The sequence below is a fragment of the Pipistrellus hanaki genome, assembly GCF_964339955.1.
Source record: "Pipistrellus hanaki genome assembly, chromosome: 6".
Classification (NCBI taxonomy): Eukaryota; Metazoa; Chordata; class Mammalia; order Chiroptera; family Vespertilionidae; genus Pipistrellus; species Pipistrellus hanaki.
This window is the reverse complement of record NC_140508.1, coordinates 42,519,836-42,583,608: the sequence shown is the minus strand read 5'-3', so window position 1 is coordinate 42,583,608 and position 63,773 is coordinate 42,519,836. Positions and strand designations below refer to the sequence as shown.

The window sequence follows — 63,773 nt, the reverse complement described above, 5'->3', positions numbered from 1 at the left end:
ATTTAAAACCTAGGGTATCAGCTAGGTTTTAAATACCACGTGAGGCCTTCAGAATCAACACAGCTTCAGCAAGTGCCTCTCTACCCATTTCATTCACCTTCAACCCATGTGGTTTCTCATTTACATCCCCACCAGCCCCAGCTGGCTCTTGCCCTGGGTTTTTCCCAGATTTGGGATCTTGCCATCTCCTCTCTCAGATTTCACCACTGACTACTGGCAGGTCCATCCTGACCAAGGCCCTTCCCCACTTGGTTTGCTGTCCTTCCACCTGTCCGCCCTGGTGCCTGGCCCTGGCGTCAATATTCCTGGCCAATGTGTAGATTCAAGATCAACTCTTTCCCGAGCAACGGGGTGATCCAAAGCCTGTTAATAACCAGGACTCCCCAGGAAGGAGGGGAGACCAGGCAGAAGGTTGAGACAGAACCTAGCAGAGAACATGGACTTTGGACAGAGGGCAGGGCAGGCAGGGGTTGAAGTGCAGTAGGAATTGTGGGTAAGAGGAGGCCAGCCAGACTACCCTGAGGATGCGGGAGAAGCCAGTGAGGAAACCAGGGAGGAGCAGCCCACACTGCACAGGGTACCATGAGCACTGCTGTTGACCAAATGACCCCGGAAGTGAAAAACAAGAAGACCTTGACCCCTACAGCAAATGTCTAGCCCATCAGAGGAACATTCCAGAGCTCTTTCTCAGGGAAGGATCAAAACAATGGGGATCAAGGTGTGTAACTGCACAGGAAGTGAAGACAGGGCGAAGGTGGGGATGAAGAAGGTGTGAACATCAGCCTTCACTTTGCACCTTTCCCCCATTCTTTAGCACTCAGCCAGGCCATGTGGGTGTGTTGAAAGCAGACTCATGTGTGAAGTGAGCCTTCAGCCATCTTGGGGTCCCAGCCACTCCCACATCATCTCTCTTTGGCCCCCACAACTCTTAGTTGGCTACTTAGAAAGGGACATTGCCAGGAAGTGCCAGCGGTGAGAATTGTGCAAAGAGCCCCTGAGACAGGAGGGCAGAACAAGCCAAGGGAAATATCATTACCCCTGATATTTCCACCCTCCCAACTGGAACCACAAGCCAGGGACAGCATGCCCTCACTCTCCAAGCTGCCTGTCCAGGCAGAGTCCCCTTGGCCTTCGGAGTTAGGCTTGTCCATACCGGCTGCCCCACAGGACCCTCTGCTCTGCCTCCCCCAGGCCTAACTGGCAGTTGGGCTGCAGCCACCTCACAGTTTAGAGCACATGTGTCAAACACAAGGCCAGCAGGCCAAATCCAGCCCGCCAAGCCTTGCAATGTGGCCCGCACCGCGCTGTCATCACTGCACTCCGCTGTCAGTTTATGACATTGTCAGTTTATGACTGTTCAGTAAACCATTCGGCCCGCGATTTAGGCTGGATTTTAGATTTTGGCCCCTTCTCTGATTGAGTTCGACACCCCTAGTTTAGAGGATCATCCAACTATAGGTCAGAAATCTGCCTGACACAGCAGAGGCTGTGGACCCGGTAAGAGCTCCCTCTGCAGGGCCCTGCTGCCACCCGCCCCTTTATAGCTCGGAGGCCTGGCTGGGCCCTGGCACGAGGGCTAAGAAAGAGCTCAGCGCCCTCCTTCTGTGTCTGAGCAGACAGTGGAGCGGGAGGGAGCGTGGGAAAGCACATCCACACGCGCAGCTGTTCTGCCTCCTGTTTCCAAATGCACCGCACAGAGAACAGACGTGGGGGGTGCAATGCGCTCGGTTCCCGGGCCGAGGCTGGCGGTGGCTGGCGGAGTGAATAATGTACAGATGTCTGTCTCCCTTTTTCCCCGACTGACCCCCCCTCCACCCTACTCCTCCCCCTCCCCAGGCCTTCACCTGTGTCCATGGGTTATGCACATCTACTTATGTAACTTATGATCCAATATACAAGATGGGCAAAGTAGGTTTACAGTTGTGAGTATGTGAAAAACAGGGTTTATTCTTGTATTCTTATTTATTAATTATTATAAAGCCTACTTTTGTCCCACATATAAGTACTTACTATTTACTGATTCAACAGTGTAAATTTCCTTTACATTATTCTGCAGGGCACCTTTGCATTTTCATCTCTTACATGGAAGCTCTCTCTTGGAAGGTGGTTTCACACACGCGCTTTTTTTTTTTTTTTATAAAGGTTTCTTATATGCACCACCTCTTTCACCATCTCAGGGGGCCTCTGGAAATGCCTTGTTAGAAACATCAAGGCTGAAAGGTGTTACACATTGAACAGTGGCCCTTTCTCCACACAATTCCTATGTCCAGGTTCTTACCCCAGTACCTCCAAGTGTGGACTGACTTAGAAAAGGGTCCTCACAAAAATAATTTGTTAAGGGGAAGTCACAGTGGAATTGGGTGGACCCCTCATCCTGCCGTGTCTATCATCAAAAGGAGAAACTTGCACGCAGAACCGCACACAGGAAGAACACGTGGAGATGAAGGCAGAGATCAGGGGCAGATGCCCAGAGATGCCAGAGGTGGCCAGCCAGCCTCCCGAACCCAGGTGATGTGAGTCAGCTGGACGGCCAGGGAAGCGCTGGGCCAGATTCTCGCAGCCTTCAGAAGGAAGCAGTCTCCCAACACCTGATCTAGGACTTCCAGCCTCCAGAACCGTAAGAGAATAAGCATCTGTGGCTTAAGCCCTCACGACCACTTTGTGGTGGTTTGCCACAGCAGCCGCACAAAGGTAATACGAATGGCATTGACATATGTAGGAAAGCCAAAGGTCTGGTTGAAGGAAACTGTCCAGCACCACTGAGGGGGGCGGGGAGGGGAAGAGCATGCAATTCAGGGAGGATAAATATTCCTGAAATGTATTCTCTCACTAGAGAAACAAGATCGGCATTCAGGGCTCAACGCTTGGGCTATAATCAATTTCCAACGCACAATCCTTTTTTAAAAATAGCATCATTAACATGGTGAGCACAGGTCTCCCAGTTCTGGTTCCCAGTTCCTTCCTGCATGCGGGCTGGATCCCCTGGCCCGAGAACCAATGGCCGCATGTCCCAGAGCAGCCCTATGAGGTCAGGGAGTGTCTCCGGGCCTGCTGTGTAGCAGGCTTTCCTTATTCCCACTCTCTTTTGAGACATTGCAGGGAAAAGAGAGTGTAAGTGCATTTAGCATGTCCACCAGCTGGACAAGCCCCCGGGTCTGGTCACCCACTGGTCACTGGCACTGAGCCCTGTAGAGCTCACCAGGGGGAGGTGAGAGTGATGTTCCTGTAGCAAAGGGGCAGGTGTCAAGTGGAATGGAGCTTCCCAATAGGCCACAACCTCTATTCTCCCATCGCAAAGCCCCCTTGAGCATCTTGGCTCTCAGAGCCTCAAATTCACTGCTTAAGGACTGCCTTCAGTTCTTTGTTTGAATCTGATTAAGGCCCAGGAAGTGCTGGACTCGATTCAAACCCTTCCCTGTCAGTTACTAGCTGTGTGACCTTGGCCAAGTTAGTTAACCTCTCTGAATCTTGCTTTCCTTTACATTATGACAATAATGGTAGTGACTTTGGGTTGGGTTATGTAAAATCTAAAGGATTGGCCCATCTTCAGTGACATGGTAGATCCTCAACCCATGTTACTTTCCTAAAAGGCTCACTTCCATACCTGATAAACATACTGCCCTGTTTTCCGCCCCTCTGGGAAACAGCTTCCACTCTGCTTAACCAAACCCACCCTCCCCATTCTCAGCAGCAAGCAAAACTTCTCTTGTTATGATGAACCAGAGCAGCCCACATTAGATGTCGATTACACCCATTTCTACCGGTGGGATGGAATTAAATCGTGTTTCCCTCTCCCACCTCTAAGGTGCAGTGCAGGTCCCCACAGATCTGCAGATTAGAGAACTGGGTAGCTTGTTCCCCTGCGTGTGCAGAGACCATTTTCAAATGTTAACAAGACATGGCAGAGAAGTACTGGGAGCAAGCTGCGTGGCTGGAGAAACACTGGGAAACTGTATTCTTCCAAGGCTAGTTTGCATCTGAATTTTGGATAATAGAGTAACTGAGAACAGATGAGATCAGTATTGCTGAATGCATAAGCAGTCCAAGTACCTCTGCCCACACGGCCAGCTGTCAGGCCCACTCTGCCTGGATTACATGCAACAGACACGCCTGTCTCACACTGTTGAATCAGTAAATAGTAAGTACTTATGGGCGGGACAAAAGTAGGCTTATATATGGAAAATAACACAATAATTAATAAATAGGAATACAAGAATAAACCCTGTTTTTCACATACTCACAACTGTAAACCTGCTTTGTCCACCTTGTATACTGGCTCATAAGTTACATAAATAGATGTGCATAACCCATGGGCACAGGTGAAGGCCGGGGGAGGGGGAGGAGCAGGATGGAGGGGGTCCGTGGGGAGGAGGAGGGAGACATCTGCAATGCTTTCAACAATAAAAATAAAAATTTAATTTTTAAAAAAATAAATAGATGTGGATTTCTTGTCACTATATTAAAAAAAGAACTTTTCTTAGATATCAACTTTAGTTGAATTTCCTTATATGCATGCCCTTAATGATGGATTTCTTTCTTTTTTTATGTGAACTTATAGGCATATTTTTCATCTACCAAAGAAAATATTTTTTTTTTCTACCATTTGCTTTCACAATTATCTTTTTTTTTTCCTAATGTCAAAGTCAACAACAAAGCATGGATATATTAAGATACAAAGTGATAAAATTACCCCGGATGACAATTTAAACAGACAGGTGAATGTGTACAGATAGAAAAATCTGGGAAGTACACACACCCAAATGTTAATAGTCATCTTTCCCTTTTGGGTAGTAGAATTGTGGGCGATTTTTATTTTCTTTGACTCATGCTTTTCCTTTAGCTTCCATTAGTCTCTCCAAGTTTTCTGAATTTAGGATGTGTTGCTTTTTTTTTAAGGGCTTTTGTGAGCAGCTTTAGGTTCATGGCAATAGTGAGCAGACTTATTATCAACGCCCGCACCAGAATGGTACATGCGTTACTTAGTAACCCACATCTACACGTCATTATCATTCAAAGCCCGTAGTTTACAGTAGGCTCACTCTTGGTGTTGTGCATTCTATGGTTATGGACAAATTTATAATGAACAGATCCATCATTATAGCATCATACAGAATAGTTTCACTCACAAAAAAAAAAAATCCTGTGTATTGGTATGGTTTTTCTAATTTCAAATTCTACTTGTTCGCTGCTGCTAAATTGGGAAACAATTTATTTTTGTATATTAACCTTGCAACCCGCTACAGTCGCTAATTCGTTCTGGTGTGTCTTTTATAACTAGAACAAAATCATTTTTCACAGTTGCTTGAGATTGCTCTTCTGAGATGGAGCAAATTGGCTCACAGTCTCCTGCCTTTCTGTCAATTAAGGTAAATGGGGCCTCAGAGTTCCTGTGATTGCTAGGGAGTCCCAAGTAGAGCTGGTTCTAGAACCTGCAGGTGGACGGAAGGCGAAGATGGGACAGGAAGAGAGTGTGAGGCTGTAGCGAGAGGACGAGGCAAGAGAAGACTATATTCGAGGGGCTGTGCAAAGCTGCTGGAGCAGAGCCTGGGAAATGGAGCCATTACCGGACAGGGAAGTGGCTCCCACTCACAAGTGACTGGTTGTAGGACGCCTCCCTCCTGCCCCTGCAATGAGGATGGGTCCTGCCACATCCATTCCAGGCTTCAGGAAGAAGGAAGAGTATCCAGGTGTGGCACACAGCACCTTTGCTCGCTGTCTATTGGGGGAGCGTAGTCACATGGCTATACCTGCAGGGAGGCTGGGAAATGGTGTCCAGCTGAGTGACCATGTACTTTGTTATTAAGTGTGCTATTATGAATGAATGAGACAATGGATGATGTTGGTGAACAAAGAGCAGTCTCTCTCAGAAAGAGGGAAACGGTGACAAGATGGGGAGAGGGAGAGACTAGAGAGAGAAAAATGAGAATGGAGAAGAGAGAATTTTAAGTGGAAGAAAAACCTCCATTATCGGCCCTAACCAGTTTGGCTCAGTGGATAGAGTGTCGTCCTGTGGACTGAAGGGTCCCAGGTTCAATTCCAGTCAGGGGCATGTACCTTGGTTGCAGGCACATACCCAGTAGGGAGTGTTCAGGAAGCGGCTGATCGATGTTTCTCCCTCATCTATCTTTCTAACTTTCTATCCCTCTCCCTTCCTCTCTGTAAAAAAAAAAATCAATAAAATATATTTTAAAAAAAGAAAGAAAGGATTCCGGACAGTGCCTGCAGCTTGGGAGCCGGTGGCTGGGTGTTACTGTGGGGTTCGGGGAGGGGGTGTCTGTGGAAGTGGTGGGGAGGAGCTCCATTGGATTGCCCTGGCCTGACCAGCCTACACTTCAGGTTCACCTGGGCTTCTGTTTGTGAGTTTGTGCTTCAGACTTTTAAAATCATTTTCCTTTTGTTCCCTCTTGTTTGGCCTCTGTAGTTAAATCATTTGGACCAGACAACTTGAGCAGAAACAGTAACTGGACAGGCAAGGTAAAGAGTGGCGTCTCCTGCTGGCGAGAAAAAATATAGCGCTCCCTTCACTTTACATGGTGGTGTAACCTTTCTAAAGGTTCTTACAGATGTTGTCACATTCCTTCTCGGACAGCCCGGCAAGGCAGGAAGAGCCACATGGAGAAGACACAGCCACTGGGGTTACGTGCCTGACTGGGAGCCCAGCTCTGTGTGACTGGCTGTGTGGTCTTGTGGAACTCACTCCACTCCTCTGAGTTTCAGTTCCCTCAACTGTAACATGGGGGTGATAACAGTACTGACTTCCAAAGGTGGTTCAGTTCCTATTTCAAAGGGTTCCGATTCTGCTCTCGCTCAAGGTGTAAATTTTGGAGGCTCTACCAAGCAGAGAAGATTCTGAAACAGCACAGACTGTGTGGATTGGAGAAGGAAATTCCAGGAGTGGAGATAGTTGTAACACCAAAAATCCAGGAGGGTAGAGAGAGAGAGAAGGAATAGAGTTAGAGGGCTTTTGGATGTACTAAAGCCTCGAAGTTCTCATTTTCCAGAAAAGGAAACTGAGGCACCAGGAAGTCATCTGAGACCCCAGCAGGGGGGAATCGGGAAGAACTTGCTGTGAAGGAGAGCATCTTGGTGTGGGGGAGGGGGGGGGGGTGCTGACTAGACACCTGCACCAGCTCTGACTCTCCTCTACCCCACCCCCACCCCACCCCCACCCCCAAGGCTCCCGGTGGCAGTTTGGGGAAGAACTCTGGGATTTTGCCACTGGCTGCTCACAACTGTAGTGGGCCGGCACTCCTCTCCTTTGTTTTATTTGAATCCCTCTAGGAATAGGGGACAGATAACCTTTTAATAATCTTAAATCCCAATAAAAAGAATCTCTCTGCGAAGAATACACAGGGTTTGGGAAGGCTTTAGTATTTATAGACTTTAAGGATTTTCACCCGCGTACCAATCTCTCTTTCTGTGCTTTGGAGGCAGTGAGGGAGATTAACATGGGCTGAATAACTGCCACAGGAGTTGTTTTAGCTGAATGAACTTGACCTCGGAGGGCCCAAAAGCTCTAGATCAGTGATTTTCAACCTTTTTCATTTCATGGTAAACTTACCCTAATTACTAAAGTTCTGCAGCACACCAAAAATATATATTTTTTGCCAATTTGACAAAAAACTGTTGTCAGGTATTGCATGTTTGTATGTTTTTTTTTTGGGGGGGGGGGGATTTTGTTGTTGTTGTTATTGTTATCCCTCACCTAAGGATATTTTTTCTATTAATTGAGAAAGAGTGGAAGGGAGGGGGAGAGACACAGAGAGAGAAACATCGATGTGAGAGAGACATTAATTGGTTACCTCCTGCACACACCCCGACAGTAGCAGTGTAGATTGAGCCTGCAAAGTATGAGGTACGTGCCCTTGACTGGCATCAAACCCAAGACCCTTCAATCTACGGGCCAATGCTCTACCCATTGAGCCAAAGCAGCTAGGGGAAGTATTGCAGGTTTTAAAAATCTTGGGCACACCCGTTGAAAATCACTGCTTTAAATAGGTATTAAGTTGCTGATAATGCCCATGGTTTTCTCACATACCAGGTAGGGAAGAGGACGCTCTTTCACTCTATGCTTGCTCGAAAAATATTTCCTTCTCTGTTTTTACTTCTTCTACAGTCTTGGTCTCATTTCCTCTATAACTCACTTCAAGTTCAGCTGGCTTTGCAGCCATGCGATGATGCTTGTCACACCTGAGCCTGCACCAGAACTCCCAGAGGGCTGGGGAAACAGCTGGGCCCCTCCCCCAGTTCCTGCTGCTGGGGTTCTGGGCTGGAAACTGAGAATTTGCATTTTGAACAAATTCCTGCTGCTGCAGCTGCTGCTGCTGCTGGTTTTGGTGGTCTGAGCACCACACTGGAGAGGAGGACTGGCTTAGATATAGTTAGAGGCTCCTCCCTAGCCAGTGTTACCCCATCACTCTGCACTGCTGACTCCCTGTGCTTCTAAGGAGGGTTCCTCTCAAGGCTGTGGCTCTCCGTTCAACACCCAAGGAGGCACAAGGGAGCTTCCAGAAGAGACTGTGGAAGTCAGCCTGCTAGCAGCGCTGTGCAGTGGGCATCAAAATGGTCCCAGGAGGCTCTTGACCCTTCCTCATTCCCAAAGTGTGTGCGGGTTCCACGTCTGTCCTCATGTGTGCGCTATGTCTGCACTCCCCCAAGACGGCTTTGATCAGAAATCCTGGGACCCCAGAGCAGCCTGTTGCTGAGTGGTTCTTCTAGCTGACCTCTGACCCAGAATGCCAGCACCCCCCAAAGAGACCTCAGTCACAGAGATGAGGCCCAGCACTGCCTTCAGCTTGGGTGGGGGTGGCATTTATCTGATACAAGAACTTGGAGGGCAAGTTGGACAGGCAGTCCTCATCTTAACAGCTGAGAAATAAATGGAACATAGGTTCATTTCAAGTTCCTCAGAAGGAAGGATGTAGAAATTACTGCAAAGATGTAAGTTGGTTTCCATTGAAAAGAACATATATTAGATTAGAAATCATTGTTATATTTCCCAAGGATTAAGTGGAAACCTATTCTGGTCCTCATGACATTTGAAATTTCCTAATAGTCTGGCCATTTAAGAGGAAAGCATGAATACTCTTTACTCTTTGGCTCTTGTAATTCACAGTTCAACAAGCTTCAGGTGAGTTTCAACAAGGCATTGGGGTCCGGCACTGATCTCTAAGTGCTGCCCTCTTGTGGTCGCCTGAACACATGTTGCTAAGGTGTTCTAGAGTCTGCACATTTATTTCTTCAAATCAAAGGGAACAGAGCCCAGGAACTGACTGCTCCCACCGAAGAGGGAAAGGTGCTGCAGGTTTACCAAACTTAGATGTTTCCAAAGGATTACAACCATTGCTTTTTAAAAAATATATATTTTATTGATTTCATAGAGGAAGGGAGAGGGAGAGATAGAAACATCAATGATGAGAATCACTGATTTGCTGCCTCTTGCACAGCCCCTACTGGGGATGGAGCCCACAATCTGGGCATGTGCCTCTAGTTCATAGGTCGATGCTCAACCTTTGAACCAAGCTGGCTGGGCAAAACCATTGCTTTCATGGCTGCTGCTTTATCAATGTTCTGTGCACAGAAGAGGTAAGAGAAATGATCGAGATAAATAATATTGATTTTTCTATACTTTGTTAAAGAGAAAATTTGGGAAGTAAGAAAGAGAATGGGTTTATGCATATGAATATGTATTTATGCATGAATGTACATATGCATACATATACCTATACACGTCTGTGTGTAGTACGTGTATTTTTTTTGTGCCTCCATCCTGCCCATATCGCTGAGCAGGAAGAACAGGTCGGTCCTGGCTCCATGATGGCTGGTGTGTGAACTTGCGTAGGTAGCATGTGAACTTAGAGCCTCAGCTGCCTCACTGTAAAATGATGTCATCGAAGCAAATACAAAGTGATATTGAATGCAAACTATCGATATAATTTATAAATAACATTTTAAAAACCAGCAAAATAACACCCAAAACATGTCATTGAATAGATTTCCTTAAAGTCCCTGCCTGTTCCAATTCTAATTCTGATTAAAACATAATACATAGAAGAGAAACCTTTTTCCATCCCTCATTTCATGTGCTGAAGCTGACACACCTTCCCTTTCTTCCTCCTTGCTTCTCTTTGCATATTTTCTAACAAAGAACTCTGCATCTGGGTTCTTTACATGCTGCCCTCTCTCTGCACCCATTGGGATGTTCATTGTATATAATGAAAAGTTTCGTGTTTCTTTTTCACTCTCAGTCAAGGCCCATCCTCCATCTCTCAGTGAATCCAGAAAAGACAGGCCAATGTTAGATGGGAAACCTGCCAGAGCAGCTTCTGTAAGACCAGGACAAGCGCCCCGAGCCTGAATGAGAAAGCACCAGTGTCATTAGTGTGGCCAGAGGGTATAGAGACCAGCCTGAGAAGGCACTTGGGCAATTCTCCTTAATTATCATCAGCTGAACTCAAGGCGTGGCAGAGCCCTGGGGACAGGTTTCCCCAAAATGGGTGACATGTTGTCAGCTTGGCCTTCATATCAGCCCAGGTGTCGGCAGGAGCGGGACTAGATATGTAAATCCAGGCATGCTAGGATTTAAGAATGCAAATAAGTTGGTGATAACTTCCTGATATTGGGGGTATGAAATAAATGTGCTGGGAGGGGTCACATCATTGTTGTCTTCCTGCCTCTCCAGCAGACAGTATGGCAGCCCACCCAGCTCCCAGCTTTAAATCTATCTCTGTGTCTTCTCTCTTTATTTCTAATATTTCTCAATCCCTGGCCACCTCCACTTAGAACCAGTTCGTTCATCTCTCTTTCTGTGCAGGACGTGGAAAAGGGAGATCCCTGCTGCATCAGGCCCCTGAAAGAGGGGTCCTCTCCGCTGTGGCATTTGTGGAGACCATTTGTACTCTGAGTGGACACTGTGGCCAGAGCACCAAGCCAGCCCAGCCCACATCCTGCCTGAAGAAGTCACGGAAGAAGGCGGTGTGCTTGGGAGAACGGCATGGCGACGTTGGCGTGGGCAGGAGACACTGGCCCCTGCCAGCAGCGCTCAGCAGCCCTGATGGCAGAGCAGGTGTGGGTGAGGAGAGCCAGTTCACGCTGAAGGAAATGGCAGAGCCCAGGTCCACCAGGCAAGCAAGACATCCCTGGACTCCCCCGAACCACTGGGAGGAACTGAAGGTGGCAGAGTTCCTTCCCATCTGGGTGCAAGTGGGATCCCGTACTGTTGATGGGACTATTTGTACCCACAGGCTAGTATGTGGAGATGGGCCATGGATTTCAGGATTTAGAAAGAATTAGAGGAGGTGCCCATCAAGCGGTGCTTTATCTATGCTGATCCTGCTGCCTGTGTTTGACTTTATTGTTAGACAAGCTTCAAGCACATACAAAAATGGAGAAAATAATATAATGAGGTCCCATTAACAAATTATAATTACATCACCAGCCTGTTTCCTCTGTCCCACTTCCTGCCAATGTTATTTTGAGGTAAATACCAGGTTTTTATGTCATTTTGTCCATAAATACTTCTGTATGCATTAACAGATAAGGGCTTTTCTTTAAAAAAAAATAAAGCAACCACAATACCATTATCACATTAAAAATGAGTAAGTCTTTAATATCATCAAACACCAGGCAGTGTCCAAATATCCCCCTGTCTCATAAATGTTACATGCTTTTTTAAGTTTGTTTTAGAACCCAAGTTAGTAAGGTCCACACAGGCTATAAATCCTCAACTTCTGTGTTGAATAATGTTTTGAAACAAAATTAGAACAGAATTGAACTTCTATATCCCAACTTTGTTTGATGAAGTTGCAATCGTGAGGAGGTTATTATTATTATTATTATTTTTTCCCTTATAAAAGAGGCCTCCTGAAGGCTATGGTAGTAATTGTGAAGCTATTTCCAAGGGCCCGGGTTTTTAGCCTCATAACTGGAAGCACTTGGCAGTTTGCGTGCCCAGCAAGGTTGGCAGGCGAATCTTTTCCCCGCTGGGGACCTTCTGGATTGCCATGTTCTCGGGTAAATGCCTCCTGTCCTCACTACTCACCATCTCCTCTGAGGTCTAATTAAGTCAGATGTTCATGTGTCGAATCAGCCACCAGGGGGCTCCCAAGGAACTCGATAAACGTCGGAGTTTCCCCAAAGCCCACCTTGGAGCGTTTTATTCCAGACTGAAAGCGCCAGGGTGTGGCTTGTCTCCTTCTTCAGGTCCAGTTCTGCAGGCAGAAGAGACCAGGCCTCAGGGAGATGTGGCTCGTTCCCCGAGGCTGGCTGGGAAAGGACATGGTCAGCTCTCCATCATTCTGTCCAAGGACTTTAGGCTTACAACTCCTTGTCCCTCAGTGGTCCTCCTTGAATAGCCACTTGAGGGTAGAGAAGAACATACATCAGGGGAGGTGAAGGGGGAGCAGCAAGTAATATGAGTTAATAAGATTCCTGTAGCCTTATGATTTTTATTAAATTTTTCGATTATTAAGGACACAGAGTGTTGTTATAAGCATCATTAGACATGTAGGTAGGGGTGGTTAATGTAAAATTACATGCTCAGGAGGAAACCTGGACCTCCAGATTCTCCAACTGGCCTCACAAATCTCCATTTGGGATATATATATATATATATATATATATATATATATATATATATGATTTCAGAAAGAAAGGGAGAGGGATAGAGAGATAGAAACATCAATGATGAAAGAGAACCATGTATTGGCTGCCTCTTGCACACCCCCAACTGGGGACCAAACCTACAACCCGGGCATGTGCCCTTGACCGGAATCAAACCCGGGGGCCCTTCAGTTCACAGGCCAATGCTCTATCCACTGAGCCAAACCGGCCAGGGCTCCTTTGGGAGTTCTTGTTGGAGGATGATGTTGGTTTGCTAGGAGTAGTTTCAAACAACAGAAGGTTATTGCCTCATTGTTCTGGAAGGCTGGAAATCTTAAGCCAGGGGGTCGCAGGCCCATGCTCTCCCAGAGGGCTCTGGGCAGAAGCCTTCCTGGGGGCATCTAGCTTGTTTGGCAGCCACCTGGGGGTTCCTTGGCTTGTAGAAGGCCATCTTCTCCCTTTACCCAGTCTCCCCTGCGTGTTTCCATCTCTGGGGCCAGATGTCTCTTTTCAGAAGCACACAAGTCATATTGGATTAGGGCCAGCCCCACCCATGGCCTCATTTAACTTATCACCGCTATAAAGACCTTATCTCCAAATAAGGCCACATTCTATTATACTAGGGGGATTAGAATTTCACATTTTGGGGGGATGGAGGGGGAGATACAAATTAACCAGTCACAGAGACCATGTTATAGAGAAAATAACGTTTGGAAAACTTGTAACAACATACCCAGAAATTATGCTCGCTAGTAAGTCACACCATCCTGAGGGTTCAAGAAAAAGTTATGAGTCTACAAAGGTATGAGACCAACATAGAAACTACTACGATGAGGAAAGATACAGTGTGATTTTAATAAAGAAAGTTAGCATGTTAATCCAGATTATATCCTATTCACTATATTTGATGTTTTTCTGTGATCACTAATATAGAAAATAAATACTGGATGATACCATAAATATCCAGATTTTTTTTTCTTGCTAAAAAACACATCAAAGATTAATTATTATGCTACTAAACAGATCATCATAGAACTCCTTTATATGCTAAATACGTATAACTCTTTTATAGATTAAATACAGGGAACTCTATACTGTAAATATCCACAAAATAACCTTCACACCCCTTTTCAGAAACTCATGCATTTGTCACATAAACGAGGCCACCCCTGCTTTTGCCCTTCACCACAAAAAAACAGCCTCCCAGTCTTTGGGGTCTTACTAGGCCGTTCCTGGCCCTTCAGGCATCGATCCCAGAAGGCACCGCTTCAGTTCCTGACATGGTTTCTCAATGAAGAGCGTCAGGGCCAGCCCAGCGAGGAAGGTCAGCAAACAGTGCCCGGAGAAAAGATAGAGCTGCAGAGGAAGAGGGGCACTGTGGGCACACTCATACTATAAGAGTCCTCTTGTGTTTGGATCTTAAAGTGTACCGACCCGGCTGTGTGGAATGGATCTGTAGACAAACAGCCCTGAACACTAAAAAATAAAATAAATAAAGCAAAGATATTACCCTGTGCAGAAGCCCTTTCTCAAACAAAACAAAGAACAATAGGCTCCCAGCCACAACAGCAGGCTCCTGACAAAGCCAGGAGGGTTGGCTTTGCTGCCCCGGAGAGAACAGCCGCGATGCGGCAGAGCCGGGAGCAAAGACTCACCATGTTGGTGTCCGTGTAGTGAATGAGCGTCTCCTGGAGGCCGTTGTAGAGGATGATGATGATTGGATGCACCAAGTAACAGGCGTAGCTGATGCCGGCCAGGAAGCTCCACACTCTGCAGGAGAGCAGCCGGTTCACCGGACCTGCCGGGAACAGGCACGGAGAGTCATCGCCGCTCCCTCAGGTGCCGCACCTAAGTCTGTGGACTCCTTCTAAGAAGGTCTCCGTTCATTATCATTTTTAAGGGGATACACCCCCCCAAACAAACCACCCAACTTTCTCTTGTAGAAAGATGAAAATGTAAGAAATGCTAATACTGAGTTCACGGTCAGTTCACTTCCTTACTGTGGATTTGACCCCTGGGCACAGAGCATCTGCATGTGGAACAAGGGGCAGAGTCCTGTCACTCGCCTGGGCCTGGTTCCAGGTGCAGCTACACAAGCCTTGGGACCAGGCAGTGGACATGCCAGCCTCAGAGTCTTTATCATTATCAAGCAGCTTGCATTCGATCAACTTCAGGCTCCCTTTCAGGACAAATATTCCATAACTTGGGTCTCGAAGGATTCTTATTCCTTTAGAACAGGTCCATCTATTGTACTACTCGAGATTGAGGGCCACTGCTATTGGTGACGGGGCACCAGGGGAAGGTTTCAACTAAAGGCGTAACATGGGCGACTCAACAGAATCAGGCCTTGAATGGAGCAGGACCAGCATGGTCAGTTTTGGCAATGACTGAAGATGGAAAAGGTGGCTCGAGCCATTGAGATCCCTTCTCGTCCTGAGCGTTTGAATTAAACTCTTCTTCAAACGTTCTTTTCTAGATATACCTTTCTGAAGGTCATCACGTGGACACACGTTTTCCAAATATTTATCTAACCCACCCCCCCCTACCCTCCCCCCCACCATTCATCTACTAGTCTTGTCATTTGCTGACACCTCAGCACCCAGTTCCCACCATGTGCCAAGTAGAGAGAAAGGGCAGGAACATCGGTGGCTTGCACAGACACTTGTAATCTGGACTAATCCTTTCTTTCCACTGAAGCCCCCTTTTTGCGTGATTTCCTGCGAGGTGAGGCCTGGCTCAGCAGGAGCAGTCTCCCGGATCATCAAAGGGCCGGGGACCTCGGTGGCGGTTCCGTTTCTTCTCCCAGATGAGTAAACCGAGGCCTGGGCGGGTACCCCCGGAACTCATGTGCCCTGCACTGGGTTGCTTTTCTCATGACCCTGCCTGCTCTCTTCCAACTTCTAAACCAGCTTCATTGGAGAGGCTGCACATTTTCCTCCAGCACCTGCATTTGTACAGAAGCCGGTGTACAATCTCAAACAGAATATGTGGGTTTTCCCCAAGGATACAGACAAGTGGAGGTTTCAGACTCATTCCCCAGCAAACCAAAGCCCTTCTGGGCACACTGCCTTCACATGTGTCACCTTTAAAGGGCCAGTGCGAACACACGAACGTCATACCTCCATAGCCTTCGTGACATGCGAACACGACCCAGCCCACGGCCGCCGCCCACAGGCTCCGGTGCACGGCCTGGTAGACAGCAGCGGCCACGGAACGGGTGGCAGAGGTGTCGTCCACTGCGTACGCCACAGCGACCACACCGAAGAGCGTGGACAGGGAGCAAATCCACCCGAGCAGAGCCTGCACCTACAGGGCAGGGAACGATGCCACTCACAGCCCATTGGGGCCGCTGAGCGTTTACTTCTTTACACGAACTTCCTCTTTTTGTACTATTATTGTCCCCCTAGGTGTCTGTTTATAAACCTCAATCAGTACCCACATCTGACTAAATGGAAGGTTCAGATTAGTAGTTGTGAGGGTTAAGGTTGGGGCGGGGTAGCGGAGTGGGGGGTGGCCATGGAGAGGTGGCACAAGACAGGTGTTTGTGGTGACAGAGGAGTCCTGTGCCTTGACTGTGGTGGTGGTCACACAGATGCACAGCCCTGTCACCCACACATAAGTGAGTGCACAGGACGCCAGGGATCGAAGGCCCGTGTGTGTACCCATGTCAGTTTCTTGGTTGTGACGATGGACAATAATGGGGGAACCTGAGTGAGGGGGACACAGGGCCTGTGCTGTTTTTGTCACTTCAGTGGATCTCAGGTCATGTTTAAAGGAAAGTAAACTGAGAAAAAGAAGCTCACCTTGGTTTTGAGAATGTTTGCCTGGTGGTTTTGGTGCATGAAAATGCTCAGAAAGATGCCAACAAGGAATGGCCCGAATCTGCAATATGGCTTAGTGTAGTACTCCAAAAAATACAGCACAGTCACATTTTCACTGGATAACAAAGGAAATAAGACAAAAGGTTAAGTTTGATCTCAACCTAAAAAAGAGAGTCTCTCAGATGCCCATGGAAGCCCTCAGCCGACCCAAAGTGAAATCTGGGGTACCTTTGTTCATTTACTAAGTAACGACCCACACAGGGGCCTCATGATCCTGCTGTGGGCCACAGCTGGCTTGCTAAGATTCCAAATTGCCTTGGGCCCCTCCTCCCTGGATCCCAAGGAAATAGGACAGTGGCCTTCATGTTCAAAAGTTATTTCCGGTGTCTAGTATGTCAGGATGACTCGAAAAACATGGTTCTCAGAAGTGAACCTCTTCTGAAAGAAGTGAATCCCTTCCTGAAGGTTCGTATAGAATTCAATTGCCTGATTCCACTGGTCTGAGGTGGCCCTTTCTGGGAGCATCAGTGGGGATTAAAAGGCCCCAGGGGACTCTCGTGTGCATTCAGAGCTGAGAACCACTGGGGAAGAGGGGACCATAGGAGGTGACAGCCTCCTCTCTGTCACTTGGCCACGTCCACAGAAGACAGTGACATGACGGAAGGGCATGATGCTCCCCTGGTTAAAAGACCTAGGGTGTTCTGGCCAGTGTGGCTCAGCAATTGAGTGTTGACTCAGGAACCAAGAGATCAGGGGTTCAATTCCTGGTCAGGGTACATGCCCGAGTTGCAGGCTCATTCCCCAGAAGGGGTCATGCAGGGGGAAGCCGGTTAATGATGTTTCTGTCTTATGGATGTTTCTATCTTTCTATCCTTCTCCCTTCTTCTCTCTCTAAAAATCAATAAGCGGGGGGGTGAAGGGGGGGTGGTTAAAGGCCTACAGGATAGTCATTCATCCCCCTCACAAATACATAATGTGCCAGGGATGGCTCTGGGCTATTTTACATCAGGTGGCCAGCTACCGCTGCTCTGAGGTGACATTTACACAAACACCTGCAGGAAGTGAAGGAACAAGCCCTGTAGCATTCCGGTATCAGGGAGCAGCAAGTGCCAAGGCCCTGAGGAGGGAGCATCGTTGGTGTGTGGATGTTAGGAGGTCAGTGTGGCTGGTCCAGTGTCAGCAAATAGGGGAGTGACAGGTGAGGTCAGACAGGGATTCTGCTTTGAGAGCAATGGATGGTGATTGGGGGAACTTGAGTAGATGACTGACAGGATCTGATTTTCATTTGCATGACTGACTGCTGCACTGAGAATAGGTCAGCAGGTAATGGCACCAGTTAATCCTGTGTGGTCATAAAGACATACTTCATTAGGGAAGCAATGTAGCCTCGTGCATAAGGTCCCAGGTTCAGCTCACACATATGCCTTGTGACCTTGAAGGGGTAACCCCAACTTCCTCAAGTTTCAGACTCTCCAACAACAGAGTCCCCCCAGCAGCAGCTGGCCACTGGAAGAGAAACATAAGACAGCCACGTGGGGGCGCTCCTTTCCTCCGAGAAGCACTTGAGGGGACAGAGGACCCTTGGGCCAGTTGAAAAGGTTCAGAAGATTGGAAACAAAAGTGCCATCAACTTTCCCATCCGAGCTGAACATGCCCCACCGGTTTTTCCACACACCGCTGGGCACAGTGCAAACAGCCTGGCATTCATCCCCAGTCCTCCCTGGGAGGTCCTGGCTGTGCCCAGGCCAGGCAAGGCGCAGAGCCGGGCAGGCTGGGAACGGTTACCTTGCTTCTGACGGAGCTGCCACGGGGAGGTCATGAGCCAGCGTGAGCAAAGCAGTTGCAGTGAAAGATGCCAAGAACAGCGTGGCCCCGAGGAGGACAAGGACATGTTTACTTCTGCAGAGAAGAGGGGACATTGACAAGAGGGCTCTTCAGTTTCCTTCACCGCAGAATCTGTGGACAGGAAAGACTTGCAGCCTTGGCAAAGGCGAGGCCTGCCTTTGAGAGAGGCTGGCGTGGGGCAACTGGCTGAGGGGGGCGAGAGGTATATTTACTTAAAAAAAATAATCTAGGGAAAGGCTTGTGTCATGAAACCATTAAAAAGAAGATACTAAAGTGTATGTGCAGAATCCTCTCATGCATAAGAAGTTGTGCAGAAAAGATCAGAAGGATAAACACCAAATTCGGACAGCGAATTCACGTCTCCTTGAGAGAGGAATCAGGTCCAGGGAAATTGTGTTCCCCTCTCTTCATCCTACTGTTTTTTCCAATGTCCTTAAAATTTTTTAAAATCTTTACCCTAGGTTATTTTTTCCATTAATTTTTAGAAAGAGGGGAAGGGAGGGAAAGAGACAGAAAGAAACACCAGTTTATCCTGTGTAATATACAAGGTGATTATAAGGAAGAATTGCTAGACATGCTTCATTAGGGAGGCAAAATAGCTTTGTGTGTAAGATCCTAGGTTCAGCTCACACCCATGCCACTTCCTAGCTATAGGACCTTGAAGGGTTAACCCAAATGTGTCTCTCTCAAATCAATCTGTGAAAGAGATGAATTGATTGGTTGCCTCCTGCAAGTAGGGTGGGGAGCCTGCAACCAAGGTACGTGCCCTTGACTGGAATTGAACCTAGGACCCTTTAGTCTACAGACTGATGCTCTATCCATTGAGCCAAACCAGCTAGAGCCCAATGCCCTTAAATTTAACAAAAGAGAAGAATACATATTTTAAAATGTGGCATGGATAGTGCACACTCCATCAGTTTCTCCATGAATGACTGAAGCCCTAGTTTAGAGCTTTTCTAAAACTAACAAAATTTCAGGTGATAAATCGCCCACATAGAGAAGCAGGTACATGGATAGATTGCTTGGGACACTGTAAATTACTTCACTTTTTCTGGAGAGTCATCTCCTAGTATGTCACAAAATTGTCCCTACCCTTTGACATAGTAATGCAACTTGCACATACACTGATTATTATGATCTCTGAACACATAATAATATGCCCACCCAGTGTATATCCTCCTATATAATAAAAGGCTAATATGCAAATTGTCCCCTCGACCAGGAGTTCAACCAGCAGGCAGGCCGGCCAACCACCCATGTCTCCTCCCCTTGGCCAGGCTGACTGGACCCCACCCATGCACGAATTCATGCACTGGGCCTCTAATACACACACACACACACACACACACACACACACACACACTCTGAGTGGCCAGATTATTATGCATTCAGAGATCATAATAATCTCGCCACTCAGTGTATGTCCCCAAGGAAATAACTAAGGGGAAGAGTTGTGTGCTCCAAGGCACTCATTGTCATCCACAGTCATGAAGAATAGAAAACGATCTGGATGCCCTAACCTTCAAACTAGCATTTCACTGACAAGTATGCAGGTCATGCCAACATGTGGAAATGTTTATATTAAACGCTGAGCACGAGGTGTTACACACACACTGACCATAGCTCTGAACAAACACGGACTGCAGTGCATAGGATAAAGATTGGGGCAGAAGGTAGGAGAAGGTAAACAGTGCATGATTTCATGCTGCAAACTCATCTGAGAAGTTCTTATCCCAAATTTTAAGAGCTGCTCTCCCCAGACCTGGAGCACTCTCCTGGAATTTTGTGGGAAAGGGCAAACAGGAAGGAAACATGTCCCAGTGACTCACTTTCCATGGATGAAGATGATGACCGGTGTTGTGAGATGGAAATGGAAGTCATTGGCAAGGTACCACGTCCAGCCATTGCACTGGAAAGAGAGCAAAGGTTACGTCTCTCAGCCATTTACCAGGTCTGCCTCCCACCGTCCACCTTCCTAGACCAGGAGAGGAGTTCAGTAGGCTGGAGGGGATTTCCATGGAAGAGAAAGGAAGAGTGAGTTATAGGCACCTCACATACCTCATCTCATCTTTGTAACAAACCTGTATGGTAGGTTCCAGTTTACAAAATGGAAATTCAGTTTTCTCTATTGTTTAAAAAAGAAAACATTAATAGTGAATCTTCTAGGACGGTGGTCGGCAAACTCATTAGTCAACAGAGCCAAATATCAACAGTCCGACGATTGAAATTTCTTTTGAGAGCCAAATTTTTTAAACTTAAACTTCTTCTAACACCACGTCTTCAAAATAGACTCGCCTAGGCCATGGTATTTTGTGGAAGAGCCACACTCAAGGGGCCAAAGAGCCGCATGTGGTTCTCGAGACACGTTTGCCGACCACCATCCTAGGACAACTGTGGGAACAAAACTGTATCGTGTTACACAGATGCAAGGAGTAATTATTGTTATGCAGTTGTAGTCAGGCTCACTGCTCTTCTCTCTTCTGTGCCTCACCCGCTGGCCCCCCCCTCCCCCCCACTCTAGGGGGAGAGAATGTGTCCTTTTAGAACGGAGGCCTGGCTCCAGACGAGTTATGTGGGAAACCCAGGGTTCCCACGCTTGACTGACATGAGACCGTCTGGCCAAAGCCACATCTTTCCACATCTTTCATCACTTACCTGTCTGTGTAGAATGAGGCAGCTACCTGTACTTCTTCTTCATTGTCAGGACATTCCTGGGGCATATTCTCCAGCACTTCAGCGATTAAGGGCACCTTGGTCTCCCTCCCACCCTCTCCATCCAAGGGAGACCAGATTTACCCAACAGCAGCCACAGCTTTCCTGTCCCAGCTGGAGGCACGTTCCCTGGTGGGGGGATGTGCAGGGCCCTCCCACCTCTGCTTCTAAGACCTAGAGTGGGTTTCACCTCTGAGAGGGACTGGCTGGTGTCTTTGTCACTGGTTCCCACACATGGCCCAAGCCAGTCTGCAGCCAGGAAAACAGCCCCAGCTCTCTGTCCTCCTTGGGCCCTGGCACAGACCTGGGTCTACCTGAAGGCAGTTGGGTGGTGATACGTGCCCTGTGGAAGCTACTGGGAACTTGTGTACTAAAGGCAGCTTCTAATTGGAAAGTGTTTGTGTGCGTGATCAGCCCCACTTGAGGGACTCTCTCTTCAGCTGCTTTTCCAAAACACATGCCTCCTCGCTGGCACGATTCCATCACAGCCACCTTACCTGCATCTGTTCCCAGGTCATCGTGGGCGAACCAGGGCTTTAAGGAAGCCAAAAGCAACACATACAAATGTTATTGCTCGGTCAGATCTGGCTTGAAATGGAATGGAATGCATAGTGGTGAGGGCGCAGTGCACTGCTCCATCCGTTACAGGCTCTCTGTGTGGAGGTGAAGAGACTGTCCTTCCCCTCGGGGCAGCATGGGCTGGACAGGAACAGGGCTGGGGCAGGGTTGCCTGCGTTGCGGTGTGCACCTCAATGGCTGGCCCCTTGATACCCACTACCCTGCTTCCCCCAGTGACTGCCCTGCCAAGGCCGGTGTGGTCACCACCCTCCATCACAGGAGACTGGCCTCCCTGCCCACAGCCACCACCTGCGGCACCACCAGTACTCACTCCCGAGAACAGAGCAGGAGGAAGGGGACCAGACGCCTCACGGTGGCCCCCAGGAAGTTCACTGAATCATGGGACACAGGACGCCGCTTTGTGCCCAGCCGCTCTTTGCAGCCAACACGCGGGACTCACCGCGTTCCGGACCCACAGGAAGTCGTTGAGCAGCAGCACGTTCGTCCACCACGCTCGCCGGCAGTTGTCCAGGTGGAGCTTCGGCACCTCCCAGACAGGTCCCCAGGGGACCAGGGTGAACAATCCGACCAACAGGCACACGGAATACAGGTGAAGAGGCTGCAATCTGGCGGAAAGAGCCAGGCGAGAGAAAGGGGCCCCACAGTGCTCCCACTCAGGAAAGGCGGGGACTGGACTCATTGACCTGGGGATAAGAGCCTCTAAGCACATCCCACCCACACCTCAAGCATGCGTGGATTCAAAATCGTTTCGTGAGCACCTATTATGTGCTGGCACCGGCGCTGCTGATGCAAAGCACTGTTCTACATTGAGCAAGTCGCACGCGTCAGCCACCGAACGAGGAACTCGGTAGATATTTCTAAACCTCAGAACTCCTGTCAGGTAACTTTGACCTCCGTTTTACAGATGAAGTGATAGCTCTGAGAAATTCACCCGGCATCATCCCCTCCGGATAAAAAGGCCTTCCTTTACCCCTCTTCTCCTCCCTCCCTTCCTGGATTCACTTCTTCCTTCCTTCCTTCCCTCATGCCCTTCCTCCTTCCAAGCGGATTTGAAGCAGCCACGCAGCTGATGGATAAGGCACCCAGTGTCTAGACCAGCACGTTCAATAGAAATAGAATTCCAGCCCCATCCGCCCCCAGGGTTCTAGAAACCACATTTTTAAAAGTCAAAGATAAACTGGTACAATTCATTTTAATAATATACGTTTTTTAGCCCAATACATCTATATTCTTCTCATTGGGACAGGTAACCAATATAAGAAATTACTGAATTACTTTACATCCTCTTTCCTCTTGCCAAGTCTTTAGGTTCCGGTGTGTGTTTTGCCCTGGCGGTGTGTCTCAAGGGGCCACGTGTCTGGTGGCCACCTCCAGGACACGCAGTCCAGAGTTCCCACGGGAGGCTGAGCAGAGGGGCACGCACAGCTCTGGGTGGGCTGCGGTCAGAGACGTCTTTTTAAAAAACGCCATTGAAAAGTTTCGGGGAGATGCAACGAGGGCAGAACACATGGCCCTGCAGCACCTCCAGGCCGTGGTGGGGACGTCAGGGCCTGGGTGTGTGTGACAGATGGGAAGGGCAGGACTGCTGGAGGTGCACCTGTGGGCCTCCTGTCCTCGCCACTGAGATAAAACCCCTCGGGGAGTGTCCGGGAGGGCAGTGGGCATGCAGGCAGCAGGGCTGGAATTGCTGATCAAAGTCAGAGACAAAGGGCACCCTCCTGTGCACCCACAGGCAGCTCAGACAGCAGCCACGAAGCCCTCCCTGAGTGCTGGGCCCTGCTGGGGGCAGCCATCAGACCCGCTGCCCAGCAGCTGCTCCCACAGGCCTCCCTTCCCGCCATCTGTCTCCTCCCTTTCCCCAGGGAGAGTAAGTTAGCCCCTGCTCCCCTCAGAGGCAGAGCTCAGGCAGGTCAGATGTCCACAGAGGGAGTGTGCACCCACTGTGCCCCCAGCCATTAGCACAGCCCTCCCTGGGGTGCCGGTGCAAACGCAGCCTCTGGGCCGGGACTGTGGGGCGGAGGCTGAGGGGTGGGCCATGGCTGGAGAGGCCAGGCTACAAGGGAAAGAACAAGAAACATGCACGCTGGTTTGTCTATATTTTTCTCGCTGAGAAAATCACATCATTCCTCTCTCTCCTCTTCTATGGAAAACACAGGTGACGATTCCTTCTACGCTTTGAAGGATGAGGAGGATTTCTGCCTCCTAAGGTTTTTTTGAGAATTAAATAAGATCAGTAAGAAAATAGTTTGAAACACTGAAAGTGTCATATAAATGTACACAGGCTTTGTTTTTGCCAAACTTCCAGAGGATTGCAAGTCACACTAGGTTTTCAGAGCCTACACTGCAATAGCAGCCATGGTTGTGGAGGGCTGAGGAGCAGGGGCTCTCAGACCTGGTGGGTGGGAAGGTGAACTGGAAAATGTCCATCAAGATGATTGCTGGACCAAACCAGCAATTGCACTAGTAGGAATTCATCTGCAAACATCCTATATAATAAAAGGCCAGCAACCATAAGCGTAATGACCGAATGACCGCTTGACCAGTAGCTATGAGGGAATTGACCACCTCTCAGTCCCTCCCGCCTCCCCACCCCCTGGCCCACAGGCTCTAATTGAAGCATGGCAAACAGGGAATCACGACAAACTGAGGTGAGTGGCTATGGGGTGGGACTGGCGAGCACACAGAATGGCGGACCTCTTGGTCCCTCCCCCTGGCCCACAGGTTCTGGGGAAAGGAAGTCATGCTATGGAGAATCACAGCGAACCAGGGTGTGGTGGTGGAGCAGGACTGGAGACTGGTTAAGCAGGCAGAAGATGGCCCTGATCACAGGCTAGGCCTAGGGACCCTATCCATGCTCAACTATGTGCGCTGGGCCTCTAGTGTTCATATAATTGCTCACATGTGCACATGCATTATATCATTGTTTAAAATAGAAAAACACTTGGAAATGACCTCCTGTGATGGGGACAGGTCATATACATGATGGTCTACCCACACAGTGCCATCCCAGGCCGCCTTTAAAATCAGTGAGGCGGGTCCCTGCATGCAAATAGAGGTGTGTGCCAATGTTAAATCATGAAGTGGAAAGAGCTACATGAGAAAGAGTGTATAAAATACACAACTAAGTCGGCAACTAAGTAATTACTTAGGTCGGCAACTAAGTAATTGCGGGTTTCACACATATATGGCTTCAGTTGAATTTTTAGGTTTGCAGACGTAGTACAAATGTAAAACACATTTTGTTATTTGATAGTTGGCTATTCAGCTGTTAATCAGTAAAAAAAGTTTTTTGATCTGTTTTGTAGTTTTCGTTTGGCGTTCGTTGAAAAATGGAAAATCAAAAGGAACATTTTCGTCATATTTTGCTTTTTTATTCCCGCAAAGGGAAAAACGCATCGCAAGCTCATAAAAAGTTATGTGCTATTTATGGTCACGAAGCCTTAAAAGAACAGCAGTGTCAAAATTGGTTTGCCAAATTTCGTTCTGGTGATTTTTCACTCAAAGATGAAAAACGCTCTGGTCGTCCAGTTGAAGTTGATGACGCCCTAATCAAAGCAATAATCAATTCGGACTGTCACAGTACAACACGTGAGATTGCAGAGAAGCTTCATGTATCACATACATGCATTGAAAATCACTTAAAACAACTTGGCTATGTTCAAAAACTCGATACATGGGTTCCTCACGAACTGAAAGAATCACAGTTAACGCAACGCATTAGCAGCTGCGATTTGCTAAAGAAACGTAATGAAAATGATCCATTTTTAAAATGACTGATAACTGGCGATGAAAAATGGGTTGTTTACAACAATATCAAGTGGAAAAGATCGTGGAGCAGGCCAGGTGAACCAACTCAAACAACATCAAAAGCTGATATTCATCAAAAGAAGGTTTTGTTATCAGTTTGGTGGGATTACAAAGGAATTGTCTACTTTGAACTCTTACCACCCAACCGAACGATCAATTCTGATGTCTACATTGAACAACTAACGAAATTAAACAATGCAGTTGAAGAAAAGCGGCCCGAATTGACAAATCGAAAAGGTGTTGTATTCCATCATGTCAATGCAAGGCCACACACATCTTTGGTCACTCGGCAAAAATTAATGGAGCTTGGTTGGGATGTTTTGCCACATCCACCATATAGTCCTGACCTTGCACCATCTGATTACTTTTTGTTTCGATCTTTACAAAACTCCTTGAATGGTAAAAATTTCAATAATGATGATGATGTCAAATCGTACCTGATTCAGTTTTTTGCTAATAAAAACCAGAAGTTTTTTGAACGTGGGATTATGATGCTGCCTGAAAGATGGCAAAAGGTCATTGATCAAAATGGGCAATACATTACAGAATAAAGTTATTTAGTTCCATGAAAAAATTGTCTTTGATTTTCTTTTAAAATCCGTAATTACTTAGTTGCCGAGCCAACTTCTCTTCCTTCTCCATTGTACTACGTTTAATCCTATTCATAAAAAACGGTACATATAAATATATGGAAAGTCTCTGCGGGAATTCACAGAGACTTTCCCTCTCTACATTCCCTCTGTTCACAAAGGTGTCCTGTAGGAAGTGAGATTGGAAGGAGGCCCTTTAATTTTAATGCGTAACCATCTGTTAGTGTTAGACATTTTTATCACAACCTATTTTTTAAAACCCTGATTTTTTAAATGTGGCTTCTCTTTGGAATAATCACAGTTTTAAGGGACTGGGGCACCCACTCTCCTTGTTTCCCATGAGATAAGCTCTGTACTGATTTACTCCTTAATATTGGGGTTTTGCAGTTTCTTATAACTCGCAGTAGCTCCCTGCTGGTCCCCTGTCTCTTGCCCCTGCCCAGTTACAGTTTATTCTCTGCCCTGCAGCCAAAGTGACTCTTGTGAAATGTAAATCGGACCAGCCACTGCCTACCGGAATCCTCCAAAGCCTTTCTGTCTCAGAATAAAAGGGAAAGCTCTTCAGGTGGCCACAGATGCTGCAGGACCTGAGCCATCCTCCCTCCCGCCCGCCTCTCTGACCTCATCCCCTCTGTTCTCCTCTCCAGCACTGCCGGCTCTTTGAGGCTCTTCAAATCCACCAAGCATGCTCCCTCCTCGGGGCCTTTGCACCTGAACCCCTGAACGGACCCTTCTTCCCTGCAACGTTTTCTTGCTTAGAACATTCCTTTACTTCTTTCAAGGTTCTTGATAAATGTCACCTTCCCTGACCACCCTTACAGAGGAAGACCCTGTCTTACTTCCTTCTCCAAACCGTCACTTTGTGGCAGTTATCATCACGGACCTGTTGTGAATGCTGCCTATTGATTCATTTATTGTCTTCTCCATCATTCACATGTAAGCCCCATGCTAGCAGGCACACATGGTTTATTAACTGTTAAATGCCCAGGGCTTAGCACAGCACCTAGCACATAGGGGACCCTCCATAAATAGAGAGAGGGTGTGAACAAATGACCTTACTTCCACTCCTCTTGGAGGGAGGGAGGCAAGCAGCAAACCATTGAGCAGTAACAGAGAGTTGGTGAATGAGAACAGCAAAAAGCATGGCTGCTTTCTCACTGGGTTACCTTGAAAAGGATGAGTTCAAACTATGGGTTGGTGGCGGGCCCCTCCCTTTTTCAACAGTGCTGTGCCAGGTTGGGCTCACTCTCTTCCTGGTCCAACCTGGCACTCTTCCAGACCCCCCTACCTCAAGAATGCCACCATCTGCCATGCTACTCTGGCCAGAAAATGTGTCCTTGACTTGCCCTCTCTGCATTCCCGCTGCCCATCACCACCCTGACTCCTGCTCTCCTGTTACATAGTGCAGTTATTTACTCACTGGGGTCCTTGCTTCCACTGTGCCCTGTAATGCCTCACTGCTCCTCACTCCCTACTTCAGCTCTCCCTGCCCCTCACCATGACTTTATCTGCCTCCTCGATCCCCAGCTCCAGGATCTTTCCTCTGAAGCAAGTTTACCAGGCAGAACACACCATGCCATTGAATCCCCCCTGCAAACCCTAACCACCCATCTTATCACTGAGCTCTTGGCCTGAATCCAGTCCCTCTTTTCCACAAGACCTCAGGGCAAGGCAGACTACTTGACCCTGTGCCTCACACCCAAGTGATATTGACAGAAGCAGCATTCTGTCCTCCCCAGGATGAGGGATAGACTTGATAGAGCTTGTAAAAAACCACACATCTATGGTGGAAAGGAATCACTAAAGGTCTACTCCTTAGCTTGTATTCATTCTTAGCCTATTTACAGGTAAAATTAAAAGGTGTAAATAATGATAACAACAGTAACAATGATAACTTACTTTTCTAAGTTCTTTACATACATTAGCTCATTTAATCCTCACGAGAGGCCAATGAAGGGATGTCATTACTCTCTCCACTTTTGAGATGAGAAAAGTCAAGCACAGAGAGGTTGTAACACTTGTTCAAAGTCACGCAGCTAGGAGGTGATGGAACCAGAAAGCAAGCCTGGCAAACAAACTAGAGAGTCAGATCTTACCCACTCGATTTTATTAGCACAGATTGTTTCAACACTCCCCTTCCTATTTCATGAGAGTGCAGTGTGACAAGAAGGGCATAGGTCATGACTAATGAGAGCGGGGCTAGTTCAGCACCAAGTTGATTCAGAAAATATATAAAGGAAGGGATTGAGGTCCATGAGTTGAAGGGCCTTTTCTGCCTAAACTTAGGCAGTCTCATTGCACACCTGCTGCTCCATCACACTGGTTTCATATTTTGTCCCAATAGTGTCATCCTTCTGCTCCAACCAATCACACATTCGCAAGGATCACCAGCCGGCTTCTTCTCAGCAGAGCAACTATTGTCTCAAGGGCCAACCAGCCCCTCTCCTGGCTGTATCTTATTTTATCTTTATTATTACCATTAGCACTCTTACTCACAGGATCCAATTATTACCAATTTGTAGGAGCCATACAAATTCTCCTGTTGAATGTGAGTCCATGACAATCTGATAGTACATTGATTGAAATTTGATGCCCATCAGCTAAGGAATAAGGATGTTTTTGCTGGTTTAATATACCTCAAATTTTATTAGGACCAACACCATAAAAACTGGAATCTTCTACTGGCAAAAGCCATTAAGCCAGCAAAAACAAAAATAAACAAAAAAACAAACAAACTGTATTTAAGGAAGAAAACAATTTATCTCCATTTATTTTTCTTTAAACATTCTTTCAAAAGAGGGTTGATAATTTTAGAAATCCTAAATTGTTACACAGCAATAGTAAATTCAGAAATTATGTAAGTAAACCTACCTTATAAGGCGACTAAAGTAGTAGCTGAGTATAACTTTGGCAGTGATTCCTTTTTCTGAAGACTGCTGCATCTTTAAAAATGACCTCGCGCTTAACCAACCACTGAGAGAAAGAGAAGAACAGGCACAGGAACTATTTATCAGTGATAAAGCTCATTGGTTGATTAATCTGGTTTCCAAGTCAAAATAACAATCTTTTTTTTTCTTGCTTATGCTGCAAGCCTATGGCCATTCACTTTGGGGTCAGCCACTTCCTCATTATGGACCCAGGCTGATGGGCAGCCACTCTCTCCAATTTCACCGGTGATCATGCAGAGGACAGGAGAATTCTGGAAGGCCTCAAACCAGCAATTACATGGCCTCACCCAGAGAAGACACGTTTAAAGCTCTCAGCATGATGGCAATACCAGGTACCACTCGGTCAGACATAGAGATGTGGCCCACCAACCACAATGGGGCCAGGAAGTGGTATGTTGCCAACTGAGGGTGAAGAACCAGAAATACCCAGTGAACACTAGTGACTATTGTCCCAAGTATCAGCCAGTGGTCTTCTGCTGTAACGCCACTAAGGTTGCTTTTGCTTTTGTTTCTGGAGCCATAGCAAACTACTTTGTAATGGTTTTTGAGTGAATAATCAAGTAGATGAATGAACAGCCCAATTATATAAAAGGGACAATATTGCCAATCCTGCTTGCTTAATATGGAAATGAAGACTCAAAGACTGTTATGTGGGTTGCCCAAGATCCCAGTGAGAATTCTCAGCCAGCATATCCTGAGTGCAAACTCATCACTCAGAACATTCCACTGAAAAAACCAAGGATATGCCTCTGAGTTAGAACTTGATGGTAAGCAAGTTTGTGAGTTTCCCAACCTTTTGACTTTATTCCAAGGATCTGATGGGTGTTTCCCTAAGGAACAAATGGATTTCCTGTGCAAAAGGCCCTGGGCGTTGGGTGGGACTTGGAAGGGATCAGGGAGAGTTGGAGAATGTCTTTATTCTCTTCCAGATAGATTTTCTTTTGAAATGCAGTGAACAGTACCCACTATAACAGGAGTAGAATTTAAAGAGACAACTAAGAAAAGATGGTGAGATGGGGAATTAGGGAGGTTAATTCTGATTCTCGCCTCCTCTGAGTTGCAGGAGAGAATCGGGGGCCTGAGCTAGCCTTTCCTTTCAGTGATTGGCTCCCCCTCCACCAGCGTGGTTGCTAAGCAAGCGCCAGGTCTCACTCTGTGTGCGGTCATGCACTGTCCAACCTTCAAGTTCATGAAGACAGGACAAAGGGACGGGATGGCAGGAAAACAGGCTCTGAGCGAGACAAGTAGCTCCAGAAGATGGAGAAGAGCCAGAGGCCTAAACAGGCTGGTAAAGAGTTAAGGAGGAGGGGTCAGTGAGAGGGCAAAAGGGACACCTGTAATACTTTCAGCAATAAAGATAAATGTTTTTAAATCCTGCGGCAGAAATGTGACAAGTCACCCTGAGAGGTAGAAAAGGATTCTGAACGGTCACTGGCTAATTATTCATGTCCTTGGTTTTCCTATGTAAACCCATCAGTGACTTCTGATTCTACCTGGGGGACTTGGGTAAGTGATTTCCTTTCTAAATGTCAACATTCTTATCTGTAAATATGGGCATGATATTGGTTCCAGCTTTATAGATTTATTGTAAGAATCATATGGGGTGGAAGATTTTAAGCACTTAGCATAAAGACCATACTAGGTAGTATCACTATTAGTAACGTTCCCATTGTTCAAGCAAAAAGTTTACTTAAAAGAATATATGCACTTCATAAAGTAATAAAGTGAAAATTGGGAGGAAAAATAGTTACCGAGACTGGCAATGGAAAATAAAAGCAAATCAGGATAAAGAAAAAAAAAAAAGTACAGCTTTGTTTCCCAGGCAGCACTGGGATCTATGCGGCTTCACCGTCCGCCATCACGTCTCTCACTGGGGCTCCCTCGGTGGTTCTGAAAGAAAGAAAGAAAGAAAGAAAGAAAGAAAGAAAGAAAGAAAGAAAGAAAGAAAGAAAGAAAGAAAGAAAGAAAGAAAGAAAGAAAGAAGGAAGGAAGGAAGGAAGGAAGGAAGGAAGGAAGGAAGGAAGGAAGGAAGGAAGGAAAGAAAGAAAGAAAGAAAGAAAGAAAGAAAGAAAGAAAGAAAGAAAGAAAGAAAGAAAGAAAGAAAGAAAGAAGGAAAGAAGGAAGGAAGGAAGGAAGGAAGGAAGGAAGGAAGGAAGGAAGGAAGGAAGGAAGGAAGGAAGGAAAGATATATATATATTTCTTTATTGATTTCTGAGAGGAAGGGAGGAGAGAGAGATAGAAACATCAATGATGAGAGAGAGTCATTGATTGGCTGCCTCCTGCACACCCCCCACTGGAGATCGAGCCCAAAACCCTTGGCTGTCCCCTTGGCTGGAATCAAACCTGAAACCCTTCAGTCCACAGGCTGACGCTCTATCCACTGAGCCAAGCCGGTTCTCAGACCTTTATGGTGGCAGCAGCTGGAGGGCTCGCACCAGCCCAGGTGTCTAATTCAGGGGGTCTGAGTGGGGCCTGCAAATCTGCATTTCTAACAGGCTTCTGGATGGTTCTGGTGCCACTGTGCAGGCACCAGACTCTCAGAACCACCAATGACAGGCACAGTTCTCTCCATGCCACAGATGAGAGAGGGGCACAGGTATGTTGTTTTCTTAGATGTCTGCAATTTCAGAAACCTGGGTCTGTGCTTTGGATATCTCAGGGATGACCTGATGGCTTCTCTGCTGTCCCGTTTCCCCCTAATGGCCCAGGATGACCTGTGGCCTCCCTTGCCCTCCATTCTTCCCTCCTAGTGGCAATTCTGCAGCTTGAGTGTTGGCTTAGGTTCCATCCACCCCACTCTGTCCTTGGCAGCCGCCCTCCCAGGGTTTGGAGCTCTGCCCATCAGTGCCTGCAGCATATGGTGTGGGGGTTGCCTTGTTCTTATTAGCCTCCTTTGCAGGGAACAGTGTTCTGGGCTCTGGGCAGACTTCCCTTCCCTCGGGGCCGCCCTGGTCTCCTGCAGGTGGTTAGCCACCTGGTTAGTCTCAGCTATGCCCTGTTGGAAAGTCTGGTGCCCAGGGTTCCGTATCTTTGCTGGGTTTGCTGCGATGGTGGATTCTGACCCTTGCCTGTCTGGGCTACTCTCAGTTGTCACCTTGGCCACCGCCTAGCATGAGCTGTTGCCCAAGTGGGCAGGTTTCAGCTTACTCTGTACCTACTTTTTCTGCCTTGCCCCGAGAAGCTATCACACCAGAGTCCTGAGATGAAACAATTAAGAAATAATTTCAACAACTATTTACCGATCAGTATTATGTGCCTGGCACTGCTTTTGGCACTGGGGGTAGCAGCACAGAAAACAAAATATCCTGCCTTACATTCCAGTGAAGACAGGTAAGAAAGGAAGGGGAGTGGGGAGTGGAGGTGGCGGGGAGACGCAGCTAAAATAGTTAAAGAGAAAATGAAGTACCGTGTTTCCCCTAAAATAAGACATCCTCCGAAAATAAGACCTACTTACAGGTTTCCTTCTGAGTGAAATATAAGGCAACCCCCTGAAAATAAGGCCCCCCTAGGCTAAACATGATTTGGTCCACTGATTCTGAAAGAACAGGAGTCACAAGAAATTCACCAGGAAATTCAGGAATTGGATTGTTATGGTGATGTTCCAGAAGATGATGACATGATTGTCATTGAATAAATGAGTAAATTCTTGATACTGTAGAATTCACAGTTTGTCTGGTTTGTGTTGACAACACCGTACTACCGTACCGTATATAGATAATAAATTTCCTTTATTTTCATTTAAAAATAAATGTTTACCGTATTCTTCTTCATGGAAAAATAAGACATCCCCTGAAAATAAGACCTAGTGCATCTTTAGGAGCAAAAATTAATATAAGACACTGTATTATTTTCGGGGAAACAGGGTAGAGAGTGCTGGGTGGCTCCATTTTAAATCAGGGGATAAGAAAGGCCTTCCTGGGTAGATGCCATTTGAGTAAACACCTGACAGAGAAGAGGAAGCAAGTCACCAGGATATTGGGGAAGTGTTACAGGAAATGAATGGTCACTAGCAATCTTTTACTATTGCTCATCAGGCTCCTTTTTGGGCCCCTCCTCTTATTTCCAGCTTCCAAAGGTGGGGACATCAGCTGTCCTAGGATTCAGCCCTGATCTGTCTTCATGCCCCTCCCAGCACAATCTGATTCAGTCCTGTGGCTTTAAAAACCACATGTATCCCACCCACTCCAAAATTTCCATCCTCAGCCTTGACATTGCCACTGAGCTCCGGGGACATATAGAGCAAACTGCTTACTTACCATCTCTACATGGGTGTCTAAAAGGTTCCTTAATCTTAACTTGTTCAAAACAGAAAGCTTGACTTTCCTCCCAAACCCTGCTTCTCCTCGGATCTTTCCCCTGTCAACTACTACCATCGCCATCTCATCAGCTATCAAAGCCAAAACCTAGAAGCTGTCCTCAACCTCTCCCTTCACATTTCACATCCAGTCCGTCAACAAGTTCTAACAATTCCACCTCTGAACTGTATCTTGAGCGTGACCTTCTCTCCATCCCAGCCACCACCTCCCAGACCAAGCCTTATCACTGAAATTCAACCGAGGTCACCTGATTGATCTCCCTGCTTCTGCCTCTGCCCTTCTTAGATCTATTATTATCACGAGAGCCAGAATAATCAGTTTAAAAAGTCAGATAGTATCACTTTCCACATTAAAGCAATCCAGCGACTTTCCATTTCACAAGACTCCATCCAAACTCCTTAGCTTTGCTACAAGGTCCTCTCTCCCTCCACCCGCACTATGCTTGACCTTCTTTCTGTTATCTGTTTCCCAGATGGCTCAGGATGCCCCGGGGCCTCTCAGGCCCTTTAACAAGGCTCACTCTCTCTTGCCTTAGTCCTTTGACACTAGTTGCTGCCTCTGCCTGAAACTTTCTCATCCTGGGCCTCCTGGAGTTGGCTGCTTCTTACCACTCAGGTCTCAGATGGATCAGCCCCTCACCAGATAAACCTTCTCTAACCTCATTGAAACAAATACCCATTCTATCTCCTTCTTAGCTATTTCTTTACTGACATTTATTACTATCAGATTGTTTCTTGTTTGTTTCTGTCTGTTGCTGGTTTCCCATGCATGTACACACACTAATGGAAGCACCATGGGAGTCCTTGTTTGTTTTATCCACTAAAGTAGCTCAGGACCTAGAACAATGCCTGGCAAATAGGCATTCACTCTGGTGGCTGGATGGATGAATGGATAGCATCTGATAAAAAGAGCTGCTATCTAGCATCATCATTTCCCTGTGAAGGGATACTTAAGTCAGAAGAGGTAGAGACAGGCTAGCACCGTGGCCAAGATATAAACGCAGGAGTCAGAATGCTTGGGTTTAAATCATGGGTCCACCAGGACTATCCCCCTCAATCTCAATTCCCTCCTCTTCAAAGTGGAGATTTTTGTGCTCTATCCATACAATGGAATATTACTCAGCCATAAAAAGAAATGAAGTACTGACACATGCTACAATGTAGATGAACCTCAAAAACATCATGCTAAATGGCAAGAGTCAGGCACAAAAGGGCACATATTATACAATGTGCTTATATGAAACTAGAGGCCCAGTGCACAAAAATTTGTGCATGGGATGGGGGCTGTCCCTCAGCCCAGCTTGCACCCTCTCCAATCTGGGTCTCCTCAGGGAATGTCTGACTGCCAGTTTAGGCCCAATCAGGGATCCTGCCTAAACTGGCAGTCAGACATCCCTCTCACAATCTGGGACTGCTGGCTCCTAACCACTTGCCTGCCTGCCAGCCTGATCACCCCCTAACCAGTCTGATTGGTTCCTAACTGCTCCCCTGCTGACCTGGTCACCCCCAACTGCCCTCCCCTATTGGCTCAGTAACCCCCAGCTGCCCTCCCCTGCAGACCCAGTTGCCCCCAACTGCCCTCCCCTGCAGGCCTGGTCACCCCTAACTGTTCTCCCCTGCTAGCCTGGTTGCCCCCAATTGCCTTCCCTTGCAGGCATGGTCACCCCTAACTGCCCTCCTCTGCTGTCCTGGTCACCCACAACTACCCTCCCCTGCCAGCAATCTTGTGATGGCCATCTTTGACCACATGGAAGCGGCCATCTTTGATCACATGGGGGCAGCCATCTTTGATCATATGGGGACAGCCATGTTGTGCGAGGGTGTGAGGGTCAATTTGCATATCACCTCTTTATTATATAGGATAGCGGAAATAGGTAAGTCCATTGATACAGGAAACAGAATTCCAGAAATGAAGGGGAGGGGATATTGGGCAGTAACTTCTTAATGGGCATGAGGTTTCCTTTGGAGATGATGAAAATGTTTGGAACTAGATAAAAATGGTGGTTGTACCACATTGTAAATGTGCTAAATGCCACTAAATTGTTTACTCTAAGTGGTCAATTTTATGTTATGTGAATTTTACCTCAACTAAAAATATGGGGATTTTAACAATGGCCCCTACTGTGCAGGGACATCATGAGGATTAACAGAGATGCTGCTGCAAAGCATGTCATGAGGTACCTGACATTTACCAAACAGCTAAGAAATTTTACCACTCAGTAGTTATCTTACATAGACATAGCTTTATGGAACATCATTTTCTTTTCTTGTTTCACATTTTACCATGATGAGAACTGGAAACTTTATCATGGATTTGCCTCAGGTCACGAACCATAATTTGAGAGCCACTGAAGTAAACAATTTTGAGAAATATAATCACCTTTTGTAAAAGGCCCCCTTTAAAGAGCCAGCCTCACTCATTTAGTAAACTGAAAATACAAAGGGGAGGAGCTTGTGGCAGCAGTGCTGTGCCGAGATGGACAGGAGCCAAGGGCCGGTGAGTAAATGTGAGCCATTCAGTTTTTCTCACTAAAGTGAGGATGACAACGCATACCCCTCTTTCTCCCCCCCTGCCCCCCCAACAAGCAGCAACAGGCATGACAGCAGGAAAAACACTGTATTACCTGATCAGGAAGAATGTATCAACCCCAAGATAGAATGGGCCACTCCGAGAATAAAGGTAGAGTGGGTTTTTAAGCACTCTTGCTTTCCACTCGAGCACATTATCTGTAACAAACATAAAAAACTGTGTCTATTGATTTAATACCAAAAAAAAAAAAATCATGTGATTTATCTTCTCAGAAAAAAACAAGAGAAACACATTCCACTTTCAGTTGTATTGGGAGGGTGTCATGTATCCCCATCATTCACTTATGAGGGGATCTTGGACCAAAAAGAAAAGGGAGGAGACGGAGGTACCTCATTGTAACTAAGACTCTGGGCGCCTCTGTGCTCTCAGTGGCCTCAGCCCCTTAGGACTACAGCAGTATCACCTGCTCATGGGCCCGTGCAGATCTCTGGGAAGTTCTTCAGACCCCTCTCAGCTGCCCCCCAACTCTGATGCATGCATCTGGCCCCCGGGGGGACAGTACCCCCGGGAGAGTACTTGAAGGGAGTGTTTCGGGGAAAGGTCAAGAAACATTGACTTGACTAATGCACAGTACTTATCTACACTTGCCTGTTTTTCCAGGAGAAAAAACAAAATGTCAGTTTCTGGCATCATTAATCATGATGAAAGGGAGCCCAGCTGTTTGGACAATGAAAATACAATCTCAGGTATCACTCTTCACTTGGCAGCCAGGTGCCTGATTTATACCCTGGAGGAGGCAAAGCAGCCACTGGACACTGGCCTGGAAAACTCATTTATGGGAAGTCCTGGCCACATCTCTAGACCAGAGGAAAGCTGTGGCCTCCCGTCCTATGGCCCCACGTGCTCCGCTCACACAAACATGCTCTCCTCCTTGACTGCTCTCAGAGGCCCATCAGTTCTCCGCACCCAGCGACAGCCATGCGGTCATCTGGCTGGTGTGCCCCGACATGATCCACAGGAGACTCAGGACTCGGATGCCATTCAGGGCAGAGCACGTGCTTCTTGACGCTGTGGTGGTCCAGATGGCTGGCACGTTCTTCTGCCAAGAGAAGCATCTCAGAGCCCGGTCCATGGCTCCTAGGCATCCTAGGCGAGAGCAGAGGTGTCACCGTCCCCCTGAAAGTAAGACCAACTCACATGCTGCCCCACTAACAGAAACCAAAACACATACCAGTGATCGTGGCTGTCCCCAGATGATCCCTCATTGTGGTCCTGGACCGCCCACCTCAGTTCTCCATTGTCCCCTCTGGATCTGTATGTGGACCCCTGGACTTAGTCTCCTTCCCCAATGAACCCTGACTTCGCCTGACAGACATGACTTAAGGTTGGCGCCCACACTGGCCTTGCACAGAAGACACTGCCCAGGTTCAGGCCCCAGGATGCCAAGGCCTGACCACAGTCTGGTGTTAAAAAGTGTTGGGGGAGGGGAACTTAGACATTATTAAGAAAGCACATCAGGGCAGCATTTTGCTGGAAATGGCATCCCTGGTCCTCTCCCAAGGATGAATCACTTACAAATAACATCGCTGCCTGTCAAGGTACAGGTATGAAAACAGAGGTAAGGGTGCAGGTCGTATGTGAGGTATTCCTGGCCCTGAGTCTGGCTATCGCTTCCTAGCTCTGTGACTTCTGGCAAGTGAATTAACTTCTCTGTTCTACATTTCCACATCTGCAAATGGGGAATCAAAGTAGATCTTCAATCATAGGATTATTATGAAGAACAAAGGAGTTAATATCATAGCTACTAGGCTCACTATTTTAAGTCCTGTTGCTTTAAGAATAGTTCATCCCTTCTACTTAATTTATTCCCTGCATTTTTTCCATTTCAATGGAACTCATCATGAGAGCCAATTAAGTGGCTAGAACTGTGGAACAGGAGTCTGAAAAGCTCAAGCTGCCTTCAAGAGACTCTGATTTTCTCCCAGAGGTAGCTTGGTACCTTAAACATTGTGGGCACCAGAAATCCTTGCAGAATTCAAACTTATTCACAAGGGACAGCTGGCTTATAACCAAGCTGTGGAAATCCAAAGCAAGTTCTTAAAATGGAAGAATATAATTGCCTAACGTTTTGAGGTTCCAGCCATAACTATGCGTTTTCCCACTGGAGTTGCTCTCAAATGTGCACGCAGCTCTGCCTCTCATTAGGAGGGCTTTTCACTCCCCAGCAATTGGCAGAGACCCAGCACAATGAACCACCCTACACCAGAACCCCCGTGGCTCCCCTCAGCGCCCCAAAGAGCCACAGCCTGCAGGGCAAGACGCAGGATCTGGGCTAGACTCCTACCAAGTTTCTTAGCCTCACTGGGCCTGCTCCCTCCCTTTTAAATTTAGCACAATTTTTGGCAGGGCTCTTGTGAAGATTCAAGAACGTTTGTCAAACATCTGGCCCAGCGCCTAACTTGGCAAGCAAATACTGAATACATTTTGCTATCATTACTTCTATTTTCATCTACTTGTGGGTCACACTTAACTAGCAACAGCTTATAAAATCTGAAAATAACTGCTCACTAGGGAAGACGGCCTCTCTGAGCGCCATTCCCTAGCTCAGAAGTGGAGAGCCGCGGCAGCCCTTCCAGTCTCTCAGATATTCCTGGGGGCCCACTGTAAGCCAGGAACTCATAGCAGGATCCCTGACCGCCGGGGGCAGCAGCCACAGCTCTTTACTTTATGAAAATATCCTCGAACACTCGCTCATTTTTTCTCATCTAAATGGTAAAGGACGGCTCCTGTAACAGGAAACCACCCTGAGCAAATGCAGGGATTATTCAGAGGATAAAGAAGCAGGAATCTGAAATGCCCAGTCTGGCTCCAAACCTCCAGAAGACAAGGGTCTTATGTTGATTTGACTCACTGGTGAGTGTGAAAGTGGAGAGAAAAAAGTGTTGGACCCTAAGGGCCTCTCCATCTCGAGTCCTATTTTCAAGCATTTAGTAATATAATATTTTGCTCCGATGGCATGAAATGACCCCCCCCAAAAAAAAAAAATTGCTATAGCAACAGAACACGGAAACCCCCCAGTCTGAGGCCACAGTTTAATGTAGCTGTTAAAAAGCTAAAAACCTTTAGTTTCCCCATCAAAAAGTGTCATTTTGGGTGAAGAAGCTAAAGTTTTAGTAACCAATTCCTGATACCATCCTGTGATCTGGTCTTTAAAAGCAAGGCTCTTGGGACAGCCTCCTACAATGACCAGCAATGGTGGGCGAGGATAACTGTCGGCCCCCCTCAGTGTGACAGAAGCTTGCAGATGGTCCCTGGAACCTACTGGACCTCAGCGGGGTCAGTGTATCCAAGACCCCTTCCCCCACACCCCTTCCTGACTTAACTGAAAAGATGAGGAAAAGAACAACAAATTAGGAGGAGGTAAGTACATCATCTCATTTAAGTCCTTCAACAAATCCCATTCTGTGCCCCCGTTTTACACAAGTGGAAACCGAGGCTCCTAGAGGTCAAACAACATGACTCAGGGCAGAGTTAGAAACCAGGCAAGTGTGAATGGGGACCAAGCTTGAGCTCTTTTTGCCACTCCCACTGTGGAACTTTCTACAGGGCTGCCGAGTAGCTAGCTGGTCATGTAAGAAACAATTGAGGGGTTCTGAGCCTCAGGGGAGGTCATCATAACTGTCCCCAAAATCTGATGGGGCTGCAATTGAAACAAGAAAGCATTAGATTTACTTTCTGAGACCCCAGAGGGCCAAACCAAGGCCCACTGGTCAAAAACACAGGACGGCAGGGACTGACTCCACAGAAGCCTAGCACTGAACACTTCCCATCATGATGTCACGATGGGGTCATTGGAAGCCTCAGGACTGGTAGCCAGCTTCTGATCTGGGGACTACAAACATGTTTTTCGTTGTTTTTCTTGTTGTTGGGATTTTTTGTTGATGTTGCTATTGTTTTTGTTTTTGCCTGGAGATCCAAACAGAACCTGATAAAATCATGACTACACCTTCCCTGAAGCCTCTTTCTCACATATTCATATTCTTCTGGTCCATTCATTGAAATTTTGTTGTACTTTTATTCCCCTCATTGGAGTAAAGGAGGGATAATTGTGTAGACCTACAGGGGCCTTGCCAAAAATTATATCATATGTTCTACAGGTATTTGCATGACAAGGTGTTCTCGTTTCAGTGTGTGTGTGTGTGTGTGTGTGTGTGTGTGTGTGTGTTCTCTTAGCCTCGCCATATGGGCAGGAGGAAATGAAGGCATTGTTCCTGATTTTTTAATTTAGGCACAGCAGTGTGACTCATTATCCACTTCTGGCTCAGATACACTCTGCCGTGTTTTAATCAGCTGTACTGCGTACTCACTGCCCTGGCTCGTGCACATGTAAACCGTGTACCTTGGCCATGAGTCACCCGTGAACTATGACATTGGAAACAGACATTGAGATCCTGGGACTATTCCTTAGAACATCACCACAGAGGAACCCAAGCACTGTGCTGACCCAGTCTTGGAGTAGCACAAAAACACTGGATAATTGTGCCCAGGAAACAAAGCAGCATTTTTAGCGACCTCACCGCGGCACCCCATGGGGCACAAAGCCTGAATAGTGAGTAGCAGAGACCCACCCTCCACGCCGCACTCAAGTTGCTGGCTTTGCCACACTTAGCATTGGGGGAATTCTTTTCCAGTTCTGTACTCATCTAAGTCACCTCTCATGAGTTTATTAAAATGTTTACTTTTTCCTCTGCTCGGGGTTCCTGAGAGAATAGCCAGGCCGCCGGGCCACTGGATTCTGCTTTCGCTCCTCTCTGTCTCTCTCAAAGGCAGGCTCCCGTAAGTGGCTGAATGTGCCCCGGGTGTGGAGGATGCCCCGCGGTCTGACCCCCAGGCCCTGGCTCCCACATACGCAGTTCCAGCCACAGGAAGGGCAAGGCCGAGCAGGGTGAAAAACCTGTAGGGAGAAGAACTCCATGTGCGGCCACGCCTTCACTCACCCCAACACCACAGCACCAGGACCCAGTAAGGTGCAGAGAAAACAGCCCAGCAAACGCAATACCACTCCAGGCCCTTGCTGGAAGACAGGTTAATCTTTAACATTGTTAAGGATTAGAAGTAGTTTTCTAAGAATAAATACATGAAAGAAATTACAAAGTAAAAGATCAATGGATTTCACTAAAGTTCTTATTATAATTATAAAAAAAGCAATAATCAAACATCAGTAAAAACATCAGAAGATACTTGCAGCTGATACCACTAAGGATTCACATTCTTTATCTATAAAACTAACCTTAAAAACCCATACGCACCCAAATAACACACTCATGGAAAAGGGAGAGGAGACTAAATAGCAGATAAATAAACTTGGGCGGGGGTCATTTTCAATTTTTAAAAATATAAATTAAACCAACTGATTTATCTTTCAAATTGATACAGTTTTTATAAAGGTGTGGCTCTGTCCATTTATCATTGTCCAATGCATCCAGAGATCACTAGTTCAGTTCCTGGACAGGGCACATGCTGGGCTTCAGGCTCAATCCCCAGTAGGGGGGCATGCGGAGGCAGCCAATCCATGTTTCTCTTTCTCCCTCTCCCTTCCTCTCTAAAATCAATTTAAAAAAAAAATGTTTATTCAAGTAGCTTTGGATGCTACTTAAAAAGAGTGACAGGGTGATGAAACAGGCACCGATGTCTCCTAGCAGGAGGCAGTGTAGGTGAAATTTTCAGGAAAGCACCTTATCAAATGATTCGAGTTATGAGCCAGCAATTCCATTAGTTTCTCCTATGGTGCAAGGCAGGATGCAAACAGGAAATAGCCTGCAAGATTGCTGAGGTGCTTGTGAAAGCAGCCAGGCCTCAAATAAGAGACACACACTTTCAGTGGTCACGTTATAGGACCAGGAGGATTTGGGGACCCGATACATTTCTCAGTGGTTCTTAAACCCAATCTCTTTTGGGTGTAACTATCCTTCCTCTTGAACACCTGCATTTTCTTGTTTACGGTCAATGGTGACCTCCCTGCACATGGAGCCTGGGCCAGTCATCACTCAATGACTGAGAATCCAAGGCGACGTAGAGTTGGTGAGTGGATGTTGGTAAAACAGCCCCAACATACACATCCCAACCAGGTCCCACAGATGCCATACTCACAGACACACGACAGCAAACATGTCGAGGGGGAACATTCCGGCAGCACATCTGGCCACACCCACTTCAGGCAGGGAGGATGCATTAATTGTAAAGAGAGAGAGAGAAGGAGCCAAAAATGAAGCATTTCTGAATCTTAAAATACCTACCAAGACAAAAAACAAAAACAAACAAACAAACAAAAGGATTGTATTAATAAGACTTTAGTTACCAAAAATACTTTATACTTTTCCAAGGGTTTTCATATCTCTTATTTCAAAACAAAATTTTGACATCAAAAAGGGCAGCTGGCTTTTAATAGATCTGATTGACAGATGGATGGGGGGAATGGGGCACAACGATGCAGAAACTCGCAAGAACTAGGAACGCTGAGCCCAGCTGGAGGACCATGGCTCTCCTGACTTCTCTGCCCAGACTCCCTCAACCTTCCTAGCCCACGGCGCTGGGAATGAGCATCCTAAGGAGCATTCATCGCCAAGCTCAAATCTATTTGTGAACAGGTCCCCACGAGAGCGGTAAATGCACTATGACCGTGGTCGGCAAACTGCGGCTTACGAGTCACATGCAGGCTCTTTGGCCCCTTGAGTGTGGCTCTTCCACAAAATACCATGGCCTGGGCGAGTCTATTTTGAAGAAGTAGCGTTAGAAGAAGTTTAAGTTTAAAAAATTTGGCTCTCAAAAGAAATTTCAGTTGTTGAACTGTTGATATTTGGCTCTGTTAACTAATGAGTTTGCCGACCACTGCACATGAGATGGAATGACATGATGGAAGTCCACAATGTGATAGAGAAAGGTACTGTCTGAAAGTGAAGCTAAGACGCACCAATTTAGGACTAGTTAGTCACCACAAGAAAGAGTCTATAAAGATATCAGTGGTCAGATCAGCAGGCTCAGACCTTATTGTGCCTCTGCATTCCCTGCAGAGCCTGGTGTGTGGATCCTCCCTGTAAGGGTCTGACCCAGGAGGTCCAGGCCGGGGCCTGAGAACCTGCCCTTCTAACTAGGTTCCAGGTGCTCATGCTGCTAATCGGGGTACACACTTTGAGAACCACAGAACCAGGGACTTCCAAAACCTCCACAAAGGAGAGGACACAGCACCGTTTAACAAAACAGCAACATCAAATGTAAGTAACAACAATGCTGCTTTTCATTAAGTGCCCATTAGAAATGAGACACTTTCTAGTCATGATTTCTAATCCATCAACAACCCTACAAGGAGCTCTCTCTCATTCACTGTATTTTAAGACAAGGACAATTCTCATTAGATAAGCTCGTGAACTTGAGCATAAAGGTTAAGAATACAAGTTCTACACTTTAGGAGCCTGAACCCACCCCTTACTATATACCATGGGCAAGTTAGTTCATCGCTCTGCGCCTCAGTTTTCCTCTTGATAAATGGAGATCATAAAACCTGCCTTGTAGGGTTGTTGTGAGAACTAAATGTAGCAATGACGATAAAGCAATTAGAAGGAACTTGGCTCAACTAATGGAGTTGTCTTTGTTATTATTGCTGCTAAGTGGCAGGGCCAGAACTCAGCCCAGGGTTGTATGAACTTGAAGAATGTGGGGTTTTTTTATTCCCTCATGTTACCTTATCTCACCACACTGCATTGTCTAGACTTGCATTCAGGAAGCTTGGGTCTGAGCCAGCTTGCTGTGTGACCCTGGTCAAGTCACTCCACCTCTCTGGGTTTTATTTCCTTATTGGCATACGGAAGAAGGGTAGGTTGGACACAGTGTATTCTAGTGCCCCTTCCACTCCAGCACCCACTGTTCCATGAGTCTGGGTTTCTAAAATGTCTAAGGACTTGCTCTGAAATTATGTGTTCCCAGCTACTTGCTGGTAGTATTTGAATTTCCCAAATAAACTCTTCCACTGAAAAAGAAGTGTATTGACCATCGCTATGTCTATTCCCGTTGGAAGTTCTATTTCTAATTTTAAAGGAGTCCACTGGCCTTTGTCAATCAACCACTCATTCACGAGCCTCTGGGCCATGGGAACCGGGCCCCAGCCTGACGACCCTGCGTGATCTGAGAAAACCAGCTTCCTGGCCTCGGAGGCTAAGTCCAGCTCCATTCCCACGGTGACCGTCTGCAGACATCCTGAGAGGCCCAGCAGCCAGAACCTTCCTTTGTCGTCTTTAACTGCTCAGCACATAAAAGCTTTGTACTTTATCTACACTATTGAAAAAAATATTATTTTTCACCCCAGGCCCTACAGCAGCAGAAAGGAGAAGACAACAGAACTAGGAATAAAAACATAAAGTAAGTCTCTGGACTTCCAGATGAAATTTCCTTCACCTTCCATTGTTTTTTAAACGTGTCCTGTTTTTTACATCCGAGTCTTCCCTTCAGCATGGGCTCAACAGCAGCTGAAAAGTGATATTCCCTCGTCTCCAATGGTCTTTCTGCAGCTAAATCCTAGAGGAGCTGCCTTCAAGCCCCAGAGCCAAGAAAACAGCAAGTTACAGCAGACCTCACCTGCTTTGCCCCAGGAGTCCTTCCTGCTCAGCCAGTTATTTGTTGAAGGCTGAGACGTAAAGGGTTGAGCAACAGTGTCCTGAGCCAGAGAACACAGGGGCCCGGGGTCCTCGCTCAGCGGGCAAACCTGGATGCGGAGAACACCTGGGTCACAGGTTGACACTGCCCATTACACCTCAGATGGTCCAGGCTGGACGCTCACAAAATGATATTCCTGGCTCTGCCCAGATCCATCACCACACACCCACTTTGGAGAGTGGCAGCAACTTCTAAACCTCTAAGTAGCTAAGAAGCCAGAACAATGCGGAAGGGGTGTGGGTGGCAGGGGAGTGTGTAACTTGGTTACACTGAAGGCATCATCAGCTTTGGCCTTACATTTCCATCAGGGACAGGGGTGCTAAGGGATTCCACAAGATCTCACCCCCAAACTCCCACTGCTCTGTGCCAAGCACCTTACAGATAGGAGTGTGGGCAATATAAGCTCCACCCTTAACTCCACTGCACCGCAGTCACTCCTTAGAGGGGGCTGGGAGCCAGCTGGGCAGGGAACTCTGGGGTCCTAGGCACTGAGAGTGGGACCTGGAAGGGCAGGTGCAGGCTCCAGGTTGGCACCTCTTCTTGGCTCTACAGACGTCTCATCCAATAGAGAGGACAGCCAGGGGAAGGCCAGTGGAGGGGTCCCTAACCTATGGAGCCCAGGACAGGATCCTGGGTGCCTAGGTCTGAGGGATGCTGCAGACACCATTCCTCCAAAGCACCCACCCTCCTCTCATGTTAGTCACAGGACTCTGGGATCCTAAGGGTCCAGAGGGGAAGAGACTGAGTAGAACAGAATTGAGCTGTATAGTTCCCAAAATCAAGTTCAAAGGGACTCTGAAAAGAGATTGCTATAGATTGAATTGTGCCACCATCACCCCTCCAAATTTCTTATGTTGAAGCCCTAAACAGTGGCTCCCACGGTTCCTCAGAATGTGACTGGTTCTGGAGACAGGGTCTTTAAAAGGTGATTAAGTTATAACAGGCCACGGAAGTGTGCCCTAATCCAATCCAACCTGCATCCTTATATGATGACATTTGGACAGACGTGAGCACACAGAGGAAAGCCCACGTGAAGACAGCAAGAAGGTGTCATTGGCAAGCCAAAGGTAGAGGTCTCAGGAAAGACCTTGATCTTGGGCTTCCAGAAATGTGGGAAAGAAATTTGTTGTTTGAGCCCCAAAGGCTGCAGTGTTTAGTTAAAATGACCCTTTGAAACTAGCATAGGGACTCACCAGAGTGCTATGCTCAATGGGGCCGCACTCAAGCAGGGAACCAGGCCCAGACTCTCATAATAAGGCTGCTCGGTGGGGCTGGTTTGCTGGGCTTATCCAACCCCATGCAACCACCCAAGTCAATGTCCTCAGATCCCAGCAGCACTGAGAAGCACCCACACCCAACTCTGACTTTTGCCACAGTCAATAAAACCAATTAGCAGCCTGTGCTCATTCAGTCAACCTCAAATGTCTACACTGTGCTACACTCTAGATCTACACAGGGGAACGGGGAATAGGAAACCTTTATTCGAGCTGTTTCCCACCGACATCTCATCATGCCCACCTTCCCAAATCTTCCCTAACTCAGACCAGCTTACGACAAATCTTCCCTAACTCAGACCAGCTTAAGACCTCGCTATAAACATTCCCCTTTCTCCTCCCCAGTGAGATTCCCTTTCCCTTCACCCCAAAATTCCTCTCCAGACCTGCCTGTCCCCAGCACTCAATGTGACACTGACTGTTTATTTTCCAGCAGTGTTCCCCAGCAGCCTTGGGCACACATTCTTTTCTTACTAACTGAATTATAGGCTTCCCAAAATGAATAACTCTCAATTTCTTTTGATGGTCCTCCAGCACACATGTGATGTCACACACAAGAGCCAAATAGAAGAATGCTCAATAAATATTTTCTGAATTAACCTTAGAACAGGAAATGGTATTCTGTGAAATGTTTTGGATTCCTTTTGAGTTCTTAGTCAGAGAGGCACTTTTGTGGATAATTCAAGGGGTTCTTATCAGAATCACTCCATTTTCTCAATCCATCAGGGAAAGATGTATCCCTTGTAGTGCTAGCACCATTGTTCTACTATGGAGGCCTCACAATTCTGATTCTAATTGGCAAAGCAGGATGAGATCAGCCTAGCAGAGCATAGGAAAGAGAACAATTTACAACTATTATAAGAGACTGTTGAACATTGATTGCAAGCAGCTCAGTACTCATTGTTTTGGGCCACTGCAAATGGAGACAGTGAAATCACCATATGATATTCTCAAAATTCCATCAAGGCAGGAGACAGAGAAAGCAGAGTCTGGACAAAGTTTGCTCACTCAGTGTTAACCCTTAAACCATGCCCCTTCTTTTCAGCTCTGTATTGTCCCGGTGACCAGGTAAAGTCATTGGCCTCATAAGTAAATTTCAGTCAATTTCATCTTATGTTTATCAAGCATGTTCTAAGTATAGATATGGGTTCAGTGGCTGAGTCATCACCCTCCCAACTCCCTGTTGTGTTTAAGGGACCTCAGATAATCCAGCCACATTAGGAAACTGGGTATTAGGTAGTTTTCTGGGTTGAATTGTATTTCTCACCACATCCCACCCCCCTGCCCCAAAAAAGGTCCAAGCCCTAACCCCTAGGGAACTAACTGTGAATGTAATTTTATTTGGAAATACAGTATTTTAGATATAATCAACTTAAGATGAGATCATACTAGGTTAGGGTGGACCTAAATTCAGTATGACTGATGGATGGCCTTATACAAAGAGGGAAGTTTGGGCACAGACACACAGAACAGAACTCCAAGTGACAACAGAGGTAAAGATTTGGAGTAATGCATCTTAAATTGCCCAGATTATGGCATTGTGCTATAGGATGTGGAAGGAGAGTAGAATATGCCACCACAAAATGCCTAAAAGAGTTTTGATAAGAGGCCTGGCTCCGAGGGAAAGCTATTACCAGAGATAACTTTGATCTGAATATCCCATCTGTATTGCAAGGCAAACATCTAATCACCAAGCACCTGTCCTTCTTGTCCTGTGAATTACTCTGCTGTCCTTTGAAGCCCTACGCCCCTATCCCACTCCTGAGCCCAAGATGGCATCTAAGCCTCAACTGCCAACTTGCCTTTGGGCTTTGTATTTTTATGGGAAGTATTTTTTTTTCTTTCTTTCTTTTTTTGGGGAGAGGGGGGAAGTATTTTTCAATATTTCCCATACATATGGAATTAATTTTTTTTCCTGTTAAACTATCTTACGTCATTTTAATTATTAGACCAGTCAAAGAACTTAGAAGGGTAGAAAGAAAATTTTTTCCTCCCCAACAATCCCTAGGAAATGGAACTCAGTGAGTGACACTGAAATATGCACATATAAATTGTTCGGGCCTGTAACTAGATTTGTAATCATCACATCCAAATTTTATCTAGAATCTCAACACTCTGGTGCTACGTATTTTCATTCTCAGGAACCCACACACACTGGTTTAAATTTTATAACATTCCACAGCAATCACACTGTGCAGTTTTTTGCAATATGTTCTGCTCTGCCCAGTATCTTTTTCCCTCTCTATGCAATACTGACTGGTTTCTTTTTGGCTTTTCTGCTATGGTCTCCATGGGTTAACTCCCTGCCCTCCTGCTCTAAATGAGTAAAGTCTGCACAAACAGCTTCCCTCTTGTGATTGTTGAGCTGGTTACCCCCACACTGTGGGGGAAATATTGGCAACTCCATCAAAAGCTATAAGGAACAGCTGACAAATCCTTTCCAGATGGGAACCTTTTCCCCTGGGCAAAGACCTTCCCATTTCGATCTACTACCTCCGTGCAGAGCTGAAGAAATGCTTTGGCAGTGAGGACTGAATTATATCCAAGTCAGCTCTGCTCACCCTAATCCTTTCTCCACTTCCTCAGAAAATCATTAAAATATCTTTGCAAAAGAGAGCAAATCGGTGGTCACCAGATTGGAGGGGGTTGGAAGGCTGAGTAAAAAAGGTGAAAGGGATTGAGAAGTACAAATTGCCAGTTATTAAAATGGTCATGGGGATGTCAAGTACAGCAGACAGAATACAATCGATAACATTGTAATAACTGTGTATGATGTCAGATGGGTGCTAGACTTCTGGGGTGACCACCTCATAAGTTATATAAATGTCTAACCACTATGTTGTATACCTGAAACTAACATAATATTGTGTGTCAACTGTAATTGAAAAACAAATAAAATATATTTGTACTGTATTAATAATAGCTTCTACCCTCCCATTTTATTCTAATTTTATTTTATCATTCAATCTGACTAATAAGCTTAACATTTAAAAAACTAGGCTAATTGATAAATCTCTTAAATCATATGAACATTAACTCAGATTTAGGGAGTCATTTATTCACTTGAAATGCTAATTTAATAAAACTCTGCAAATTTATCTTCGTTGCAAGGCTATTTATGACTTATTCAACAAGAATTAAAATTAAAATTTGATTTATTACAATCGGTTTTCTTTTTAAAAGCACATAAAATATTTGGCTAGATATATAATGTATCTAGAGCTCTAGGGATAATCATAAATTCAGAGGAAAATTAAGGTGATTGAAGATTAGCTGCGATATAAACACTTAAAAGAGGACTTTTAATAATGTGTGTGATATTGTGACATAATAAATATATATTAGATCTTCATCCTCAGTTCCTGGTACAGAGCCCCTAAAGCCCTTGGAATTTCCTGCGTGTTAGGGGTGAGAGGAACAACTGCTGTTATTCATAATAAACTCCTTTCAACCATACTTGAAGTTATGCTAATGAGGGGACTCCTTGGGAATGGCCTGGGGTGGGGGGGGGGGGGTTGCCAAAAAGAATAATTTTTGCCAAAACCAGTTTGGCTCAGTGGATAGAGCATTGGCCTGCGGACTGAAGGATCCTGGGTTCGATTCTGGTCAAGGGCATGTACCTTGGCTGCTGGCACATCCCCTGTGGGGGGTGTGCAAGAGGCAGCTGGTTGATGTATTCTCTGTCATCGACATTTCTAGCTCTCTATCCCTCTTCCTTCCTCTCTGTAAAAAATCAATAAAATATATTTTTTAAAAAGAAAAGAACAGAACAAATCTTGTGATAAGAGGGTTGGAACTTTCAGACCTATCTCTGACCTCTAGAGAAGAGAGAGGGGGTGGGATTTGAGTCAATCACCAGTGGCCAATGAATTAATCAGTTGTGCCTAATTTAACTTCACGAGAACCCCAAAGGAAGGGGTTCAGAGAATTTCCATGTTGACGAAGACACTGAGGTGCTGGGGGAGGGGGGCGTGGGGTGCACCCTTAGAGGGCAGGATGCTTTGTGCCCCTTCCCACACACCTTGCCCTGTGCACTATTTCCTCTGGGCTCTTTCTGAGTTCTGTCCTTTCCAGGAGTAGTAAGTAAAGTGTTTCCCTGAGTTTTGCGAGCCATTAGAGCAAATTATCAAATCCGAGGAGGGTGTCATGGGATCACCTAATTTGCAGCCAAGCCAGAAATGGGTAATCTGGGAACCCTCTACTTCCAACTGGCATCTGAAGTAGGGGGGAATCTTTTGGGGCTGTGCCTTTAACGTATGGGGTGAGCACTACCTACCGTTAATCAGTGTTAGAAATACATAAGGTGAGGGGGAAATCCCACCTTTGGTGTCAGAAGGGTTCTATGAATAGAGGAACAGTGTTTTCTTTCTTAAAATATATTTTAAAATTGATTTTTGAGAGAGAGGAAGGGAGATGGAGAGAGAGAGGGAAACATCAATGTAAAAGGGAAACTGAATAGCTGCCTCCTGCTCACCACTACTGGGGATCGAGCCTGCAACCCTAGCATGTGCCCTGATCAAGAATTGAACCTACAACCTTTCAGTGTATAGGATGACGATAAACCAACTGAGCCACACTAGCCAGGGATGTATGTTAGTTCTTATTTTGGTAACCAGAATAAACACAAGAATCAACAATTGTAGGTTTTAAAGCTCTTGCTTTAAAAATTTTGAACAAGTTGAGGAAATTTAACCAGCTTTCATGGAACTAAAATGTATATGTTCTGCAGGGTAAGGTCCAAAGTGTTTGGAAGGTCACCAAGAGTTGGATTCAGACTGACTGGCCTGCCTATCCTCTCTATAGAGAGAAAGAGGAGATGTATGGGGAGATTAAGTGATTTGCCCGGGATCACACTGCTGGGAGGTGACAACCAGGACCAAAGCTGGGCGCTTACCACTAATCCATTACCACACGTGGGCCTCACGCAATCCTAGTTCATCTGGATGTGGCAGCTGTCAGACCTCCACACATGGGCCCCCGCACAGGACACTTGCAATATAGAAACCAGACACCTCGCCCTAGCTGGTTTGGCTCAGTGGATAGAGCATTGGCCTGTGCACCGAAGGGCCTGGGTTTCAATTCCAGTCAAGGACACATGCCAAGGTTGTGGGCTCAATCCCTAGCAGGGGGGTGCAGGAGGTAGCCTATTAATGATTCTCTCTCATCATTGATGTTTCTATCTCTCTCTCCCTCTCCCTTCCTCTCTGAAATCAATGAAAATATATTACAAAAAGAAAAGAAAAGAAAAGAAAAGAAAAGAAAAGAAAAGAAAAGAAAAGAAAAGAAAAGAAAGAGAGAGAGAAAGAAAGAAAAAGAGAAAGAGAGAAAAAGAAAAGAAACCGGACATCGCCTACTTCCTCTTATTGTATACTGTACTCAAAATTTCACTTAAAATTTTATTGCATAAAGATGCAACTCCTACCTTCTCTTTATTTTTTCTCCTCCTTCTTGCCTTCTCCCTTTCTATGCCATCACCACCACTCCCAACACCGCCCCCCCCCCAAAAAAAAAATAAACTCACAGAACTCCATTAGTCTCAGCTGATTGCATTTATCAGAATGAAAGGTTCATTTGATCCAGAAAAAATGGCTGTTCTTGGCTCTGAGGAGTTGGGGTTTTTCAAACTTTATGCTGAGACAATAGTTTCGCTAGGTATTCTTTGTTGTTGCTAAACCTCACCCAATGATATGGTTTCCATTGCTTTTTAGAGAGAATGAGAGGGAGGGAAGGGGCGAGGAGAAAGAGGAAAAAAACACCAGCATAGATAAGAGAGAAACACATCGATTGGCTGTCCCCAACCAGGGCTGTGCCCCAACCAGGGCTGGGGACTGAACCTGCAACCCAGGTACATGCCCTTGGAAGGGAATCGAACCTGTGACCCTTCAGTGCAGGAGCCAACGCTCTAACCACTGAGAACACTAGCTAGGGCCCCCTGAGGATTCTTTTGCACCTACCCAGCTGAGCCATCGCAGTCACATCCTCTTCCGCACAAGAATCCGGGACACACACGCCCACACTGTAGTCAGCTACATCCTGGGAAACAGAAGGCCACAGCATTCCTTACCGCCAACGTCCATGAAATATGTGCATACTGGTTCTAAGTAAGTAAGGCTGTGGCGGCACTACACATGAATTCAGCACACTGGGAAAGAGGAAAAGTTGGCTGACTTCTTTGGGGATGGCTTTTCCATAACAGAGTAGTTCCAGTGAATTTACAGAATGTCTGATGCACCAATATTTAAATAAAAATGTGCTCCAAGGCTTAATGTAGCTGATTATTTGGAAAGCAGCCCCCCAGTGTGGGAGTTTGCCCCAGAGTATCCCTCTCCCATATTAAAAATTCACACTCCTACAATTTTTAATAATACTGCCAACTTGTCATTTCACCCTAGCAGGACACGATAGATCAAGTAAAGATTTTATAAATAAATCAAGCCAATAATTAGAATGCCTGTCTCAATAAAACCAATACCAATTATAAGTAAAGGTCTCTGGGATGCTTCTGAACATATGACTTGCATGATTGTGTAGGCCTGACCTTTTGCTCTGATAGCAAAACCATTCATCTGCTTTGAAAACAGGATGCGACATTTGTACACACTGGTTAAATCCTGAGGCAACCATCATAACTCTCCGGGGGACAAATGGAGCTGGGTGACAATCTCCCTATGTCCAATGGTTGACCATTGTCAGACCATTTTTTAGTGTTAATAGCCGAGACCTTGGATTGCTTGTCATTTTATACTGTTGTTATTAGCCAATTAGTAATGTATTTTCTTTTAGCGTTGTGACATGCATAAAGTCTCTTTGTATTTAATAGAAGGCCATGCTTTTACTAGTCCCTCCCCCCTCCCTCCACCGCCCAGCGGTAAAAAGATAACATGCTTAGAAGATAGTGAGCCATGTGACTTCAGTCCAGGGATTTAGTGATAAGGTGGTAGAAGTCCCAGGCTATCTGCTAGGATGAACTCAAATTCCTGTGTTGCACTCTGTTTCTGGGACAGGATTATGGGTAATGGGAAGTCCACCTTCCCTTGTGTTCTGAACACTGATGGTAAGTCAGGAGTTAATGCTCAAGAGTATTGGCTGGGACTTGACCTTGGAGTTCCCACGAAGGTCCTCCAGAGGTCTTGCCCCATATAATACAGTAGGAGGAACATCTAAAGGCCTATGTGGTCTGTGAACAACTGCCTCTTATAATGTCCCACACTCAGAGCAACGTTCTGCCACTGTTTAAAATTTAGTTTTAACGTTTTGAAAAACAACTTAATAGGTGTTTTGTTTTTTTAATTAAGAAGACTTATTGGCGGAGCTGTAATGGGTTCCACAGCGTGAGGTTTATGCACGCAGTGCACGCTCACCTCCAGGATGTGAAGCTTGCAGTACTGACCCTGGAAGCTCCCGGACGGGGCGTGGGTGGAGAGGCACTCGCTGTAAGATCCCAGTCTATCCACGTTCCCATTTTGGATATTGCTCCCAAGTTTCCCGACGGAGTCATACACTGAATTTCAAAGCAAAAGAAGTGGGCAAAGTTAGCTTCCTTGTGTCACTTCCAAGTGAATTTATAGGCACTCCGTTCCACCATTTAAATCTATCAAAGTTAAATGCCCAAAACAAGAAACAGGTATATTCAGATGCCACTCCCTGAGCCTGCATTTTGCACCCACGATCCCTCTCAATTTTTAGAAATGACTTTGTGCTTCAGATCTCCTGCTTCTCCATCTGTCACTCAGTGCTACGTAGTGCCAAACCCTATGTGCAGCACTATATTTTTTTCCCTTATACATGCATACTATGATAAAGTTAAATTAGGTACAGCAAGAGATTAAGAATAAAAACTCATAATAAAATAGAACAGTTATACAATATACTGTAATCAAAGCTAAGTGAATGTGGTTTCTCCCTCAAAACACCTCATTGTATACTGTACTCACCCTTTCACTTGAAGGAAGCACTTTACAGCTTCTCTTCGGCAAATCCAAATTGCCAGCACCATTACTCTTGTGCTTTGAGTCCATTATTAAGTAAAATAAGGGTGATTTGAACCCAAACACTGAGGTTCCCACAACAGCTTATCTGATAACCTGGTGAACCTACTAAGTGACTAACAGGCAGGGGTGTGTACAGTGTGGAGATGCCGGACAAAGGGATGGATTACAGTCAGGTGGGATGCAGCAGGACCACTTGAGATCTCATCCCATTACTCAGAATGGCCCAAAATTAAAAAAAAAAAAACAACTGTGGACTATTTATTTCTGGAGTTTTCCATTTAATATTTTCTAACCAAGGCTGAGCACAGGTAACTGAGACCACAGAAAGCAGAACGAGGAAAAGGAGAAATTCCTGCCATCAACAACAAATCCCTGGAGGACAGCCATCTCTCTCCTTTCCACAGGCCAGTGCTGCTTTCTACAGGCATGCCTCAGAGATGCTGCAAATTGGTCCTCCATCACCGCAGTAAAGCGAGTATCACAATAAAGCGAGTCGTAATCTTTTTGCTGGTGGAAGGTCTTGCCTGCAATTTATAAAAGTCACAACATCTATGAAGCACAATAAAGCTAAGTGCAATAAAACCAGGTAGGCCTGTATGGGACTGAGTAGTTTCAACAGAGGCTGTACAGCCCACAAAACCAAAAGTATTTACTGTCTGGTCCTTTGAGGAAAACTTTGCGGACCTCTTGTCTAGAGCTGTGATTCTCTGTCCTGGGCAGATCTTAGGATCATCTGGGGCGTATTTTAAAACTTCGAATGCCCAGGCCCCACGTTCACAAAGGGTGACTCAATTGGTCAGGGTGGGGCTTGGGCATTGAATTGCTTTTTCAGAATTTCCCAGGGGATCCCTGTGCAGCCAGGCTTGGTGACTGTAATCTTTAGGATTAATTCCAGTCTCCTGAGCATGGTTTCAAAGGCCCTTCGTGACCAGACTTGTTTCTCCAGTCTCATCCTCCTACCCGTTTCCTCTGCTGTTGTACAGGATGCCGCAGGCTCGCACTTGCCTCTCCTTCTGCCTGGAATGTCCCTCCTTCCCACCTGCCTGGAAAATGCTGAGTCATTCTTTAAGTGTTGGCTGAAGAGTGCTCCCTCTCCCCCACCCCAGGAAAGATTCCAGACTCTTGCTCAGTGTATCACACCAAAAGGCACATTACTATTTACCTGTCTGTCTCTCATGTGAGAGAGGCCGTGTCTTCCTTAATGGAGACAAAAAAGGAGCTCAATAAACATTTGCTGAATTGAAATAAACTTTGAAAAAATTTAGTTCAATACCCCAAATCCAAGTCCACCAATGTATTTTGAGGTCCTCCCCATGTCAAGAAAAACAACAATTTTGAAAGCTGGATGTAGTTATTATAAATAGGCTAAATAGCCCTTGCCAGTTTGGCTCAATGGATAGAGCGTTGGCTTGCGGACTAAAAGGTCCCAGGTTCGATTCCGGCCAAGGGCACATGCCCGGGTTGCAGCCTCGATCCCCCACAGTATGGGACGTGCAGGAGGCAGCCAATCGATGATTCTATCTCATCACTGATGTTTCTATCTCTCTATCTCTCTCCCTTCCTCTCTGAAATCAATAATATATATATTAGACTAAATAATTTCCAAATTTCCTTCTCCATCACTATCTCAGTATTCCAAATTCTGTAGCCTTCAGTTCACAGCTGTGGAACTATAGGAGTTGAAGGAGATGGAAACCAGAGAGGTGCCAATACCGAGAGTGCCTTCACCATTAGGTAAACACCTGAAGGGTGAATACGAATACAGAGGAATAGTCCATTCTTCACTTTAGAAGGTTAAATTCTGGTTTTCTTTCCAGTTGGTGTTTTGCTCTGTGAACTGGTTTTCTTGGATTGGATTTATTATTTTCTAGCTGAGGATATTTTGTATTCTATGCAACTTTTCAATTGCATTAGCTTCCTTTCTAGTTATAAATGCAAATGGACAGGTTGCCCTTTTCCTGCCTTCTCCTTAATTAGTTTCTGTCTAGGACCTGAGATGCCTGGCCCTGGGCACCATCCAAATCAAAACCCATTGTGATCGTCATGGGAGGGAGGAACAGAATAAACTAATGATCAGTCCCACCTGCCACTTCACATCAGATGGCAGTTGGTCCAAGTTTTCATTATGAAAAGATTCAAAAGAACTCATTTAAATTCTGCTGGGCTAATTGGCAGACAATTTTTTTCCCCTCACATGATGGCAACGATATATGGGTATTAAAATGCAGAGTTGATTAACTTCTGGGTTTAAGTGGAGGAAAGCAAGACCTCAACCAATGGTCTTAAAATATGGATGCACCTCTACCATGATGCTGAAGGCGGCAGAAGCTTCTAGAATGCTAAGCCACAAACAGAACCTGAAAGCGATGATTATCTTCAGCATTAACAGTAAATATAAATTAAGCAATTATCAGGTCATTGTGTTGTATTGGAGAATTTTAAAAATGAGAACTGAATAGTCCTTGCCCTGTAGCTGATGATACAGGGCATATGCAAAAAATGCTAACCATCTGTTGGTTAGAAAACGATCTGAATGTGCTAGCATTTTGATTTCTAACTTCCTGAAGCAGGCTCTTTGCAAAAAACCTCCTGGAATTCCCCTTTGTGTCTGGTCAACTATTAATCTTGGACTTGCACAACAAGTATAGCATGTGTATTGGTCTTCTGTGACTGCTGTAACAAATTTCCACAAACTGGGCAGCTTTAAACCACAGGAATGTATTTTCTCATGGGTTTAGAGGCCGGAAGTCCAAAATCATCATCACTGAAATCAAGGCGTTACCAGGGCTGCACTCCTGAAGGCTCCAGGGGAGAATCTGTTCTCTGCCCCTTCCAGCTTCAGGTAGCCACCAGCATCCTTGGCTCACGACCACATCACTTTGTCCTCTGTGTGTGTGTGTGTGTGTGTGTGTGTGTGTGTGTGAAATCTCCCTCGGCCTCTCTCTTCCAAGGATCTATGTTAGGGGTGTCGAACTCAATCAGAGAAGGGGCCAAAATCTAAAATCCAGCCTAAATCGTGGGCCGAATGGTTTACTGAACAGTCATAAACTGACAATGTCATAAACTGACAGCGGAGTGCAGTGATGACAGCGAGGTGCGGGCCACATTGCAAGGCCTGGCGGGCTGGATTTGGCCCGCGGGCCTTGTGTTTGATACATGTGATCTATGTGATTGCACTTGAGGGCCCATCTGAATAATCCAAGACAAACTCCCCATCTCAAATCCTTTAGCTTAGGTATATCTGTGAAGCTTCTGTTTCCATACAAGGCAACATTCACAGGTCCCGGAAGTTAGAATGTGGTTATCTTGGGAGGGCCATGTTTCATAAACTCAGTTAGCCCAGAAATGTCAGTGGAGCTGCTGTATCTCCCTTTCTCTAGGATGGGGTTCGCTGGGTGCCAGCCACTGTTCTGTGCCCAGCTCCAGCACCGGAAAGGAGGCTGGCCTTGAGTGAGACGCCCTCCAGACTGACAGCTGGATAGGAAAAGAGGCAACTTCCGAGAATGCAAATCAAGTAGCCGGTCCTCCACTGGTGACTGGAGGAGAACAAAGGCCAGCCCAGTGAGTTACCCCCCTGTGACTGCCTCCTCTCACAGGGACATACACCACAGGCCCAGGCTTCCGGGACAGAAGAAGAGACACACAGGAGGCAGGAAATAATCGCTCCAGGAGTCAAAAGAGGAAGCCCAGGGGAGCAAGTGATCCGAGTAGGAAGCTCAGCAGTCCAGCCTCCAGAGGGACCTGAGGGACCTGGTATGGGACCAGGGAGAAGGGATCTGAAGGGTTAAGAAAGTTTTACAGCAAAAGTAGCTGCTTGGGAGGATTTCAAGGATGTTGGGAGATGAGAGGAAACAGGAAATGAAGAACCCTGCATGCTGCTGGGAACCGAGGTCTCCTCCTTCCCCCTCTATCCCAAAGGAATAAAGGGCAGGAAAATGCAGAAATCATGTGAAACCAGAGGCCTCAGGATGATGAGCACAGTTTTCATTCCACATACACAGCCGCCTGTGCGAGGCCGCTGCCGCAGATGGCGCTCCGAGTAGATCTGGTTGGGCCATCAGAGATGGCCAGGAATGGATCTGGTAAATTTTAGGAAAAATGAGTTCCAGGACCTGAGAGTGATTTGCTTTTGTTTTCATCTCAGATCACAAATGTATGCTGTTTAATCCAGCCGGTGTGTCCGAGAGGCCATAGTTCTCGGAGTTTGTTTCCTAGGGTTGTCCTAACAAATTTTCACAAACTGGTGGCTGAAAACAACAGAAATCTGTTGTCCCACAGCCCCAGAGAGTAGGAGTCTGAAATCAGGATGGTTCCTTCTGGAGGTTCGAAGAGAGGATCTCCCATGCCTCCCTCCTAACTTCCAGTGGTGGCTGGTGATTCTTGGCTTTCCCTGGTTTACAGACACATCACTCCAATCTCTTCCTCTCATAGAGGGCATCCTTGTGTGTCTCTATTGCCCTCTTATGAAAATACCAGCCATTGGATTAGGGCTACTCCTTAATCCAGTAGGAATTTCTCTTAATTTGACTACTAATATGTCTACAAAGACCCTATTTCAAAAAAAAAAAAAAAGGTCATATCTGCAAGTCCTCTGTGTGTGTGTCAAATCTCTCTCTGCCTCTCTCTTCCAAGGATCTATGTGATTGCACTGAGGGCCCACCTGGGTAACCCAGGGGTTAGGGTTTCACCGTGTCTATCTAGAGGACATCTTACCACCCTCTTCAAGTGGCTATTCTAAAATGCTACTAGCTAGCTTGAGGCTTGGTGGGAGAGGCTCTGGGAGAGAAGCTGTGAGCTCGGGGAAGGTGTGACAAGTTTATGAAGAGATGGGATCCCTGGATGGCCGAAGTCAGAGAACATTGGCTCAAGTCCTCTCTGCAAGACCACACGTCTCTGCCTGAATTCCATCTACCCTCTCTCTTCAACCTTCCTCCTCGGAGCCCCGCCCATTATCAGAGATTCCGCTGCTTAGCACCTCTACTAGTATGCTTTGCATTGGGATGGAGTTTTAAAACATTATGCAACATTTAACATATTAAAAAGGCATAAGAAAAAAAAATACTGAAACACCTATGTTCCCACCACCCAGCTTAAAAAATAAAACTTGACTCATCGTTTGAAATCTGGTGGGTCCCCTGTGGCCTCCCCACCCTAGGCACCATCCACTCCGAGGCAGCCCCTAGCTGAATGTGGAGATTCCGTTCTCAGGCATTCCTTTCCATCAGCACCGTATGGGCGGCATCTCCCTCAGCAATGGAGCACCATCATTTCCATTTTCTAAAAACTTACATATTGCATATATTCTTCTAGTACGTTTTCGTTGGTGTTATTTCTGTGTATTCCTTCCTTATTGATACATGTTGTTCTGCCCATTCCTTTTGCTGCTGGTTCCACTCCCCTCTCCCCTCTTCTTGTTTTTCTTGTTACTTATTTTAGGTAGAAATGGAAAGTACAGGCTTGGGAACAGATGACCTGGACTCAAATCCTCTCTCTGCCATTTACTTCAAGCAAAATACATCTCTGTGGCTCCATTTTCTCATTTATAAAATGTGGGTGATAAAAACACCCTCCCCCTAGTGGGGGTGGGGTACTAAATGAGACAACTCCTGTCCCGGGAGTGGTGCCTGCCATGAAAAAGTATTCTCTAAACACCAAGTCCTTCTTTTTCCATCTGCATCCCTCAGCGCAAAGAAAACCACACTGAGAACCAAGACCACAGCAACTTGCTGGGCTCAGAAGCCTCAAGCAAAACGTCCAGTGCATTCTGGTGCATTAGAATGAAAATGAGTTAAAACAACCGGATTAGTACTATTAGTCATGTATTAAATTAAGCGATTGTCATCTGTCCCATTCATGTAAGTCATTCAGTTCTTCCTTGGACCATTCATCGTGGGAAACTTTTCTTAACTAAACAAACAAAGACTTTTAATTTTCAGGCTTCTACAGCTGGCACATCGTTGGCGCATGGCTTGAGGGACTTTTAGGGCAAATGAAGCGTTAACAAATAAAACTGGGACTAATAATGGCAAGATGTGTCCCAACCTCATCACCTGGAATCCAAGGCGGTCATTGTACCTTCTAGCTTATAAGGCCCAGGTTTGTCAGAATCTTCCTTGTCAATATCATCGAGAGTCGCAGTGAAACATCAGTTACAGCATGGGACTTGAAAATAGCCATGGGATTAGGAGGATTAATTTATAATTTATCTTTTCCCACCAGCTCATTAAATATCAGGACACCCAATCAACTGTAGTATGGCATTTGCTTCAAACCATGCGCTATTTTGTATTACCCAATAGAAAGCCCAAACTTTGTTTATCTGTATAATGTGTATTATGCTACTGACTGTTTTCCAATACAAAACCAATGTGGTCAAAATGGAAATGGAAATCACTGTGATTGGTTTTCTGGGTTTGGAAAGAGTGCATTTCTACATTTTTTCCTTTTTGGTGGTTTTCATCAGCATCAACAATTAATCATTTCACCACAGAGGTTACCTCATTGAAAGAAAATCTAATTTCCTGCCCCTTCTGGCAGGAAAGTTACGTATCCCTTTAGTTGGGAGACTAATTTTTGGGAAAACTACAAAAATAAATAAATACGGCAGCCTGACATCCATCCATATCCCATGCAAAGAGGTCTGGCGATAGTCAAACTTTTTCCAGCCTGAGCCAGTCCACTCACTCACACACCCTCCAAGCTGACTATGGAACATATAACAGGCAAGACTGGTTCCCTGAATCATGAAGGAATCCATTCTTGCTTGATTCCTTCCAAAGCAGGTGAAATGTCTAGAAAAAGAAACAAAGCAAGCTATCTTACACACCAGAGGCACGTTATCCACTTCAATAACAACAAACAGCATCATACAATCTACAGACCATTTTCATCTAAGTCAGAGCTTGGTCTTTAGGAGACTCCTGGCTAGAATTCATACCACTATCCCTATTGCCTTCTGCAAGAAAAATTCCTCCCCCTTGCCTCGATTCCTGGTGCAATTTGTAAACTGAGGTTCGTCTTGTCTTCCCCATTGGGTTCTGTGCTTTAGATTCTCCAGAGTTTTCCTAGGCTGCCCAGCACTAACCTTAGATTGCCCTGTGTTCACCTACCCGACGGGCCAGGGAAACCCACTTACTTCTTAGAGCGTATTCTTTGGGCTCCACTGAATTCAGATCAGAAAGGAATTCGTCAGTGTCTCGCCTGCACTTGAGAGAAATGTTTCTTGCAGGAAAAACAAAGGGTAATTCAAACTGAAAAGAAAACAGAACAAATAGTAACGTTGGGGCCATCATTGTCCCTTAACCTGTCAGGATAAAGCTCCCCTCTTAGACAAAGAGCCTTATATTGATGAAACACTGGTCTATAACATGTTGGAGGGAGGGGGGAGGGAATGTGACATCGCTCGGTCCTTAACACGCAGCGACAAGCTGTGTCTCCTCAGCCACCTGCAAAGCGGCCGGCCGAGATGAACAAACCATGGAAACCGATTTATGCACAACTTGTTATTGTTGAGGAAAGTGGTGCCGTGGCTGTGGGGCCGCTGACCACCTGGCTCCTTTAGTTATGCAGATTAACATGGATGAGGCTGGATTTTCTCTAGTTGGCCCTTCTTGCGTATACCCCTGGTTCAAAAAAAAATATATCGAGGATGTTAAGTGGCAATATTTGGTTTTCTCCGGAAATGATTATGAATCCAGCCTATGAAATGTTTGGATACGTGACCAGCGAAGAAGGGCTTCTCCGTGATCATCTGGGTTTTTCCGTGCATCTGCTAATGTGTTTGCAGACTTGAGAGCCCGGTGTGGGAGGGATGAACTCCTCCCGCACGGAAGGAGCCGCATGGCGTGGGACCAATACGCAGGCGTGTCCTCTCCTGGGGCTTAGGAGGCACATCCTGGGAAGGAAATGAGGCTGCCAGAGGTTCACAGTGATGGTGTTCATCTGCTTGAAGAAAACATGGCATGTGTGGGTCTGGATTTCTGAGGGTGTAAATATTGTCTTTCCAGAAAGGCTTCCTTTAAATAGCAACCTCCCTAACGACGGTGAAAATAAGACACAGACCTTGTTGACACTGTGGGAACAAGTCTGCACCTGCGTGTAGCTGGGACTCCGCTGGACTTCCTGTGGTCCCTGGCTTCCCAGGGGCTATAGCCTCCCAGCCCCCCGCCCTTTGTTTGAGTTCACTGGGCTCCTGAACAGGATACCGCAGCCTGGGCACCTGATAAACAACAGGCATTTATTGCTTGCACTTCTGGGGCCTCCAAGTCCAAGATCACAGTGTTGTCGTGTTCTGGTGAGGGTCCTGGGTGATCAGACAGAAAAGCCTCTAAAACCTGGATTAGTTTCCAAGCCAGTTGTTGAGACAGTGTAGTCATTGAAAATATTAAATTGCTTTTAGAATTCGGTGTTAAATATTTCATCTTTTGTCAGCTGGGGGAGGGGAGGATATACAATGAGCAGAACACAAAGCCACATTTTAATCTTTAGTAATCAAAACCACCTAAATGGCCGAAACCGGTTTGGTTCAGTGGATAGAGCGTCGGCCTGCGGACTGAAAGGTCCCAGGTTCAATTCCAATCAAGGGCTCAATCCCCACTGCAGGGCAGGGAGTGCATGCAGCAGACAATCAATGATTCTCTTTGTCATTGATGTTTTTCTCTTTCTCTCTCTCCCTCTCCTTTTCTCTCTGAAATCAATAATATATATAGAATGACAGAAAAAAAGAGGGGAAAAAAGCCTCCCTCACATCAATTCCTGTGGCAGCAGCAAGCAGCTCCTGATGTTGTTACTAATGCCACCGTCATGTGAGTTAAGTCACTAGCTCTATAGAAAAGGAGAAAGCATTAGGCATCTCATGGTTTGGCATGACTTTGTGAAAGCAAGGATTTGTCTTTGCTGACAAGAACAAGGACCAACCCATCTGCTGGGGAAATGGCAGCTAATGGCTGCAGAATGAAAAACGCCTTTTGCGATGAGAGGGAAAGGCAGCCGAAGATTAAAAAGCAGGCAGTCTATGGACCAGCCCAGGACCTTTATCCAGGGGACAACAGACCATTCTCAAATAAGCAAATGTCAGAAGTGGTAAGTGCCAGGAAGGAAGATCATGCGGCGGGAGGAGATGGCGAGCGTGGTGTGTGCTGTTGGTGGGGTGGGCACATTCCAGCAAGGTGACCAGAAAGGCTGTCTCTGAGCAGGTGACTTCTGAGCCAACCGGAAATTAGTGAAAACAGTCCTTGTGAGAATAACAATGTAGGGAAGAGCATTCCAGGCAGAGGGAACAGCCAGGTCCAGGTCCAGGTCCTGGGAAGGGAATATGCAGAGTGAATGGAAGGAACAATCAGGAAGAAGTGGGAAAAGAAGAGGCTGGCGAGGTGACAGGATGTGGGGGATGAGAGGTCTGCTGGGGGGGGGGGGGGGGGTTATTGATAGGCACACACTTCCGCTTCCTGATAAGTCTCTTCTACAGGAACTGTCATTGCCACGCTGCTGGGACAGAGTCTCAGAGGGAAGGGGGCGTCTAAGCTCTGAATGTCCCACCATGAGGCCGCAGGCCTGGGTCTAAGAAAGCTCAGCGGTTCCTTGGAAGCAGGCAGTGGGCAGAGAGGCTGAGGGAGGCCCACATTCCTTCCTCCCACATCTTGCTCCTTTCCTTTTCCTCACCAGCAAGTACAGCTCCCAAGGTAACTCTCCGTAACCACTGCGCCCATTGCCACCTGCCACCAGAAGGAATCCACTGAAACTGCCGGCCTCTTTGCATCGCCTGCTGGAGAGCGCGAGCAGGAGCATTGTTCAGGCCAGGTCTTGGCCATCCCATGTCTGAGGTTAGGCTGCCAGGGGTCAGGGAGAGTGGCCGTCTGGCTTCCGGAGCAGAAGACAAGGTCCATTTCTTTAGTTTAATCCTCACCCAAGGGTACCTTTCATATTGATTTTTTTGAGAGAGAGAGGGAAAGGAAGAGAAAAAGAAAAACACCAATGTGAGAGAGAAACATTAAAGGGTTGCCTCCCATATGCTCCTTGACTGGGAATGGACTCACAAGCTTGGTACATGCCCTGTC

General features: G+C 46.3%; 1 protein-coding gene across 1 annotated transcript; it reads right to left on the bottom strand.

The window, feature by feature from the left end:
- Positions 1–13,580: 13,580 nt before the first annotated feature.
- LOC311624832 (O-acyltransferase like protein-like) lies at positions 13,581–63,504 on the bottom strand (the record flags this gene model as incomplete). Its single annotated transcript, XM_084888430.1, has 17 exons — positions 13,581–13,956; positions 14,256–14,398; positions 15,720–15,906; positions 16,404–16,536; positions 18,207–18,320; positions 20,096–20,175; positions 21,997–22,162; positions 28,826–28,927; positions 35,842–35,944; positions 36,714–36,893; positions 40,487–40,701; positions 41,898–42,039; positions 51,682–51,760; positions 53,089–53,228; positions 54,141–54,242; positions 60,854–60,968; positions 63,379–63,504. The coding sequence occupies 17 exons, from the start codon at positions 63,502–63,504 to the stop codon at positions 13,822–13,824; spliced, it is 2,262 nt and encodes a 753-aa protein (XP_084744556.1). The 3' UTR covers positions 13,581–13,821.
- Between the last annotated feature and the right edge of the window lie 269 nt (positions 63,505–63,773).